The sequence below is a fragment of the Apus apus genome, chromosome 27, assembly GCF_020740795.1.
Source record: "Apus apus isolate bApuApu2 chromosome 27, bApuApu2.pri.cur, whole genome shotgun sequence".
NCBI lineage: Eukaryota > Metazoa > Chordata > Aves > Apodiformes > Apodidae > Apus > Apus apus.
This window is the reverse complement of record NC_067308.1, coordinates 1,167,743-1,233,784: the sequence shown is the minus strand read 5'-3', so window position 1 is coordinate 1,233,784 and position 66,042 is coordinate 1,167,743. Positions and strand designations below refer to the sequence as shown.

The 66,042-nt window shown below is 52.3% G+C and overlaps 1 long non-coding RNA gene across 7 annotated transcripts; it reads left to right on the top strand.

Moving 5' to 3' along the window:
• Positions 1–27,397: 27,397 nt before the first annotated feature.
• Positions 27,398–57,618, top strand: LOC127394901 (uncharacterized). 7 transcript variants are annotated; one of them, XR_007891697.1, is made up of 5 exons: positions 27,400–27,435; positions 39,135–39,181; positions 45,527–45,609; positions 46,021–46,325; positions 57,386–57,618. It is a non-coding gene; the product is annotated as an uncharacterized LOC127394901 (long non-coding RNA). The 7 variants fall into 7 exon arrangements; XR_007891696.1 differs by having other exon boundaries at positions 39,132–39,181; XR_007891695.1 differs by lacking the exon at positions 27,400–27,435 and adding an exon at positions 28,991–29,101.
• The last annotated feature ends 8,424 nt before the right edge of the window (positions 57,619–66,042 follow it).

Genomic DNA, 66,042 nt, shown 5'->3' with positions numbered 1-66,042 from the left:
GGGGTCCCCTCTGCTCCCCGGGTGACATGTGGGGTCCCCTCTGCTCCCTGGGTGACGTAACAGGGTCCCCTCTGCTCCCCGGGTGACATAACAGGGTCCCCTCTGGTCCTGGGTGACATATGGGGTCCCCTCTGGTCCCCCAGGTGACATAACGGGGTCCCCTCTGCTCCCCGGGTGACATATGGGGTCCCCTCTGCTCCCCCAGGTGACATATGGGGTCCCCTCTGCTCCCTGGGTGACATATGGGGTCCCCTGTGCTCCCTGGGGTGATATCACAGGGTCCCCTCTGCTCCCCAGGTGACATATGGGGTCCCCTGTGCTCCCCGGGTGACACGATGGGGTCCCTTTCTGTTCCCCCCGGGAGCACCGACCACCAGGAAGGGTTGGGGGTGGGATGGGGTGGGAAGGGCTCTGTGTGTGTGTGTGTGTTGGGGGTGGTGGGGGGGCTGTGAAACGGGTTCTGGGGATGGGATGGGGTTGGGGGGGGGGTGTGTGTGTGTGCGTGGGAGGGGGGAAGTTATCATAAACTGCCTGAGAAATAGCTTTAGGGTTTTGTAGGCATCGTTCTAGCCCAGCGGGTGACCCCTCGGCCTTGGGATCGGGAAGAGGTGGGGGAAGAGGGGATGGGGATCAAAGAGCTGGATAAAACCCACCCCTGGTGATGCTCTTGGGCATGGGTGGGCAGGCCGGGCAGCAGGTGGTGGCTGCTGTGAGCAGTGAGACCCCCAGAGACGTTGGTCCCCCCCCCCCCCCCAGGAGGTTGGAACGTATCCCTCGGGAAGAGCGCCTGAGGCAGGACGGGCTCCCAGGGGAGACGGGACACGGAGCATCCCTGGAAGGCACTTTCCAGCCATGGAGCTCTCCCGGCTCCAGGTGCAGCCAGAGGGGGTTCAGACACGACCCAGCTCCCAGAAGGGACTTTGGCAGGTGCCAGTTTTCCAAAAAATGGGATTTTTCCTCAACCGGTTTTCCCGATCCAGCAAGGAAGGCAGCTTGGTGGAGACATTCAGGATGAAAGGTGATGCAGCCACAGCCTGTTCCTGCTCCCAGGTCCCAGAAGGGAATGAGGGGCAGATTTTTAATCATGTTTGCAGGAAAAATAATGGCAGGCAGGATCCTTCCTGGTGGAGAAACCCCATCCCTGGAAGTGTTGAAGGCCAGGTGGGAATCTCCATCCCCATCTGAGCAGCCTGGGCTGGTAGGAGGTGTCCCTGTCCATGCAGGGGGGTTGGAACTAGATGATCTTGAAGGTCCCTTCCAACCCAACCCATTCCATGATTCTGTGATGATTCTATCAGAAGGGAACTCTGCTCTTGCTGGTTGTTTTACACCTGCCCTTGACCTTTCCCAAAGGGAAAGTCTTGGAGCGTGTGGCAGGGCAGGATGGGTTCGTGCTGCTTGGAAAGGAAATCCCAGGGTTTTTTTTCTTCCCCAAATTTTCCACCTGGGACAAAGCTTTAAATTGGAAAAGAAGTGGGTTTATGGTTTTGGTTTGTTTTGGTTTTTTTGAAGTCAAGGATGCCACAGAAATCCTTCTCCTGTGGGATTTTGCCTGGAGGTTTCTAGGCATCGACGAGGGGATGGGGAAGCTGTGTGGAAAATCTGCTGGAGTCTTGGTGGAGTGGAGATAAAACCCAGGAGTTTCCTGGTGTTACTGGTTGAGGGTGATTTCCCAAGGATTCCCAAAAGGCAGCAGTTGGCTCAGGGTGGGAAACGTTTGGAGAAGAAGGGACCATTCCCAGTTAGTGCCAGCTTTTGGGATGGGCTCTTTCCCCACAGGCGCTCTTCTCCAGGATGCTGGTCCCCATCCTGGCCTGCCACCCTGTCCCCCTTGTCCCACCTGCAGGGGACAGCCCTGTCCCCACTCACCCCTGGGGTCACCCTCACAAACTGGCACAAAACCTGCCCGGATCCTTCTTGTCCCACACGGCTCCTTTGGGAGCTGCTGAGGAGCCAGGAGCTGCTTTGGGGCTGGAATTCCGGGTGGAACAGGAGAGGAGCCAAAAGTCACGGTGGGATTTCAACACCGACCATCCCACCTCCAGCTCAGCCTGCTGGAATGAGGGAAACTGGATGAAAATGTCCTGGGATGGTGGCGAAACAGATGCAAATTGGTGTGAATTTCAAAAATTTTCCCAACCCAACATTTTTTGGCCCAACTTTCCAATTGGAAAAGCGATTTGAAGAAAATGAAATAAATTTAGGGTTATTATGAAGTGAACTTCATAAATGAAAGTGGTCGGAGGAGGAAATCCTCCAAAAATTGGATGGAAATAGGAAATAGGAATGATGGGCAAAGAGGGAAAACGTGGCCACATCCTGCACGAGCCACTGGTTAAACAGGGAATTGTGGGGAAGCTCCAACGTGTCTGTTCTCAACCAACATCTGCCCTGACTTTTCCTCCTCTGGAAATGGCTGTGGATGCAGGGACTGGGATTGGGGTGGTGGGTGCTGAGCCCAGGGCTGCCCTACCAGACCCCCAAGGAGCTGATGGATGTGGGGCCAGCTCATGGTGAGCACCATGCCCTGAATTCCCTGCTGAAATTTCTGGCTAAAATTCATTTCCAGCTAAAATTCTCTGCTAAAATTTCCGACTCAAAAAATAATTTCCCGCTAAAAAATTTCCAGCTAAAAATTCCCTGCTAAAATTTCCGACTAAAAAATTTCCAGCTCAAATCTCCCCCATGGAAAAAATCTTCCAAAGGACAAATTTGCTGCCACAAAAGTTTGTTGGGTTTGGGCTTTTTTCCTCCATAAAACGAGGATGATCGAGTCCGATCGCGATGACACGTTTTTCATTCCCTCTCCCCGTGCTCCAAAGGGGTTCCCGTGGGAATGGGAATGGTTCCTGGCAGGTTTTGTGTGGTCAGTTCCCCCCTCCCCCAACTCCTCACCCCTTGTCCATCTACCCATCCCCAAGTGGGAACCTCCATCTTCTTGGATCCCACCTCAAATCCCGGCGTGGCTTCGGCGGATCTTCCCTCCGTCCCTCCTTCCATCCCTCCACCTGGTCCATCTGGGAAGCGGGAGAGACGCTGTGGACCCTGGTCCTCCTCACCCACCTTGGACCCTTCCCTTGACCCTGGACATACCAGACACTCACCTGAGCTCTTTGCACGGCCTTGCTTTGGAAATTAGGCGGGATTAACGACGTCTCATTGGTCTCCTTTTTTTTTTTTATGACGATGATGATGGTTTTCGTTTTGGATTTTTCCTTCACGACAAGAACATCAACCCAACCAAAGGGTTTTCTCCTCGAGTTGGTGGTGAAGACCCTCCCCCAGGACTCGGCACCATCTGGAGCATCGGGGGCAAAAAAAAAAAACAAACCCACCCAAAACCAACCAAAAAAACCCAACCAACCCCCCATTTTTGCTCATGAACTTCATGCCCCGACTCCCGAGTTCGCTCTTCAACCTCGAAGCTGAGAACCTGGGGAAACAAAAAAGCAACAACAAGAACCAAACCAACCCACCAGGCATAAAAACGGTGCCGTGGAGATGCAGGTTGAGATCTCCGGGGAAGGAAACGGGAGCGAATCCGGAGTGAATCCAGAACGAATCCGGAACGAATCCGGAGCAACGGGACTCGACAATCCCCTGGGCTGGTGCCACGGGCAAGTCGTGGGAATAGCAGGAATGTTGGGATCTGGCATCAGCTTCACCCTGAAATGGTTTGGGGGGTGAGGGGGGTGTCTTTGCCTTGGGTCTTTATTCCCGGGGGGCTCGGGGTTATTTTATTATCATATTATTATTTTTTTTGTCCGGGTCATTATCCTTCCCCCCCCCAAGACTTTAATATCCATTAAACTCCTCCTAATTTTCAAAAGACAATGAGAAGAATGACAATCTAAGAAACCAACACCCTCCTTCGTGCTTCTATAAATATGTTTCAGATCTAATTTTATTTCTTGTGCTCATCTGTACTGTTGACAGTTCCAATTGTGTATAATTTTGTTTGATTTTTCTTTCTTCTTGGGTTATTTTTTATTTTAAATTTGGATTATTTGCGTTGTATAGGGTTTAGTTTTAAAGAAGAAACCAACCAAACAAATATATATATATATATATATTTTCCATTTTTTAAAAAGGGGTGTTGCAAAACAAAACAAAAACAACAAACATTGCACGATTTAAAAATGACCATAGTTTTAAAAATGCTGCAGTTTTTAGAGATGTGGAAGCAAAATGGAGCTTATTTATTCTCAAAGGCTTATACAAGGTGTTTAAAAAAAATGCATGAAGAGGAAAAAAAAAAAAAAAAGCAACAAAAAAAACGACAAAACCCAAAAAAAAAACCAACAAAAAAAAAAAAGGCAGAAAAAAAAAAGTAGAGTTAAAAAAATGTCAAAGGAAAAAAAAAAAAAGGAAAAAACAGCAAAAAAAAACAACCAAAAAAAAAGACACAAACAAACCCAGCTAATCTGTTGTGTTTGGGCTAATTTGCTTTTTTGGTTTGAATGGTTCCTTTTTTTTTTCTTTGTTGGTTGGAGAATGGAAGATAATTGTGTGTATTTTCCTCTCAGAAATATGCACTGAGATGTTTCCAAGAAAACAAAACAAAACCACCACAAAAAAACAAACAACCCGACCACCACAACCAAACCACGAGACGCTCTACGATGACTTTTTCCAAGTGTGGTTCCTTAACCAAAGTCTGTTTCTCTCGTCATCATTTTTTTTTAACCTTCTTTTGAAATCTCTTTCTGGATCCTCTTCCCTCCCAACAGGATCATTCCGGGGCTCGACGCCACGGGCTGGATCCAGAGGTAAGCTGGGGTGGTTGGCCCTCCAGGGTTTGGGGGGGGGGGGAAGATCTCTCCCCCCCCTGCCCCCCAAAACACACCTTCCCCCCCATCCCCACCCATCCCCACCCCCCCAGCACCCACCCCCCCCTCCTCTCCCTGTTGCTGCTCTGGGAATTCTGGTCCCCGCGGAGCGATCGGGATGATCGGGTGGTTGGTTTCTTTTGAGGGGGGTACAGGGTTGGTGGTGGTGGTTTGATGGCCATCCTGGGAAGGCTGGTCTTTCCCAGGGTTTGGCAGAGCCAAGGGTGGTTGGGTTTTTTTTTTTGGGGGGGGGATCTGGTGGGAATGGGACTGGCTGGATCCGGGGTGTCCCTGGGGATGGTGTGGAAGTGTCCGGTGACCAGTTGGCGGTGGCGAGTTGTCCTGTTTTTCTAATGCTGCGTTGCTGAGGGGTTGGAAGGCAGACTCAAGGGTGCTGGGGGATACTGGGAACCAGCTGAGGCTTGGCAGGCACTGGGATAAGCAGGAATTTGCCACTGGTTGGTGTAGAGATGAGGTGGATGGAAGGAGGTGGCGGGGTCTGGCTGGATGGGAAGAGAAATGTCCTGCCCACCCTGGGAGGAGATGTGGGGATGGAGGGAGGACCCTCAATTATGCTTAAAATCCTCTGGGGGGCTGCCAGGGTGCAGCAGGTGGGTCTTGAGGATGGCAACGGGTGGATGGAGATGGTCCCCCCAGCTCTGGGGGTGGCTGCCGAGGTGATCAGTGGGTGCCAGGGGACAGGGTGACCCCACTTGAATTGGGGTGGTCTTAGGGTGAGGAGCCCAGTTGTGTTTGGTGAGGGCTGCTGGTGCTGGGCGGGGGGGGAGAGGCTGACAGCAGGTTGTGGTTGTAGTTGGGAGACCCTCAGGGAAGAGGTTTGTCACCATTGTGTGTTTGGGGACACTTTTTTTTGGGGGGGGACTGGGGGGTGTCACCACCAGAGCTGGGAAAATGGGATGAGGAGAAAGAAAAATGGTTCCTTCCCCTCCCCCTTTTCACTTTCCTCTTCCCCTTAAAAAAAAATAAACCTCAGCAACCCAGGGAAAAAGCAATTTTACCCCCCCAAAAAAGAACATTTTCCTCAAAAATCCCAACTCCTGCATCTCCCCCCCCCCCCCCGGGGAAATCCCCCCCACCCTTTCCCCAACACTTTTCTTGGTGGGAATTGGAAAGTTTGTCACCAGCTCTGGGGAAAAATGCTGCAAAGTGGCACTGCCCGAGGGATGGGGGGTGCTGGGGTGAGGGGCTCTGGGTGCTGCCAGGCCCCCCCTGGCACTGCTGAGCCCCCCCAGATGCTGCCAGCCCCCCCAGTCTCCCCAGCAATGCCACTTTTCCAGTGGGGGGTGAGCAGGACCAGCACCTCTTCAAGTGGGAGAGGGGTTTGTGGGATCTTCCCAGCTGGGCCCCATCTGTGCTGTGCCCGGTGCCACATCCCACCTTCTCCCCCCAACATCCCCCCCCCCGGGCTGAGGGGACGATTTGGGGATGTTTGGGGGATTGTAAACACCCAAAGTGACAACAAAATCACCCCCGCCCCCTTCTCCCAGGGCCTCCATGACTGTGGGCTTCAGCTGAAGGTTTTTCTTGCTTCCCTTTCTGATTTTCACATCATTTTGCTCCACTCTTCCTTCTTCCTCTCCTCCCTTCCCTTCCCTTCCCTTCCCTTCCCTTCCCTTCCCTTCCCTTCCCTTCCCTTCCCTTCCCTTCCCTTCCCTTCCCTTCCCTTCCCTTTCCCTTCCCTTCCCTTCCCTTCCCTTCCTCACTTTTCTTTTCTCTTCTTCTCTTCTCTTCTCTTCTCTTCTCTTCTCTTCTCTTCTCTTCTCTTCTCTTCTCTTCTCTTCTCTTCTCTTCTCTTCTCTTCTCTTCTCTTCTCTTCTCTTCTCTTCTCTCTCTTCTCTTCTCTTCTCTTCTCTTCTCTTCTCTTCTCTTCTCTCTCTTCTCTTCTCTTCTCTTCTCTTCTCTTCTCTTCTCTTCTCTTCTTTCTCTCCTCTCCTCTCCTCTCCTCTCCTCTCCTCTCCTCTCCTCTCCTCTCCTCTCCTCTCCTCTCCTCTCCTCTCCTCTCCTCTCCTCTCCTCCCTTCCCTCTTCCCTCTCCTCTCCTCTCCAAACCCAGGAACCACCCCTGGGATATCAGGGCCCTTTCCCTGTTTCCTCCAGCGATTTTCTCCCCCCTTTCTTTCTCTCTCTCTCCCCCTTTCCCCCGCAGTATTTTACCCAGCTGCTCCATCTGTAAATAGTGACTTTGGATACATCAGCGATGGTCACAAGTACTAAAAACCCCCACAAACCTGGTTTTTTGGGGGATTTTTGTTTTGCTTGTATCGATAGGAAATGAGATTCTATTTTTGTCAGAGTATATTGTAATAACCCTGACTTCGGCCAGGGCCGGATTGTACAGCTTGTTTCTTGTGGAACCCTCCTGGCTCTTCCCGTGCACCCCCTTCCCCATCCCCCCCTGCTTCCCACTTTGCCACCTCCCAACCTTGCCCATCGCTTGAGCCCCAGGGGTGCTTGGCTTTGGGTCCCCAAGGGGCTGCTGTGTCACCTGGGGATCCAGAGGGGTCACCCCCACCCAGAAGGATCCTGGATATTTGCTTGGGAACAGGGAGGTACCTGGTGCTCCTCTCCACTCCCACTGGGAAGACCAGATCTTGGGGGATCAAACCCAGTTCAAACCCAGTTCCCTGTCACCCCCACCCAGAAGGATCCTGGATATTTGCTTGGGAACAGGGAGGTACCTGGTGCTCCTCTCCACTCCCACTGGGAAGACCAGATCTTGGGGGATCAAACCCAGTTCCCCGTCCCTCCCCAGCAGGTGGGAAATCCCATCGTTTCCCCATTTCTCAGCTTGATGCCTTTTTGGTTTTGCTGCTCCCTCTGTGCCAGGAGCGGGTGGGGTGGCTCAGGGAGCTGCACCTCCCCTGCCAACCAGCCTGGGATGGCTGGGGTTGGGTTTTTTCCCCCAGGAATTTGGGGTTTTCCAACATCCCCCCCAGCCCGGTGCTGCGGGGAGGGGGCGAGGAGAAGCACAAGGGTGGGTGGTGGTTTTTTTTTTTGGGGGGGGTCGGGCTGAAGCCCCCGGCGTTTTGCTGCAGGGAACGGGGCAACCTCCAACTTGGAGGGGGGGGTGGGGTGGGGGTGGGCGTGGTGGTGGGAGAAGGAATTTTGTCCCTTTTGAGTGGTTGGAGGGGGGGGGGGGAAGGAATTTTCCTACCAAGTTCTGGTTGCGGAGCAGCCTGTCCCAGCTGGAATCTGGTCTGGGATGGATGTTGGGACATCTCCTTTGGGGGGGGGGGGGTGTCAAAACACCCCTTCCCGACACCGACACCCCCCCCCCAGCTCTTCCCAAGCATTTCCAAGATGCTGGAACAGTTGGGATCCCAGCGGCTGTGCCGCTGCCCACCCCCCCCACCCCCCCAACTTTAGCAAACAGGTCCCAACCCCCAGAATCGGGTCCATGGTTTTTTTTTTTAACCCCCCCCCCTCCCCCTCTCCCTTTTCCCACCTCCCCCCCCCTCCCTTCCCAAAGCTCCTCGGAGCTCGAGCAAAGCAGGTCAAGTATTTAGAAACTCTTGGGCAACCCCCTCCCCCAACCCCAAAACCAGCCCCTTGAAATGATGCACTAAAAAGGGAGAGAAAATAGAAGAAGTAGAAATTTAAAATCCCTCCGCGGCGTCTCCGTGTGATGCTTCTAGTTGAGTCTCTGCTCCTCTTTTCCTCCCCCCCCCCCCCCTAAGGATTCTGCACAGGTAGAAACAAAAAAAAAAACCAGCACCTGCACTTCCCCAGCCCCCCCCCCCAACCCCCCATCCCCAGTGGTTTTATTTATTGTTTGGAGAAGCAATTTAAAAGGAAAAAACAATAATAAAAAGAAGAGTAATTAAAACAATCAACGGTGTTACCTATAAATATCTATAAATGTATATTTTTAACCTTTTTGTTGTTGGTTTCCCCCCCCCCCCCCGATGCTCCTCCCCGGGTGTGTGTGTGTGGGAGTTGAGGGTTTGTGTGTGTGTGTCCCCCAACCCGGGTTGTCCCCCCAGCAGGGCCAAGGTGGGGGGGGGGGGGGGGTCCCCTTCACCTCCAGCTCCTGGGCTGGGAGAGTTTTCCTGCCGAGGGTTGAGGAGCTTGGAAACGGGATCTTGAATTTCCACCTTCCCTCGGGAGGGTGGATTTTGCACCCCGGCTGAGAACCTCCCCAAGCCCCTGGGGAGGGATGGGGGACACACAATGTTGTCCCCATCCTTGGCCCTTTTTTTGTCCCTGCTCCCCAACCTGTACCCTTGACAATCAGTGGCTCCTTCCCAGGGACTGCAGCACGTGGTTGAGATGTTCTTTTTGGTTTTTTAATATTCCTTTTTTGTTGTTGTTTTCTTCTTTTTTTTTCTTTTTTTTTTTAAATTTTGTTTTTTTCTGTGCTGTTTGGTGATGCATTATTGTATATTCCACAAGAAAAAAATATGAAATAATAATAATAATGATGATGATGATAATAATAATAATTACCATGAAAAATTCTTATGAGTTTTGTTTGGAAACTCTTTCACTATATTTGTTGTAAAGAGGTTTACTATTAAAATGGAAAAAAAACCCAAACAAACGTATTTCTGACCATTTTTTGTGCCTCTAGTTCTTTGTTTCCCACCCTCCTCAGGCCCCCCTGGTGCAGGGTCCAGGGTTCAAGCTCCTGCCAGATGAGGTGGGGATGGTCTTGGTGGTTTGGGGGGGCTTGTCCCAGCTCTGGGCATCCGAGACCCTCAGAGCAGCTTCCAGTGGCTGAAGGGGCTCCAGGAAAGCTGGGGAGGGGCTTGGGACAAGGGCAGGGAGGGATGGGATGAGGGGGAGGGATGAAAACTGGGAGAGGGAGCTGGAGGTTGGAGATGAGGAGGGAATTGTGGAGTGTGAGGGTGAGGAGACCCTGGCCCAGGTTGCCCAGGGAAGCTGTGGCTGCCCCATCCCTGCAGTGTTGAAGGGCAGGTTGGATGAGGCTTGGAGCAGCCTGGGCTGGTGGGAGGTGTCCCTGCCCATGCAGGGGGGTTGGAATTAGTTGATCTGGAAGGTCCCTCCCAACCCAAACCACTCCACGACTCCATGATCCTACATCTCGAGCTCGCCCAGCTGCACGGCTGCGGTGGGACAGGTCTTTGGGGGGCCACAGGGAGGCTGGACAAGGGTGTCCCCCCACTTTCCTGCTCAGGTGTCCCCCATCTTCCATCCTTAACGCATATCCATGAGGGATCCAGCCCATCTGAGGACCAGGGGACATCCCCTGCTTGGTGGGGAGCCCCTTCCCCACCCACAACCTGGGGATCCCCTTTCCACTCCAGAGCTAATGGAGAGGGAATCCCTTTGCCACCCCAAAACTACTTGGGGGGGGGGGGGGAGTAGATCCCCTTTCCATCCCAAAAACGAATGGTGGGGGGAATACCCCCCAACCCAAACCTAAAGAGGGGTGAGGAGAGGTGGGGGGGAATTCCCTTTCCACCGCAAAACTAATTGAAGGGGATCCCCTTTCAACCTCAACCCCCCCAACACCTGCAGCCCCCCCCGCAGCGCCCTCCCCCCCCGGCCCGAGCCCTCCTTGATTTCCTTTAATGGTCAAAATGCAACTTGATGAAGTTATTCCCAATTAAAAGCGGGGGGGGCGGGGGGTCCCTGCACTATCGCGTTTGGCCACCAGGTGGCAGCAGAGCGCGGGCAGCGGCGGCGCTGCTGGGCAGGTGCCCCTCACCGGGACCGCGCATGAGCGGGGGAGCGCGGGGTTGGAGCGGGGAAGTGCGGGGTTGAGAGGGGTAAGGAGGGGTTTGAGAGGGGTAAGGAAGGATTTGAGAGGGGTAAGGAGGGGTTTGAGCAGAGAGACGCGGGGTTTGAGCGGGGAAATGCGGGTTTGAGAAGGGAAATGCGGGGTTGGAGCGGGGAAATGCGGGGTTGAGAGGGGTGAGGAGGGGTTTGAGAGGGTTAAGGAGGGGTTTAAGAGGGGTAAGGAGGGGTTTGAGAGGGGTAAGGAGGGGTTTAAGAGGGGTAAGGAGGGGTTTGAGAGGGGTAAGGAGGGGTTTGAGAGGGGTAAGGAGGGGTTTGAGCAGAGAAACGCGGGGTTTGAGCGGGGAAATGCGGGTTTGAGAAGGGAAATGCGGGGTTGGAGCGGGGAAATGCGGGGTTGAGAGGGGAAATGCGGGGTTTGAGAGGGGTGAGGAGGGGTTTGAGAGGGGTAAGGAAGGGTTTGAGAGGGGTAAGGAGGGGTTTGAGAGGAGTAAGGAGGGGTTTGAGCAGAGAAACGCGGGGTTTGAGCGGGGAAATGCGGGTTTGAGAAGGGAAATGCGGGGTTGGAGGGGGGAAATGCGGGGTTGAGCGGGGAAATGCGGGTTTGAGAGGGGTAAGGAGGGGTTTGAGCAGAGAGACGCGGGGTTTGAGCAGAGAAACGCGGGGTTGGAGCGGGGAAATGCGGGTTTGAGAGGCTTAAGGAGGGGTAAGGAGGGGTTTGAGAGGGGTAAGGAGGGGTTGGAGCAGAGAGACGCGGGGTTTCCGCGGGGAAATGCGGGGTTGGAGGGGGGAAATGCGGGGTTGGAGCGGGAAAATGCGGGGTTGAGAGGGGAAAAGCGGGGTTTGAGAGGGGTGAGGAGGGGTTTGAGAGGGGTAACGAAGGTTTTAAGAGGGGTAAGGAGGGGTTTGAGAGGAGTAAGGAGGGGTTTGAGCAGAGAAACGCGGGGTTGGAGCGGGGAAATGCGGGTTTGAGAAGGGAAATGCGGGGTTGGAGGGGGGAAATGCGGGGTTGAGAGGGAAAATGCGGATTTGAGAGGGGTGAGGAGGGGTTTGAGAGGGGTGAGGAGGGGTTTGAGAGGGGTAAGGAGGGGTTTGAGCAGAGAAACGCGGGATTTGAGAGGGGAAATGCGGGGCTGGAGCAGGGAAACGCGGGGTTTGTGCCAATAAATGCGGGTTTGAGAGCAGAAACGCGGGGTTTGCGCCAGGAAATGCGGGTTTGAGAGGGGTAAGGAGGGGTTTGAGCAGAGAAACGCGGGGTTTGAGCAGAGAAAAGCGGGGTTGGAGCAGGGAAACGCGGGGTTTGTGCCAGGAAATGCGGGGTTTGAGAGAGGAAAAGAGGGGTTTGAGAGGGGAAATGCGGGGGTTGTGCGGGGAAACGGAGGGTTTGTGCTGGGAAATGCAGGCTTGAGCGGGGGAATGCGGGTTTGCAAAGGGAAGGGAGGAGTTTGTGCCGGGAAATGCGGGGTTTGAGAGGGGAAATGCGGGGTTTGTGCCGGGAAATGCGGGTTTGAGAGGGGTAAGGAGGGGTTTGAGCAGAGAAACGCGGGGTTTGAGCAGAGAAAAGCGGGGTTGGAGCAGGGAAACGCGGGGTTTGTGCCAGGAAATGCGGGGTTTGAGAGAGGAAAAGAGGGGTTTGAGAGGGGAAATGCGGGGGTTGTGCGGGGAAACGGAGGGTTTGTGCTGGGAAATGCAGGCTTGAGCGGGGGAATGCGGGGTTTGCAAAGGGAAGGGAGGAGTTTGTGCCGGGAAATGCGGGGTTTGAGAGGGGAAATGCGGGGTTTGTGCCGGGAAATGCGGGTTTGAGAGGGGAAATGCGGGGTTTGAGAGGGGAAATGCAGGTTTGAGAGGGGAAATGAGGGGTTTGAGAGGGGAAATGCGGGGTTTGAGAGGGGAAATGCGGGGTTTGTGCCAGGTTAGAGCCCCAGAAAGGCCTCCGTTTCCCCCCATGAGAAAATCACTCCCTGCAGCCTGAAATGATTCTTTATATGGTCAAAGAATATTGAACAGAAACAATCAAGCACCTTCTGGCTCCGGGGTTGTTTCCCCGCACATCATCACTCCCTGCAGCCAGGAATTACTCTTTGGAAGGTCGAAGAATAGTAAAAGAGCAGTAAAATGATAGTAAAAGAGCAGTAAAAGAATCGTAGAAGGGTCAAGGCCCAGTTGATCTGTTCTTTCTGGGTTTTTGAGGTGTGGTTTTAGCTCAGGAGAGGGGTCTGGGGGATAATGGGGGGCAACGAACCCCCAGGTTGGGCTGTATTTGGTGGCAGAGGGATGCCCAAGACAGCACCTTTCCAGCCAGCCCTTGCAAACTTTGGCTCCAGGAACTTCCAAGCCATGAACTTGGGCACAAACAACCCCCCCCGGACTGTCCAAAAATCTCCCAGCAGCTCCAGACTTGTTGATTTTTTCCCGACCAACCTGGAAGTCGATTGGAACAACAGCAACAAATCGGGGTGCCCAGGATAAATCTTGGATCACTCCAGGGGGGTTTCTCTCCCCACCCCCAGAGCCTGCTCTGATGTGGACAATCAGCACAGGAATCCAAAGGAAGTGGAGTAAATGATTCCTTGGGAATTCTGTTCCTGTTTTCCCTACATGGGAGGTTGGGAGGCAGAGTCGGGGGGGGGGCTGAGCTGTGAATATTCACTCCAAGAACTTGAGCTGTGGCCACATCACTGAGGGGTGAGTAAAGGGGCTGGTGACAAAGGTCCTGAGGGAACTGGAGCATCTTTCCATGAGGAAGGGCTGAGGGAGCTGGGGATGTTCAGCTGGAGAGGAGGAGACTGAGGGGGGGTCTCATCGATGCTGATCAGCATCTCCAGGGGGTGTCAGGAGGGGGGGACCAGGCTCTTCTCAGCAGTGCCCAGTGACAGGACAAGGGGCAATTGGGCACAAACTGGAACATGGGAAGTTCCACCTGAAGATGAGGAGGAACTTCTGGACTGGGAGGGGGACAGAGCCCTGGGCCAGGCTGCCCAGGGAGGCTGTGGAGGCTCCTTCTCTGGAGACATTCCCAACCCAGCTGGGGGTGTTCCTGAGGGATCTGCTGTAGGTGCCCCTGCTCTGGCAGGGGGTTGGACTGGATGATCTCCAGAGGTCCCTTCCCAACCCCACCACTCTGTGACTCCATCACTTTGGCTTCTACTTTGTGCAGCTCCTGGTTCTGCTCTTCCCTCCACGGATCCGTGGGGAACGAGGAGCTGGGATGACCCACAGGTTCCACCACCACCTGCTCCAGCCTCTTGATGTGGGACAACAGTGCTGGACCCTGGGATACCTCCCACCCATGGGAAGATGCTGATGTGGCTCCAGCTCCATCCACACCATAAACCACCTGGTGGGAACGGGTCCCTTGGACCAACCCCGTGTGTCTCACCAGCTTTTTCCATCCCCTCCCAAGCCCCTTGCACCCACCTACACATGCTATTTACAAAACTTCACCTCTAACATCCAAGCCCCAGGAAATCCCCCCTTGACCCCCTTCTTGGGGGGGTCGTGCTGGTGATGAGACACAAAGGAGGCAGCAGGATCCAAACATTGAAGCAGAGTTGCCAAAACTCTTCAGAGAATAGTGCAGAGTGGGCTTTTTGGGGGCAAATAAATAATATTAATATTAATATTAATAATAACAATAATAATGATATAATTATTATATATAATATATTATAATATATAATATATATTATGATTATAATCATATTATAATTATAATTATATAATTATAATATAATATAGAATACAAGTATATATATTATATATAATATATAATTATTTATTATATAATTATTATTATTATTATTATTATTATTATTATTATTATTATTATTATTATTTTACTATTACCATTAATATTATTAATAATTTATTTTATTGTCACCATCACTGCTATTATCATCTGAGGAACATCTGGGCCCAGATATTGATCCATTCCTGACAACCACTCATTCTTCTCAGTCACTGGTGGAAGCAAAACCCTTTTTCTTGCCTGTTTTGTGCTTGGTTTTTTTTGTGTTTGCTTGTTTAAAAATATTATTTCAGACCCACGTTCCACAGCACAAACTGTAAAAACACATTTAGAAAAAACAACAACTAAAAAAAAAAGCCCCCCCCCCCAAAAAAAAAATAAACCCAGATGGGGTGAGACTTTCCTGCTCCCAATTCTCCAGCCCCATCCTTGAAATCTAAAGTAGTGAAGGATTTTGCAGCAAATAATGGATCATTTTCCCATTTACCCATGATTCAAGGATTAATAACTAATCCCATCAAAGGACATCTGCTCAGATTGTTCCTTGTCACTGAAAGTAAATAGAGCCTTTTAGTCTTTAGACCTAAAGTCCTCGGAGGTGATTATGCTGAAGGAACCTCCTACCAGCTCTTGCTTTCTCTTTGGCTCCTGCTGTGACCAACCCTGGAGGGAAAAAGCAAACTCGGTGAGTCCCTGGACAGAAAGGTCGTTTGGCAGAATGGAGGAGGAGGTTTTTTTGCAAGGGTTTGGGAGGTGAGACCTTCACCCTGACCTGAGTTGGGCTCTAGGAAGGGGCAGCAGCTCAGGGAGGACTTGGAGGCTCTGGGAAGATCTGGCTTCACTACCCCCAAAGGTTCTTCCCTCCTCACAAAGGTTCTTCACCCCCTCACAAAGGTTCTTCACCCCTCACAAAGGTTCTTCACCCCCTCACAAAGGTTCTTCACCCCCTCACAAAGGTTTTTCACCCCTCACAAAGGTTCTTGCCCCCTCACAAAGGTTCTTCACCCCTCACAGTGGTTCTTCCCTCTACGTGGGGCTTCAAATCAGCTCTTTTTTGGGTTAAATGGGAAAATGAGAAATTCAAATGAGAAATTGAAATAAAAAAAGATAGAAGGGGAATATGAGGGGAGACCTCATAGAGACCTTCCAGGGCCTGAAGGGGCTCCAGGAAAGCTGGGGAGGGGCTTGGGACAAGGGCAGGGAGGGATGGGATGAAGGGGAGGGATGAAAACTGGGAGAGGGAGATGGAGGTTGGAGATGAGAGGGAATTCTGGAGTGTGAGGGTGGGGAGAGCCTGGGCCAGGTTGCCCAGGGCAGCTGTGGCTGCCCCATCCCTGGCAGTGTTGAAGGGCAGGTTGGATGGGGCTTGGAGCAGCCTGGGCTGGTGGGAGGTGTCCCTGCCCATGCAGGGGTGGGACTGGATGAGCTTTAAGGTCCCTTCCAGCCCAACCCATCCCATGATTCTATGATGAATCAATCCATTATTTTACTCCAAAAAGACCCTTCAGATCACCCAGTCCAACTGTTCCCCCAGCCCTGCCAAGGCCACCCCTGCCCCATGTCCCTCAGCCCCACATCTACCTGGCTTTGAAACCCCTTCAGGGATGGGGACTCGAAATGATTTGAGTCTGGGTCCAAGATCTCTGGGGCTGGAGGAAAAAGTCTCACTGGGAAGAGGGACGGATGGACTGGGGGGTCCAGCACCACCTGGGGCTGGTCAGGGTCTGTCACACCACGGCAGCCTCGGGGGAAGCAGGTGGGGTGATGCTCCAGGTCCTGAGGGCAAAAAACCTGGGAAATCCTGAATTTCATGTTCAACAACCAGCTGTCATCCTGGGACTGGAGTTTTTCTCAGTAGGGCTTCCCAAAAAAACCTGCTTTTTGAGGGATGGGGGCTTTCTGGAAGCAGCTTTGGCCGAGTGGCTGAACTAAAACGGGAGCAAATCACCCCAAATTTGCCTCTTCCTCTGCCCACCTGTAAAAACCCTTCCCAGGGCAGAAAGACCCCCCCCTCCCCTAAAAGAGGTATCCCATGGGGTCACCTGGGGAGAGCCCAGTGAAGGTCCCAGCAGATCCAAGCTCCTCTTCCCTGGTGGAAATAACCACCAGGCACCAGTTCCAGGCAGTTGGAAAGATGCTGCACATTGGAACCATTTCAGAACATCTAAAATTAGATTGAATTTCTTCCCCCCACCCCCCCCACACCAGAACGTGTCTCATCCACAAACACCAGCTGCAGATTTTAGGGTTGTTTGTTGTTTCCCCCCCCCCTCCCTCCCCTCTCCCTTTGGCAAAAAGAAAAAAGCTTCCTGGGAAATAGAGACAAAAAGGCAACACCCTCTGCAGGCAAATTACCAGAGTAATTACCAATGGGTTCTGTGGGCTCCCAAACCCAGAGCTCCCTCTTGGGTTATTGAGGGAAATATTTCCCAATCCAAGTGGAAAACAGCCTTGCCAGCCTTTTGGGAAGCTGTTTTGTTTTTTTTTTGCCTTCCCAAACCCCCTGGACCAGCAGATCCAAGGTTTCTATCATCTAACCTGGGCTTCAAGCTCCCAGGAGAGGAACCATTGCAGCCCAAACCAGTGGGAGTTCAAAAGGAGCAACAGTGAATTAAACGAGAGCAATTTCCCTTCTTTGCTGCAGCTTAAAGGTGCACGCTGGGAGTGTTTAAATATCCTTGTTATCCCCTTCAATACCTAGAGACCATTTTTTTTTTCACGAGCAGGGCTGTAATCAGGCCACGTTGGTGCCAGGCAGCTCGGAGGAACAAATGTCATTCTCCAAAAGAGCCTCCAGATCCCATCCAAGGGCCTTTGAAGGAGAAGAAAAGGCACCTGCTGGACTAGAGTGTTTGGGGTAGGTGCTGGGGGGACACTTTCCCCGATTTTTTCTGACACAAAACAGAGCTCCCTTCCAGCAGGGGAAGAGGGAAGGTTTGTGTTGGGTTCAGTTCTCGTGGTTCGGTTCTTTTGGTTTGATGTTTTGTCTTGGTTTGGTTTCTTGCTGCTGGTTTGGGAACGAGGTGAACACGAAGAGAACATCACATCTCAGGCCCAGATGATCTGATAGAAATGATTTTGCTCCTTTTCAGGCTCCAACCCCCTTTCCCCTCAGGTTACGTGGGCTCCTTTGAAGGCATCGAGCTGCTTTTTTTTTGGCCCTTTGGGTGATTCCGAATCTCTCCCTGAGGTAGGAAATACTTGCTGGGAAGAAGCAGGAGGAAGGGACGAGGCTTCCCAGCCTGGAGCTGCCTCAAGTTTGTCTCTCTGTGGCTGGTGGGTGCCTTGGGTGAGGATGGAGCAAAGGGTGTGGGTGCCCAGGACAAGACAGGCAGGGCTGCCTGGACATTCCTGACACAGCCCCACGGGCCTGGGACCAACCACAGAGCTTCTCTGCTGGTGTCCTCAACCTCCTGCTTCAAAATGCAGCATTTCTTGTCATTTTCTTTGTCTGGGGGGATGCCCAAGAGGTGGCAGAAGGTGCCCAGCTCTTGCAGAGAAGTGCAGTACACAGGGCTGGTGCTTTTTAACACCGAGAAAAAGACATTTCTTTCAAAATTACCCACCTCCAGACCTCTCTCCCTACCCAAAATCTACGAGTCAATAACCTGCTCCTTCACCCAGACCCCGAGTTTTGATGGGAGAGGAGCTGTGAGGAGATTTCCAAGGGAAAAACCTGCCCAAATGTGGATGTGACGGGGGCCACGAGAAGGATTTTGAGCAACAACCTGGCTCTGAACATCACACAGCATCAGCAAAACACACTTGAAAGGGGTCAGGGTTGTTGCTTGCCCGTGGTTTGTAGAAAAGCAGCACATGTGGTTTGTCTGGAGTCACTCGTGTCTGTGCAAAGCCTTAAAACAACAAAAAGCCCCCAAATCTTTCAGCCATAGGTGGTGTTTCTGACAAGTGCCTCCAGAATGGAGAAGAAAGGCCAAAATAGGAAGGAATTGCCCCTAAAAATCCCACCGGGTTCCCTGCAAAGGCCTTGGAGGTGCCCAGTGGTGCCCAGCACTCAAAAGTGGGCGAGGGCAGCACCCACTTCTGTTCCCTGAGCAGGGAAAAGGATTTGGAGGTGGGAATTTTTGCTCCTCCACACACGCGGGGACCCGGAGAACACCCTGTGGGTGCCGTGGATGGAGGGACCTGGAGCTCCTTGGGGTCCGGGTGGGAGCCCAGCCCTGCACACACGTTGCACACGTGTGGTGCAAGCACCACTACGTGCCTGCTACATGCTTGCTGCAGGCTTGCATTGAACGGGGCACAGATTGGGTATAATAGGGTATATACAACCCCCCCCCCAATGGTTTCTGAGCAGTTTGGGGGGTGAATTACCCCCCCTTCTCATAGCCCCCCAATGTGCTTGGCCTCTCTGGGGTCTCTCCCAGGCCAGGGAAGGGGCTGGGGGGCTGGGACACACACCCACACAAAGCCTGGACCCTTCAGGGCTGCAAAGACTCAGCGAGATAAGATTAGGGGGGGAGGGAGTCTGTACCAGGGTGGGGTGCCAGGGGTGGGGGGGGCACACCTCCCCCCCAAAAAAAAAAACAGAAAAAAGAAAAAAAAAGTGCATTTCTAGGGTTTGCTTGGGTGGTTTTGTGATGGGTTTAGGGCGTTTTGTTATCTCAATTAGTCTTTTTTTGTGGGGGTGGGGGTTGGGGGTGTAGTGGGGTGTGGGGGGGTGTCCCGCGGAATTCCCAGCTCTCCCGGGACACCCCCGTTGATTTTTTCTTCCGAGGTGAAAAATCCTCCGGGATCCACCTCAGACGAACCAGCCTCCCCTTTCTGTGGCAGCCGGGAATTTGCTTTGCTATCGTGCTTCGAAAAATCAGTTTAAACCGCTTTTTTGTCTGCCCCCCCCCCCCCCTAAATAATCCCTCTTTGCCCCTAAAACAAGCGATTGATGCTGTAAAAAAATAAAGGTGAGATGAGACGGGGAGAAAAATTCCTGGGCTGGAGGAAAAGGCTTCGTGTTTTTCAACTGGAGGAGCCAACATTTCCCATCCCCCCCCCCCGCCCCGATTTCCGAGGTAATTCCGAGCAACAAAAAAAAATGGGATGAATTCATCTTTTTCTTCCCTCCAACCGCTTCTCTTTCAAGTTCACATGAGACGAAAATAAAAGTTTTCCAGCCCCCCCAAAAATATAAAAGAAGGTGTGAAAGGTCCGGGCATCACGACCTTGTCTGGTGATACTTTCTTTAATTGCTACTTGAGGGTAAAGTGGGGGGGAAATTTAAAATAATCCACTTTTTAAGCAAAAATCGTCGCCTTCATCCCCGGGTAAAGTGAAGCTGGAGAGAGGATTTTTCCAGGGAAAATTCTTCATCTCGTTGGTCGCCGCTTAATGCGAATTTTGCCAAGAGAGGAGGAACCGAAATGGGGTTTAATTTGGGTTTTGTGCAGCGTTGTTGTGGTTTGGTTTGATTTATTATTATTTTTTTTCCCCCTTTTTAGTGTTTCGAAAGTCGCAGGAGAAGTGGAGGAAGCAGCGGGTTGATTCCCCGAATGGAAAGAAGAATTAAATCCAAAATATAAAATAGGAAGATGGAAAACGCGGCTGAACTGGGAGGATGCGGGTAAAGGAAAAGTCCCTCAATCCGGAGCCGAGATTTATTCCCGTTTCTGGCCCTTCCCAGGGAAGAAAATAAACGAAAAAGCAAAATAATCATCGTGGTCAAAATCATAAATCCTGGTAGTTTGGGAATGAACGAGGGATGGGGCAGAGGAACGTCGAGAGCAGCGACCCGAGCTGCGGATCCAGCCGCTGAAAAAGGGCTTTTCCCAATTAAAAACGAGGGGGAAAAAGGGAGAAAAAGATGAAAGAAGGAAAGAAACCCCTGAAAAATGCCTCTTTCCCCCCTCGCCTGTGGAAAAAACCAGCGCCGGGGGATAAATCCCGGGATTAACCCCCCCCCGGGGGCTGATGCCACCTTCCCGGAGTTTTTTTTTGGGGTAGTTTTTGCTCACTTTGGGTGTTTTTAAATCTATTCTTGTCTTCTTCAAAACGGGCTTAAGGGAAGGAATCGATTCCTGATTTCACTGAATTCTCGTTATTTTTTGGGGGTGGGAAGAACGTTAGTGATGTGGGGGGGGGGAATAAAATCCAAAGTAGGGAAGGAAATGGGAATCCGAGGGGAAATGGGAATGATTCTTCTTAAATAAAGCACGATCAGGGGTTGTGGAAGGAGCAAAACAAAGTCATTTCCCAATTAAAAAGCGGGAATGGGGAGGGAAAAGCAGAGAACTGGGGAAAAAAACTTCATGAAATGGCAAAGGTGGGAGTTCCCCCCCCCTTCCTCCGCCGGACACCGCGGGGAAATCCGCTCCCCGCGTTGATATCCGCAGCTTTAACCGGCGTTCAATAAACGCCGGGAGGATTTTTACTCCTCATCTGGTTTTGGCGAAGCAAAAATTCAAAATAAAAATACCATGGTTGGGAAATTAGGGGGGGACTCTTTCTTGCAACGAGGGCAACCGAGGGGGTGCGCCGGGAAAAATCCTCCCCCCCCCCCCCCGGATGGTGGGGTTTGGGGGTTATTTTTTTGGGGGATCAAATGTAAAATAAAAGTCAGTATTTACCTTGAAATTATTCTCTGCAGCCTGGGTGAGCGGCCGGCCCGGCCCCAGGAGAGGGGCTGGGAGGGATGGTGACCCCCCCAAAAAAAAAACCCACCTGAAGATTCCGGGTCTCGTGCCCTGGTACCCCGGGTCTCCCCTAATTTAACGGGTGAATTCCCGGCAATGGATGAGGGCAGCGCTGGGGTTTATTTGGGGGAGGGGGGAGGGGGGGGGGGCTCTTCGGAGAGCGGAGGAACCCCCCAGTTTATTTCCAAGGGAAGGAATTTGATTTTTATTAAGAAGCGAATTGGCGGGAGCCACGCGGGGACCGGCCACGCGTGTCTGACCCCCCCACCCCCCCAAGCTCTTTGTGCACCCGCGACCCCGGCGCTTTCCTTCAAAACCACCCAAATACCCACGAATCACCTTTTTTTGCCATCCCCCCCCCTTTTCCATTTCCCCCCCCCACTTTTCCAAACCCCAAACCCCGCTGCGGGTTTTCTCCCCCGGCCGAGACCCCCTGGCCCCGCATCCCCGGCCCTCCCGGCCCCCGCGGCTGCCGAGGAGATGCCATATTTGCATATATGGTAATGAGCGCCTAGTTGCCAGCCTTGCTGTGCTTTGCCGATCGATTTCGAGCGACACAGAGGTTAAGGAAGCTCGGAAATAGCTCTGCTCCCCTCCTACCCCCTTTTCCCCTCACAATCCTCCCCCCCGGACCCCCCTGCCGTGGACCCGGCCCCGCATTTGCGTCGCAACTTTTTGGGTGTGTTGCTTTTATTCTCTTTTTATTTCCCCCCCCCCCAACACACGCGTACACCGCGCACAGGCTGCGCGGAGGCTCCTCGGCCGCTCCTCTACATCCTCGCACCGGCACGGCCCCCGCTCCTCCCGCCGCCGCTCCGGCCTCGGGGCGACCACCGAGATCGGCACCGGGCAGGGTGGGCAGCGCAAGGTAGGGTGGGCAGCTCAGGGTAGGGTGGGCAGCTCAGGGCAGGGTGGGGAGCTCAGGGCAGGGTGGGCAGCTCAGGGCAGGGTGGGCAGCACAAGGTAGGGTGGGCAGCTCAGAGCAGGGTGGGCAGCTCAGGGTGGGCAGCACAAGGTAGGGTGGGCAGCTCAGGGTAGGGTGGGCAGCTCAGGGTGGGCAGCTCAGGGTGGGCAGCACAAGGTAGGGTGGGCAGCTCAGGGCAGGGTGGGCAGCTCAGGGTGGGCAGCTCAGGGTGGGCAGCACAAGGTAGGGTGGGCAGCTCAGGGCAGGGTGGGCAGCTCAGGGTGGGCAGCACAAGGTAGGGTGGGCAGCTCAGGGCAGGGTGGGCAGGCGGGCATGCAAGGCGAGGAGGGGAGCGCAGGCAGGGAGGGAAGTGCAGGCAGGGAGGTCAAGGCAGGACAAGTGCAGGCAGGGAGGGAAGGGGAAGTGCAGGCAGGTGAGGCAGGGCAGGTAGGGGTGCGAGAGCAGTAGGAGAAATGACGGGCAAGGCAAGAAGTGCAGGCAGGTGAGCAGGACAGGGTAGGTGAGCAGGGCAGGGCAGGAAGGTGAGCAGGACAGGGTAGGTGAGCAGGGCAGGTAGGTGAGCAGGGCAGGGCAGGTGAGCAGGGCAGGCAGGTGAGCAGGGCAGGGCAGGCAGGTGAGCAGGGCAGGGCAGGTGAGCAGGGCAGGCAGGTGAGCAGGGCAGGGCAGGAAGGTGAGCAGGGCAGGCAGGTGAGCAGGGCAGCACAGGCAGGTGAGCAGCGCAGGCAGTTCCCGCTGCCTTTCGGGGCGCATCCCCCGCCGTCCCGCAATGGGGTGCACAAGTGGGGACTAACCCTGCGGGCAGAGGGGCAGCCTGGCCGGAACCCCCCAACTCCCCCCCCCCCCCCCCCCCCCCACGCCAACCACCGCTCCCCGGTGCGGGGCGGGCAGGGGCGCGGAGCCCCCGCGGAGCCCCCGCGTGCCGCGCTGGGCCGGCCCCGCAGCCGGACAAACAATGTGAGACTTGGCGGAACAAAAGCCGCGGGGCTTGGGTTGCTGAACACGTCTGAGGCCAGACGAGCCGCGCAATTTATTGGACTTGGTGAGAAAATCATAATAAAAAAAAGAAAAAAAAGAAAAAAAAAGAAAAAAAAAAGGGGGTGGGGGGGGAAGAAGAAGCCGGCGCCGGGGAGGGGGGGGTTGGGGGTGGGGAGGGGGGCTGGTGGGATCCGTTTCTGAAAGCGTCTTTATTAAGGGGCTGGGGGCGGCAGCGCTGCGGGGCCGGGATGGGGATGCTGCGGGAGCGGCACCAGGAGCGGGACCGGGAGCAGGGGGGTCCGGCGGGGTCTGCGCGGGGCTGGGGGAGCGGATCCCCCCCCCCTCTACCCCTCTCCCCCCCCCCCCCCAGGGTCGGCTGCGGGTTCGGCGTTTTCCCCCGAAGTCCTGGGGGCAGGTGGGATCATCCCCCCCCCCCTCCCTTCTCCCTCCCCTGCACCTGAGCTCAGAAAGTTTGGGGGGACGGCAGCGCACGGACACCCCTGCCCGTACCCCACGACTCCCCCCCCCCGGACTTTCCTCCCTCTTCTCCCCCCTCCAAGGAGACGCGGGGTCGGGATTCTCATGGAAATGTCCCGCTCCCCCCAGCCCCGACCAGCGCTGCCTTCCCACGGCCCCGCCAGTGACCCCCCCCAGACCCACCCAGGGTGGGTGCCCCGCTTCCCTCCCCCCCCCACACACCCCTCCGACACAGGAACGGACTTTGGGGTGCAGAGGCCTACCCCGAAATCCACCCGCCTCTCTGGGTAGGGGGGAGTGGGAGGGCGGGCCTGTCCCCTTTCCCGGGACACGGGTGACCCTGGAATCCCCCCCCCCCCAAATCATGGCGAGGCAACCCCCCCATCCCTCCCGGGTCACCCCCCGATCCCGGTGGGTTCACCCCCTCATCCCGGTGGGATTCCCCCCTCACCTCATCCCGGCCGGGTTTTGCATCCGCGGCCGCTCCGCGCTGGGGGGAAATGTCTTTTTATTTTAATTTTTGGGGGGAGGGGACACGATGCACAGAACTTGGGGGGTCCCCGGCTCCGCACCCCCTGATCGAAACCCTGATGGACGGGGCTAAAAAACCCCGCAAATTTAACCCGCGTTACAAACAGCCCCACGGGCGGTTTATGCGCCTCTTTCTCCGCGGGTGCGGAGCGGGGGTGCAAAGAGGGGGTATTTTTCCCTTCCCTCTTTCAGCAAAACTTCTCGTCTCTTTTCTTTCCCCCCCTCCCACCCCAACCGGCTCCGAACTGCTCAAGGAAAGGTCCATTTGCTCCCTTCAAACCCTCCCCAGGGAATTTCTGCCCCCCCCCCCCGCAGGAGGCCGGGAAGGTCATTGAAAATAAGTGATTTTCGGGGTTTTTTTAGCATCTATTCGGGCTCAAATGTGACCCTCGGATCTAGGGGGGGGGTCTGGCCGAAATTCTTCTCCCGATTTCCAGCGGGCCCGGGCACCCGGTGCTGCCGAGGGTGGAAAATCCCGCCCGATATTTTATTTTCTGTCCAAAAAAAAAAAACCAACCCCACAACAACATATTTTCATTTGTAATTTTCCTCTTAAAACTAAACACATCCTCCCTCTCTCCTTCATTTCCCCCCTCCCCCCGTGGACACGAGGAAAGGGGGGGAGGATGTTCTGGCCAAAAGGTGCGCGGGGGGGGATAAATAAAAACCCGTGTCGAGGTTTTTCCGCGTGGATTCGCGGCCCCGCAAAAAAAAAACCCCACTCGGTGCCCATCGGGTCTGATCCTGCCCCGCTCAGCTCCGATTTCAACCCCGACCAACCACCCCAAAAATTCAGTTTGTTGGGTTTTTTTTTCTTCTTGATCCAACGTCGAAAGGCGAATTTTAGGGCTGGAAATCTTCAAATCTGCTGTTTCACGGCGCGATCCCGCGCTCGCGGCAGCGGCTCCTCGGCTTTCTTGGCGTGTTTTGGGGTCGGTTTGGGGGTTTGTTGTTTATTTCTTTGGGGCGGCTTCAATCGGCTTCAAGCGACTTTCTAGAAAAACAAAACGCGTGGGGGGTTTTTATTTGGTAATGAAACTCAAAACACACCCGCGTCCTTCCCTAAAATCCTCCCGGATCGCGACGTGTTTAAAGCGATGTTAAAATCTATATATAAATATAGATTAAATTTAAATATAAATATAAATAAATATAAATATAAACATAAATAAATATATATATAAAATATAAATATAAATATATCTATATAATGCACCGTCATCGGGATAATCCCAGGGAGAATATAAGTTTGAAACCCGAATTCTTGTCTTCACGGGGCTTGTCTCGGGATAAATATTCGTCGTGTTTCTTCTTTTGACCGGTGAAAAAAATGTTCTCGTTTCTGGAGGGCCCTGAAATAGAAATTTAGGTTTGATTTTCTTTTTCTTGATTTAATTCCAACGAGAATAAAGGGAAGGAGATAAAAAGAGGGGAAGGCGATAAAAAGAGGAAGGCGTGGCGTGGGGCTGTGTCCCCGAAATTCCCTTTCCCTCTGTCCCCCCCTAATCCTATGGGAATGGCAGAAGCCGGACACGCGTGGGGGATCCGAGGGGGTTTCGTGGGGGTCCCCCCCTGAGCTGCCGGCTCCTTAACCGGCCCCATCGTCCCTTCTCTTCCAGACCAGCCCCGCGGCTCCGGCTCCGGTCCCTGCCCACGGGGGGAACGGCCCAAGGTGGGTCACGGGGGGGGGGAACCGTGGGGAGGAAAAATCACGGGGGAGGGAGTTGTGGAGTGGGGGTGGCAACAGCCCCGGGCTGGGAATTGCCCCGGGAAGGGGCCCAAGAGAGGAGAGGAGTTGGGAGGTTCGGGGTGGTGGGTTGGAGGCGAGGGGTTCCCCCTCCCGGGGAAGCCCCCGGTGGGTGCTGTGAGACCCCCCCCCGCCCCGAGCAGCCGGCACGATCTTCCTGAAATGTTTGGGGTTGTTTTTTTTAGCCCCAGCCAGGGCTGGAAGTGAAGGCGGGGGGGTAAGGAAAGCAGGGGGAAGGAGCACACACCCCCCCCCCGGGGACCCCCAAACCCCTTCGTGCAGACAAGTCGGGTCGGAGGCCACGGGGAGGGGCTGGGGGGGCAGAACCCGAGCCCCGGGGGTGGCAGGGCCGGGCTGGGAGGGGTCTCCAGAACCCCGAGCTGCTGGGACCCCCACCTCGGGCAGTTTTGGGGACCCCTCAGGCAGGTTTGGGGACCCTCAGTGGTCTCTGCTGGCTGGATACCCCCCCCACCCGGACCCTCCTGCTCCCCCCGTTGCTTTTTCCCTGGCATCACTGCCCTCCCAGCCAGAGTATTCCCAAAAACTGGGCCTGAAGGGAGCCAGACCAGTGAGCTCCCGTTTTCCCAGTAGCTACAACTGGGAAAGAAGGTCCGGACGTGCTGGTTGTGGCAGTGAGGGAATCTGGGTCCAGGAAGGAGATAAAAATTAATAACATCCCAGCCACCCCAAACCCCCAGGCTGGGTATTTTTACACTAGGGAAAAAAATTCCAAGGCAAAGAGGAATTTTAAGATCGAAGGGGCAAAAAAATCCAACCCGAAGAAATGTTGTTGTTTGAGGGAAAAGAATGTGTTTGGTTTTGATGCTGTGGGAATGAAAAGGGTGTAAAATAGAGAAGCCGTGGGGCTGGAACTGCAGAAATGAAAGGGATTGGGGTCTGGGGTCTGCAGAGCACGGTCCTGGCAGGGGGTGGGGGGCTCCCCTTTCTCAGGAGGGGCTGAGACCCCCCTGGCAAGGGATGGAGAGGGCAGAGAGGTGGGGGGAGGGTTGGTGTTGGGGTGGGTGGTGGTGGAGATGAGGGTGGTGGTGGTGAGGATGATGGTGATGGTGCTGAGGGTGATGAGAGTGATGGTGGAGGTTGTGTTGGAGCTGAGAGTGGTGATGGAGATGGTGGTGGTGATGAGGGTGGTGATGAGGGTGGTGATGAGGATGGTGGTGGTGATGGTGGTGGTGATGGTGGTGATGATGAGGGTGGTGGTGGTGATGAGGATGGTGATGGGGGTCGTGATGATGAGGGTGGTGGTGGTGATGGTGGTCGTGATGATGAGGGTGGTGGTGGTGTTGAGGGTGGTGTTGAGGGTGGTGATGAGGGTGATGGTGGTGGCGTCGGGGATGATGTTGAGGGTGGTGGTGGTGATGGAGGTGGTGGTGGTGTTGAGGGTGGTGGTGGTGATGGAGGTGGTGATGAGGACGGTGATGAAGGCGGTGGTGGCGCTGCCGGTGACTGGCGGTGCTGGTGCAGATGGGTGGGGGTGATGGTGCAGATGGGGTGGCAGCGATGGGTGGCGGTGGGTGATGATGATGGTGGTGAGGGGTGGTGGTGGGGGGGGGTTGGCAGGGCCGGGGTTGACGGGTGGTGGCGGCGGCGGCGACGCGCGTGTGCGCGCGGCTGGGGGCCCCTCCCCCGCCCATTGATGAACTGATAGGCGCTGCAGAGGGGGGGTGGGAGTCAGGGCAGGTGACGTCAGAGGGGTCCCAGCCAATGGGAAGGGCCGGCGAGGGCCGGGAATGGGAAAGCATGAATGAAAAGTGCCGCGCGCCGCTCCCCCCGGCGCAGAGGCTGCGGGCAGCGGCTGCGGGCAGCGCTGGGCAGCAGGTAGGAGCCGAGCCGAGCCGAGCCGAGCCGAGCCGAGCTGAGCCGAGCCGAGCTACGAGCCCTGGCACCGGCCCCGCGGGGATATCTGGGCGGGAGGGATTTGCGTTTCCGAGGAGCGGGGCTCCGAGCATCCCCGCAACATCGGACGTGCCGGCCCGGAGGCAGGAGGGATGCAGGTGAGGGAAGGCTGGAGCCGTCCCTAGGAGAAGGGAGGGAGGAGAGAGAGAGAGAGAGAGGGATGCGGGGCTCCCGGAGGAAGGAGAGGGATGCGGGATCCTCTCCTGTAAGGATGGAGGTGATGCGGGTTGTTCTGGAGGGGAGGAAGGGCGGAGGGAGGTAGGTTCCTTCCAGGAGGAAGGAAGGGTGGGGGGACGCAGGTCACCCCGAGGAAGGAGAGGGCTGCAGGTTCCCCCCTTTCAGCCCGGAGAAAGGAAGGATGGAGGGATGCTGAGGCCCCCCCCCCAAGAAGGATGGAGGGATGCGGGTCCCCCGCGCAAGAAGAAAGGACGGAGGGATGCGGGGAAAGGCAGGCGAGGGGTGCGGGAGAGGCAGGAGAAGGATGCGTGTCCCCCCCAGGAGGAAAGCTGCGGGTCCCCCCCCCCCCCGAAGCCAAAGGGCGCTGCGGGTCCGTGCCCGCGGTGCGCGGTCCCTGCGCGGGGGTCCTGAGCTGCGAGCAGGAGTCGCTCCCTCCCTCCTGTCCTTCCCTTCCCTCCCTTTCATAATTTCCTCTGGGTTTTTCTGTGTTTATTCATCGCTCTTGTTCCCCCAGATCTTGCCTGAATCCAAAGCATCACAAGTTATTATTTATTTTAACCCGGCAGGTTCATTGATGATGATGATGATGATGATTTATTTATTTATTTTTGTCCTCGCAGTCATTTTGTTTCGAGAGCGTTAAATGCATTTTCTGGGTGGGGGGCTGGAGGGGGGGGGGGGAGAAAAATGCCCTTTCGGTCTTTTTCTGCATATTTTAAGTTGCGGGAGCAAATGATATTGGCTTTGATTCTTGCCGCTTGGAATGCATCCATCTCGGAGTTATTAAAAATCACGCGGGTTTTAATTCTCAGCACCTGCAGAACATGGTTTGCTCTGCAAACCCAATTTCAACAAACCTCCAATTCCCCCCCCACCCAAAATTGTGCTTTCCAAGGGGGCCTGATCCTGCTTGTCCCACTGATGCTCGGGAGAGCTTTGCAGGACCAGGGTGGAACTGGGTGCTGATGATTTTGGATCTCGCTGCTAATCTTTGCATTTCTTTTTTAATTCGTTTTCCTCCCTCGTTCCTTCCTTAAAAGCCCCCTCCCGAGCCCCCCCTTGGAGAAGAAGAGGTTGGCTTTTTCCTGTAGACTTCAGGGGTTGGTTGTTATCTTTGGTTATCTAGCTGTATGAGTGGTGTCAATTCTTCATAAAGCTAGATAACCGAAAGTAAAAATAACCCCATTACACGCCTGAGGAGGATGTGGAGAAGAAAGGAAATTCATCAAAAGGAAGAGGAGGAAAAAAAAGAGAGAGAGAGGAAAAAAAAAAACCAAAATGAAAAAAGAAATGGAAAAAAAAAAAGGAGAGAGAGAAAGGAAATGAGAGGTGGAAAAAAAAAAAAATCCCCAAACTGGGGGGAAAAGAAAAAAAAAAAGACAACTTTTTGAGACTGGAATTTAAACCCGAGGTAGGATTTTATGTTTATATTTTTTTTTAAAAGCACCTCTTTGTGGTTTGAAGCGAGAGTTGAGTGATTTGGGGGCATGGGAAGAGGAAGATGAGGATGGTGCTTCTCTCTGCTCGGCTGGGGCTGTAATTGAATTAACCGAGTCAAAGTTGCAATCAGAGGGGGAATTAGTTGAGCCCAGGACACAACCTGCAAGCCGAGGAGGAACTTTGATGCCATAAACCAGCCGTAGAGCACCAGAGAATCCTTAAATCAATACAGATGATTGTGCTGGATGATATGTTTAATAAAGCAGCAACAGAGCAATGGTTATTCATGCTTGTTTTGCAAATACGAGCACTGGATTCTTTTAAATTTTCATCCCCCTACCCTCCTTTTTTTTTTTATTTTATTCCTTCTCCTCCTTCCCATTCACTCTCTGCTTTATGTTGAATTTTCTTCCCTGTCAGATCTGCCTGGATATCTGGATTAGACAGGAGATGGTGATTTGGAAAATGGTTTCTTGCAGTTTTCTTTGTTGTTGTTGTTTTCTTCCCCCTTTCCCTCGTACCTCTAACCAAACGTTTTGCTTTCCTCTTTTAACCCTTTGTCTGGGAACGTTTCTTGGAATGGACTCAAGATTCCAAGAGCAGGGATTTTTCAAAACCAAAACCAAACCTGGATCTATCCAACTCACGTATGAAACTGTCTGAGACCAATTGGGGAACTTGATTATTCTCTAATTTATCCTCTCTGCAAATTCCTGCTGGTCCTTAACCCCTTTTTGCTGGATTATACATTAACCTCTTCCTGATGGAAATTGGGATTTATTTTCTTTTTTTACCTACTTTACTGTAGAAGGGAATTTTGGGGCCAAAAAAAAAAAAAAAAAGGCTAACTGGGCGCTTCCCACTTGCTTTTAATGGTCAGACTGGTCACCTTAGGTGCCAATAATGCAAAATACAGGCACGTATTTTGAGAGGTGTCTTGGTGCTGCTTAGAAGAACACCAAGACCTTCTGGTGGGTTCAGAGAATGGAGAATCCCAGAAGGGTGATTCCAAGGGGAAAATGAAAAATATATATAAATATATATATATATATATATAAAAATCAATTAGATTTCATCATAATAAAGAACACATGGGGGTGACAGCACCTGGGCTAATTTTGGAAAGGAGGAATGAGAGCCCTGCAGGTTTATGAAAACCCTTTTTATTTCTGTTTTTTTTTGGGGGGTGAGGGAATGTAGGGAAGAACAAAAAAAAAGAAAAAGAAAAGAAAAGCTGGTTTGACCTTTGCTGGACCCGCTCGTTTGGGATCTTGAGCAAAAAACTGGGAAGAGAAATCATCCCTGGTAGTTTGTCCAGGGAAAGGTTGTGGTTGGGGTGGGACATGGAAGGTTTCTCCTGCTCTTGTGGTTCCTTGAAATGAATAAACAATCTCTTTTCTATCCCCCACCCCCCTCCCAACCCATGGCCTGTAATTCAGAGTAATTTAGTGAGTGTGTTAATTCCCTCTAATGGGGAAAACACCAGGAAAAACCTTCCTGGTCTCCTTGGAGTTCACCTGGGGCTGCCAATGTTCCTGCAGCCTCTGCTGCCGTGGTCGGGGTGTTGGGAAGTTCTTCCAAGGTTTTCTGTTCTTCCCGGTTCTCCGTTGTCTTCCTGCTGCTCCTCCCTGGGCAGAGTGGGAAGCACAGATCTCCTGGCCTGGTGGTTTGTCACCAGTCCCAGGGGGATATTGCAGAGGGCAGGACAAACAGAGAAACCAGCTCCAGAAAGTCTTGGTCCGTGGAAGGGAGGAGAGCATCCTCCGTGGAAGGGGGGAAAGTGTCCTCCATGGAAGGGAGAGAACATCCTCCATGGAAGGGGGGAGAGTGTCCTCTATGGAAGGGGGAGAACATCCTCCATGGAAGGGGGGAGAGGGTCCTCTATGGAAGGGGGAGAACATCCTCCATGGAAAGGAGGAGAGTGTCCTCCATGGAAGGCAGGAGCCTGTCCCCCGTGGAAGGTGGGGAGCATCCTTCACGGATGCTCGTACCCCGAGTGCTTTCTAGGATGGAGTTGGGCACTTTTTGGCTTTGGTGGCAGCAGGATGTCCCCACATGGAGCTCTCCTCCTTCACCCTCCAAGGCAGACTGAGCCAGGAGGAGAAGGGTTGTGCCAGCGCCCGCCGGGCTGACGGGCTGGGACGTGTCTCTGGGCATTCACCAGCACTGAGTGGTGGCCCCAAAGTCCTCACCCAGGGATGAGGGACTTTTATTCCTGGGTGGGCACTGATGAGCTGCCATGTGCCACCCACCATTGGCTGGTGTCTTCGTTTGGGGGGGGGGGAAAGTGCCTTTCATCCAATGGGGGCTGGAAACGATGCTGTGTGATCATCTCTTGGTGTTCCTCAGTGACCAATCGTGGTCTGTGCAGGGCCATGGCAGCACCACCATAGGCTGATGGGTGATGGTGTCACTTGCTTGGGTATAACAAAGGCACCTCAGGAATTGGGGGGGGATGCAAACTGGGATGAGGGTGAGGCTTGGTGGGGAATTGAGCCACCTGGAATGCATGGAGCCTGCGTGATGGGCAGGAGGTACCCGTGCTGGTTGGTGATGGAGGGGACGCCTTCAAAGCCCCACCTGGCTCTCCAGAGCTTGTGCACCTCAAAAAAATGCTTGTGACCCCCCCCTTTCTGCTCAGGGACACGACGACCCCGCAGGGCTAAAGCATCTCCAGGTCTTCACCCATCCCTTCGTACTCCCAGCAGCGGGAATGGGAACCAGTTCCACCCCACTTGAGTGGAGGCTGACCCTGGGGCTGGGTCCCCTGGGGCTCTGGGTGCTGTTGGACCTGGTCACTCCCCTCCAGGTGCCAATTTCTGTTTCTTTCTTTCTCTTTAATCCAGATTTTCGTGGGGTGGGGAACAGCTCCGAGCGGCAGGGCCACGAGCTCTCCCGGAGCTCTTTGGGAACGTGGGTTGGAATAGTCTCCCAAAGAGCTGATTCAGGATTATTATTTCCCCCCCCCACCTCCTTTTTCTCCCTGCTGGAAAACACCAGCACCAGGAAAACCTGGTGTGACATTGATCCAAATTGCAGTTTACGTGTGGCCATTTCAGCTTCCTTGGACACTCTGATGTGACTGGTTAACACTCAGCACTGTCTGCTCCCCTCTCCCTCCCGGAGACATAACTGCTGGAGACGTGGAGAGGAGATTCACCTCCCAAAGTTCTTTTCCACGCTCAGAATCAGTGAGTTTGGAGCAAAAAAAAAACCCCCCAAAATAAGGAGCAAACCCCAAAAATAAGGAGCAAACCCCAAAAATAACGTGCAAAAAAGCAACGCGAATTTATCTACCGAGAAGAACCAATCAACCCAATGATTGGAAATGATGAATTTCATTCCATATATCGTTTCCATCTGGGAAAAAATCTTGTGACTGGGTCACCTTTGGGTCCTACCTTTAATATTTAAGCTTGGGGTGCAGAAATGCAGCAGGTCAGGTTGGTTCTGAGCCCAAAAACCCTTTGTACCCTCCTCATCCTACGAGCGACGGGCTGGTTGGGGACACTGGAAACACCCAGAAATTCTCCTGCTGGTGGAGATGAACTTTTTTCCTTGCACAGGATAAAACATTTGATTTTTCTTTTTCTTTTTTTGAGTCAATAATATTCACCATTTCTCAGCCCTCAGACTGTGGGGGGGGGGGGGGGGAAAAAGGTTAAAAAAAAATAACATCGGGATTTTTTTTCTTTTGCGTCTGAGGAAAATTGACATTTCCCAGACTGAGGGAATGATTTTCTGGTCTTTGACGGTATGAAATGGAAAACAAAAGGAGGCCCTGATGGCTCAAGCCCCCTCGAGGTCTCCTCAGGGTGGGAATTACCCCTTTTCCTCCCTAAACTCTCCCTCCTGCCACGGCCCTGTGAGCGGTGGGTCGGGCAGGTGTGGAATGACCCCCAGGAAATCATCTAGATAAGATATGAGATATGTGTGTGGACACCTAGAGATTTTTGGAGCGTGTATCTTTATATTTTTGGAACGTACCTCTATATTTTTAGAAGGTGTGTCTCTATTTTGGGAACACGTACCTGTTTTTCCATCTCCCGACGATCCGCGCGGGAGACACGCGGGCCGGTGGGGGGTTCCTCACTCCCAACAAACCCCCCCAGAAATTGTTGGGGTGTCAGGTCAGGGTGAGCCGAGGTCCAGGCCACCCTGCCTGGCTGTAGGGGTGCTCCCTGTGCCCGGAGCAAGGGGATATCTTCCTGCCATCCCTACTTCCAGGGGTCAAATATCCTTCTTGCAGCCACCAGAGCGGGGCTTTGTGAGGAGACCAGAGTCTTTCCTCTCCAAACCATCAGGGTTCCCAAAGCCTGGAATGTTTTCCAGGGAAGGGATTTTTGGTGTGGGGTTTATTTTTCTTGATGTCGGGATTAGGAGAGAAGCTGAACGGGCTCTTGAAGCCGTGGAGGAATCAGTTCAGGCCCTGCTTGAATTCCAGGCGCTGGGAGGGGATGTGGGAACCGGCCGTAATTCACCCCCTGGGCCCCCTCAATTTCAGCCCCCCGAGGGGTGCAGGCAGCTGCCCCTTCACTCTGCCCCCCACCTTTGTCCCTCTGCAGATGTGGGTCTGGCTTTGAGGTGGTTTGGGACACCCTGTGGTGGTTTTAGGGTGCCCAGTGCCAACATCCCTATGGCAGCAGGAGAAGGGAAAGGGGATTTTTTGAATCCCCCCCCTCTTTATCCTTCAATTCCAGGGTGTAAACGAGGTGCAAAAAGTGGGATCCGGGGAAAAAACGGGTGGCAGTGCCCTGAGGGGTGGGGAGGAAGGAAAATGATGAGCTCTGTGTGTTGAGAGGGCTGGGATGCATCCAGGGGGGTGGGATGTGGAAGCGGAGCCGCCGCGTCCTCGGCTCCCTGTCACCCGCCGCTGTCACCGCAGGTTTTGCTGGTCTGGGCTGGTGTGACAGCCCTGCCAGCCTGGCGAGGGTCGGGGGGTGGGGTGGGAGCCCTAAAAATAGCCCTGAGGCCGCATTTCAGGTTTGTCCTGCAGGATTTGCAGGGACGGAGATCGGGAAGGGATGTGACGGGGGGTTGTCCTGACACCCCCTGCTCGACGCTTGTCCCTCCGGAGCTGGGGGAAGGTGACGAGGGAAGGAGCTGGTGACAAGGGAAGGGAGCTGGGATCTGGCCCTGGGCAGAGCTGTGGTGGATTATTTTCAAGGAAAAAAAATGGGAAGTTCTGGTTGAGGAGCCCCCCAGTGAGAGACCCACCGAATCCCAGGGCTGGGATGGAGCCAAGGGGTGTCCTTCTATCCCAAAGTGAACCAGGCTAAGAGAGAGGGCTGGGATCAGTGCTCCTGGTTGGATCCATCTCTGGTGATCAGTGGATCACGGATCCTGGTAGAACTTCAGGATTTATCCCTCTCCAACCAAGCCCAAGCTTGGACCTGGCATCTGTAAGTGTCAAGCTGAGCTGTGTAATCCCCACCCAGCACGGAGGCCGTGCCCTGAGCTGCAGCTTTGACAGCCCAGGCTAGGTGTAAAAATCGTTGTAATTCTACTTTCAGGGCTTTTAGGATTGTGGGAGCAGGGACAAAGTGCCAGGACACAGAGGGAAGTGGAGAGAGCACCCACATTGGATGCACCCACCAGGTTTCACTCCTCGGGTTTCAGGCGTTGGGTTTGGAGGGCACGAGGTGGAGCTGGATCTGGGACTGGGAGAAAATGCAGGCCTTGGAGGAAAAGAATCCCAAAACCTGATCAATAAGTGGTGGGAATGGAAAATCCTGGGTATTTCCTGGTTTGGTTGGGCCCCAAGTCTGGCTGATCCTGTGGCTTTGGGTTGCTTGGTGTGAGTGAACCAGGTTTAATTGGACCTTCAGAAGTTCCTGCCTCCTGGAAGCTCAAAATTTCCCCCTTTAGAGGGAAAAAAAAAGAAGCAAAAAAAGAAGTCTCCTTGACCTGTGTGTGAGCTACAGGAAGGGAAAGGGTGTGGATTTTTTTCAGTAAATACCTACTATTTTAGGTAAGAGTGAAATATTCAGCTTGGATGGTTTTTCATTGGAGTGGATTCTTTATTTTTTAAGGATTCCTGGGCTGAGCATCTGGGCCAAAGAACCTTTCTCTGGCACCAGCAGGCACCAGCTGCTTGGGAGGAAAGTGCTTGAAACCCTACAATTATGGGATAATATATTCCAAGAGAGTTTCTTGGCTTTCTGTCCCTGAGCTGGAGAGTTTCTATCCCTTCCCTTATCCTTGGAAAAACGTCGTTGAACTTGGATGTTCTTGTCAGCTGCTCCTTTGATGGTGCTGGGATTGGGACCTTCCCTCAGTGGTGATGCTCCACAGGGGCTTGGGGCTTGGGAAATTATAATTAAAACCCCCTAAATTCTCTAATATTTGCTTTGAATTTGCCTCTGTGCTCCCTGTTTTGGGAGAGGAATCGTGGCTTGGAGAAGAGCTGGAAGCGCTCAGGCCCCTGCAGCCTTCAGTGGGAAAGCTTTGGGAAATTAGGAACAGGGTTTGGATTGTTGAAGGGAATCAGGCATGGAAATAATTTGGAATTTTGGTTTGTCCTGCAAGGCACTGTTGGTACCCAGAGGACTTTTCCACCCACAGGGTTTGACCCTCCTCTGGATGGGGACCACAGAGGATGGGTGGTCACTGATCCACCTTGTGATTTTGCCAACAAACCCCATTCCCTGGAGAATTTTCTCTCTTCCTTTTGATTTTGGCTTTGAACAAGCCCCCCCATCCCTCCCCCCCCCCATTTATTTTCTTTATTTTAATTTGTAGGGGTTTTTTTATCTTACCCTCCCATCTCCAGGAGCACCAGCAGGGCTGGGTGGCTTTCTGGAGCTCAGCACCTTCTTGACACCCTTTCCCTCAAGATAACCAGTGATTCTGGGAGAAACTGGGAGCAGGGGAAGACCTGCCCGTGCTGACCAGCTCAGCCAAAGCTTTTACCATCACCAAACCAGGGTGAAGACAAAAAAACCACCTCCCTCCTCCACTGTGAGGGATGCAGGTTGCCATGGACAACCAGGATTATTCAGCTCCTGTGTATATTGGGCCTGGAATATCCTAATTTTTTGCTTTTCTGATGATTTTGATGGAATTTTTTGAAACCCAGAGCCCTTCACCAACCGCTTTCACCCACCCCTGGACAGCTCCAAACCTCCTCCCCATCCCCTCCTCCCCTCCCACAGCCCCCCAGCTCCTCCACCAGACTCTTATCTCCAATAATCCCCCCGTAAGAGGGTTTTCTGCTTGTTATGACACCCGGTGAAAGCGTGGGAGAAAGATCCTTTCTTCACCCTTGTCCTCCACAGCCAGCCCCTGGCCTGAATGGGAGGGTTTTTGTGTCTCTGTGTGCCTGACTAATTGAGCTGAAGGACTTGAGTCTGGAAGGGTTTGAAAGGGACTTTTGTTGCTGCCCTGTAGTTTGGGGAAGGAGACTGAGCTCTGTTTTCTTAGGGAACGCGGGTCCTGGGCAAATTTTGACTCTCAAGTGCTCAAGTCTCCTGGTTCTTTGGGAAAATCAGGAGGGAAAAAAATAAAAGGGGGTGTGGGGGGGTGGGAATTTGGTTGGTTGTGAGGTTGTTTTGTTGGTTTTGTTGGGTTTGGGTTTTGTTTGTTTTCTGGTTTGTGGATTTTATTTTTTCCTTGGGTTGGTTTTTTTTTTTGTTTGGTTGTGGTTGGGGTTTTTTTGGTGTTCATTTGTTGGGGTTTTTTTGGTTGGTTTTGGAGGGTTCTCGGCAGCCCCAGGCTGGAAAATTGAGTCTGGCTTTGAAAAAAAATATCATAGATCATTTAGGTTGGAAGGGACCTTAAAAATCATCAGGTTCCAACCCCCTGCCATGAGCAGGGACACCTCCCACTAGACCAGGTTGCACAAAACCTCATCCAACCTGGCCTTAAAAACCTCCAGGGATGATGGGGCATCAACAACCTCCCTGGGCAACCCATCCCAGTTCCTCACCACCCTTAGAGTGAAGAATTTCTTCCTAATATCTCACCTAAATCTCCCCTCTCTCAGTTTAAAACCATCACCCCTTGTCCTGTCACTATCTGGTCCCAGCAAGGTTGATGAGCTGGCTTCAGGAAAAGGCACAAGGGGAGGAGTTCAAAGCAGTTGCAGGAGGTTTTGCCTCTGAAAAGAAAAATTTCAGGAGCCTTTGCCTCCAAAAATAACAGTATCCAGAGCTTTTGCTTCCAAAATTTACAATACCCAGAGCCTTTGCTTCCAAAATTAAGAGTATCCAGAGCTTTGGCTTCCGAAATTAATGGTATCCCGAGCCTTTGCTTCCAAAACTAATCATATCCAAAGCTTTTGCTTCCAAAAAGTAAGAGTATCCAGAGCTTTTATGAAGGGATAATCAACCCCCAAGTCCCCTCTGTGGCCCCAGGGGAAGTTGTTTCCTGGTCTAAGGGGGCTTCCCCATCCCGTTGCATCCCGAAAGGTGTCGAGCACCGACTGTCATGAGGTTCCTTGAGTTGCCCCTGCAAAATTCCTCTTTTCCTCTTGCAAAATTCCTCTTTTCCTCTTGCAAAATTCCTCTTTTCCTCTTGCAAAATTCCTCTTTTCCTCTTGCCCTCACTAGGAATGGTGGAAAATCAGGATTATCCCTGGAAGTGCTTGAGTTTGTGCTTCCTACTGGGTCATCCCCGGCACCAGCGACCAGTGCAGGAGGGACACCCTCTGCTACCTACAATAACCCCAAATTCCATATTTTTCTTTCCAAAAAAACCCCAAAATATCTTGCTTGACAGGAAAACCAAGAGATTTGCCACAGAAATTTGGAATTTTAAAGGCTTTTCTCCCTTGGGAGGGTTGTTTTGGGGCACCCAACTGAAACCTCTGGGGACTTTCACCCTCCTGCTGCTCCATATCCCAACCCAAGGACTCAGTATTCCCCCTTTTCTCCATCCAGGATATTTCCCTCCTGCCTCTGCTAATTTTTCAGGATCATTTTGGAACTTATAAATAATTTCAGGATCATTTCCTGGATTCCAGGACCAGCAGCACCTTCTCTCAGCCTGTATTTTCCCCATGGCAAAACCCCATGCAAACCATCCTGCCTGGAAATCATCCCCCTTGACAAGGAGGGGAAAATAGGGAATATGTTTTTCTGGGTAAAAGGGGATTTGGGGCAGAAAAAAGCTTGGCACGGGGTGGGAAAAACTGGGCAGGGTCACTTGAGGGTTTGTAAGTAGCTGGTGGTAGAAATGGGAAAGGAAGAGGTTGGGAGATGCTCAGCTGGTCACTTTTGCTCCCGTTCCACATTCCTCTTGGGATGTGCATCCCTTGGGCCCGGTCAAGAATCCACTTGAAATAATTGTCAGCAATATTTTGCCTTTATCATTTTGTTCTTCTTTTTCCTCTTCTTTTTTCCTCTTCTTTTGCCCCTCTCTCCAGTGCTCTCTCAAAGCTTCCAGGCCCCATCCCACCCCCCACGTGGATAAACATTCCCAACGTGTGTTATTTGGCAGTGGGGGTTTTAATGCCAAGTGATTAAAACCTTTTGAAAGTCAAATTTTGGATGGGGAGGCTGGAAAATGTTCTCAGCCTCCCTATTTTTTCCCCCCCAATTCTCCCCAGTGCCCAAAAGCTCCAGCAAAAAAATGCTGGAGGTTTCCAGGGCCAAAGAAATGCAACAAGGATGGGGAAAAAACCAGAGCAAATAGGGTTGAAATAGGAATAGAAATTTAATGGGGAAAAAGCAGAGCAAATAGGGTTGAAATAGGAATAGAAATTTGATGGAAAAGGGAGGGGAAGGATGAAAGAAGGGAAGGAGAAGAGAGGAGAATTCCAGAATTGTTCTGGTTGGAAAAGACCTTTAAGATCATTGAGTCCAACTATTAGGAATGAGCAGGAGCTCTTGAAGATGAAAATGCATTTAAAAAGTAAACCCAAATTAAAAATCACTTTGGAAAACAGTGCCTAAATCCTTCCCACGTGATTCCATAGGGGAGATTTTAGGAAATCAAACCATTTCTGCCGAATTTCTTGCTGCTAAAAACCCATAAACTTGCTTCATGTTTTTTTTCCCCAGCAGCTCGAAGCTGGTCCTGCCTGTGGCTCCTGGGGCACCTCTGACAGCAGGTATTTTGACCAAGTGAATCCTATATTTTTATCCTGGAAATAACATTTTCCAGGTTCTTTTTGTGCTGGGAAGAAAGAATCAGAGGAGTTTGCTACACTGGGATATGATAATGATGTTGCATATTAGTCATTAGCAATAAGGAGCTGTCGGTGCTGCTGCTCCCACCCTCCCCCCCCCCCCTTCAGTCCTTTATTCCTTGGCTTCCTCTCCCTTAATTTATTATTAATTAAAAAAAAAAATTCATTTTCAATGATTACTCCATCGAATCACCCAATTCCAATATTGGAATCATGTGTAAACTTGGAAATCAGGGCTTGGTGCCCAAATCAGATGAAGGAAGCAGAGCAAGGCTCACACCTGCCTCTGTGCTGGAGGCCAGAAGACAAAGAAACTCAAATTACTAGGAGTTTGGGGATATTTAAATTATTATTTTATTTCTTGAATTAATCCCCTTCACATATTTTTTAAGTAGGGAAGGGGCTGAATCAATTTATTTATTATTTTGGTTTGCCAAAGTGTTGAATATTTTACTCTCTGCAGAGGCCTGACCAGGCTGGGACCTTCTGAGAGCAGATTAATTAAATAAAAGGGTTTAATTTATTAATAAGTGGCCAGTACTTCTGGTTTGATGCATTTCAGGCTGCCTGTAAAATATTTTGATGGTGTCTTTAACCAAACCTTTTAAAATTTGGGAAATTCTTGCCTAGGTGATTTGTTTCCAACAGCCTCCAGCTTCAATAATAAAGAGGTTTTGGGGTTTTTTTTTTTGAGCAGATGGAAAAAAATAAAATCGACCTAAAAGGGGAAGAAAAGCAATCAAAAGTGGAAAAAAATAAATTAAAAGGGGGGGGGGGAAATTAAATCGAACGTGGAAAACAAAATAAATGTGGAAAAAAATCCAAATCTAAGATGGGTTTTGGAAGGAGCTCGAGAAAATAACGAGGGAAATCAGGAGGTTTTCGTGCAGATGAGGCACAATTCTTAGGCAAACCAAAGCAATAATATTAAAATGCATTATAATTGCTAATCAATAATAACAGGGTAATGATAAAATATTCAGAATGATGCAGTGCATTTATTTCCCAGCCTTTCAGCTGGTTGTAACATGGATCATTCCTGCAACCCCTGTGTTTGGGAGGGAGGCGACGCTCCCGGGATTCCCCCGTTTCGGATCCTGGCCCTGGGGCCTTTTTATTTTTGAGGCTGGGAGGGGGAATTAGGATTTTTCCAGAGGTTTTCGGAGCAGTTTGGGAGCAAACTCTCTGCCTGCTGCTCCTCTGCCTGGTTTCCAGAGCACTCGGAGCAGCCCGAGCTGCAAATCGGGGCCTTGGTGCCATCGCTCCCTTCCCGCGGGAGAACGGCCTCGTCCACCGCTGGGGAAAAATTAGGAGTTGATTTTTTAGGCTCAATTCCAAAGCCAAAAAAAAAATCCCGGGCTGGGGGTTTGGGGGGGGGGGTTTGTGACTCTTTTTCCCCAGCAGAAGGAGGGATGGTGGCTCCTTGCGGGGCCTGAGCTCTCCTGGCTGCCGGAGCCCTCGGCCGAGGCAGCGGGCAGGGCTGCCCCTTCCCGGCCTTCCCAGTAGCATTTATTCTTTAATAAGATTTTCCTCTTTCTTCTTTTTTTTTTTTTTTTAATTCTCCTATTTATTTTCTGAATTTCCCTTTTTAAAAAATTTTCCTTTTCTTTTTTTTTTTCTCCTTTTCTTTTCCCTTTTTCTATCCACTTTTTCTTTTCCCCTTTTTCCTTCTCCTTTTTTTCTCCTTTTTCTTTTCCCTTTTTTCTTTTCCCCTTTTTCTTTTTCCCTTTTTCTTTCCCGTTTTTTTCCCCTTTTTGTTTTCCCTTTTTTGTTATCCCATTTTTCTTTTCCCCTTTTTCTTTTCCCTTTTTTCTTTCCCCTTTTTCTTTCCCCTTTTTTCCCCTTTTTGTTTTCCCCTGTTTTCTTTTCTCCTTTTCTTTCTCCCTCTTTCTTCTCCCTTTTTCTCTTCTCCTTTTTTCTCTTTTTCTCTTTTCCCTTTTCCTCTTTTTCCTTTTCCTCTTTTCCCTTTTCCTCTTTTTCCTTTTTCATTTTTTCTCTTTTCCCTATTTCATCTTTTCTCTTTTCCCTTTTTCATGTTATCTCTTTTCCCCTTTTCTCCTCTCTTCCCTTTTTCTCTTTTCCCTTTTTCTCTTTTCCCTATTTCATCTTTTCTCTTTTCCCTTTTTTCCCTCCTCTCTTCCCTTTTTCTCTTTTTCTCTTTTCCCTTTTCCTTTTTCCTTTTTCATTTTTCTCTTCTCCCTATTTCATCTTTTTTCCCTTTTTCATGTTTTTTCTTTTCCCTTTTTTCCCCTCTTCCCTTTTTTCTTTTTCTCTTCCCCCTTTTTCTCTTTTCCCTTTTTTTCTTTCCCCTTTTTTCTTTCCCTTTTCCCCTTGCCTTTTCCCTTTTTTTCCTTTCTCTATTACTTTAATTACTATTATTTTTTTTTGTTTTCCTTTTTTTCCCCCAACTCCACACCCCAACCCACTTTGTCTCCTCTCCTCCCAGCACCTTCAACCAAGGGGCAGCTGGTCCCACTCCAATGCCTTGGGTTGTTTTTTGGTGCTCTCCTCCTTGGGTTGTTTTTTTGGTGTTCTCTTTGGGTTGTTTTGCTGGTGTTTTCTTCCATCCCACAACCTCCCCAGGGACCATGGGTGCAGGTCAGGGTGCTCAGGGATGGACAGGGACACACAAAGCCCTGATGAAGACACAAGGGGGAAAGGGGGGGGGGGGGTTTGCTCTTGTTATCCTCCTTGATGCTCGAAAGAGTTAACCCATTAGAAATTCCGAACCCTTCTTCCGATAGTTAAACCTGATTTGCATGCATTTGCATAATGAATGTCATTTGCATTCTTGGAGGTTGGCTACTTCTGTGGGAAAAGTCAAAGCGGGATTGCGGGGAGGGCGAAGGGGGGTCGGGGAAGAAAGAAGGGAAGATTTCTTTCCCCACTCCCATCCCTGCCCCTCACCATCCTCACCCAAATATCTTGTTTTTCACCCCTTTTCCCCCCAATTTTGCCCACCCCCCCCTCGATGTTTTCCCACCTCTCCCTTCCCCAGGATGCACAAAAGCCAACGAGGCCGAGACCAAGCGCATCCCTTCCCTCTTTCAACACCCCCCCCCTGGAATTTTTCCCTCTTCATTCCATCTTGGCTCCACTTCCCAGCACTGGGGGTGGGGGGTGTCACAGCCCCCGTCCCCTGACGACTGCAACGGGAGCAGAAAAAACAGGGGGGGGGAAAGAAACAACAAAAAAAGGGAGGAAAAAAGGTGGGAGCCACCATTTTAGGCAGCCGAGGTGTAAAATGGCCGATCCTCCTTCCCCCCGTGGCCTCGGCCTTGGGCTGCCTGGGCTGCTCATCCCAGCCTTGGATTTTCCTTCTTTTTCCTTGGTTTTCCGTGATTTTTCCTGATTTTCCTCATTTTGCCCTCTTTTTTCCAGGATTTTCCTTCATTTCCCCACTTGCCACACGCTCGGCGCCGGGCGTCGTGGCCGCGAAAACCCCCCCACCCCAGGCCACCCTCCTTTGTGCCACCCTCAGCTGGGGCATCAGGCCTGGAATTCGGGGCTTTTTGGTTAAAAAAAACCCCTTTTCCCCCCCATTTAATCATCTTTTCTAACAACCTCCACACCACATGGAGATATTTTGAGGCACGGCTGCCCCGTGGCTTCCTTGTCACGACAGGCAACATTGACTTCCACATATATTTTCAGAGAAACAGTCGTTTCATTTTTGTTTTCCACCCCCCCACACACCTTTTTTTTTTTTTTAATCTAGAAAAATTGAACTTTTTTGGTTGTTTTTTGTTTTCTGAGAGTTTTGTGGCTGTTTAGGTAGGGGATAAGAGAAAGAATCAACGTGAAACGCGAGCAAATCGACCCGATTTTGGTGGGTGAGGAGCAGAAAGGGGTGAGAAGCTTCACCTGGTCCAGATTTTTGGGTGAAAACGTGACTTTATGCAACATAAACTAGTTTGGGTTTAGTTTTCTTTGAGCATTTTGGGGTGTTTTCATCTGAGGATCCTCTGGTTTAGGTGAAAATCGCGGCGTTTCATGAGGTTGGGTGAAAAGATTCTTAATTTCTCCCCCTCGTTGCCATGAAACCCAGAAACTTCAAACCTACCTGAGTGAGTTTAACCCTCGTGTGACGGGAAATGTCGGGAAGGGGGTTAAAAAGGAGCAGAAATTTCTCCTTAGAGGAAAAAGAAGTGGATTTTTTGGGGTGGAATGCTTTCCTGGCGGGCCGATGTTGGAGCCCCAAGTGGGGCTGGTTGGGGTGATCCCAGTTGAACCCCCATCCGTGGTGGGGTCTGTGAGGTGGTGAATGTCACCAGTGTGTCCCTTTTGGTGGCCTCAACTGTTGTCACTGAGGATGGGGACGTTTCCAACCCGGAGTTCCCCTCCACCTCCCAAACTTGCTCGTTCAGGAATGGGAAACACTTCCCTAAAGCTTTGCAAAAATGCACTAAAGCTCTTAATTATTTGGTTAAGCTTCATCTCCTGAGTTGTTTTCTCACTGCTTTTATTTATAACCTTTGGTCCCTGCTGGGGATTGTTTAGTTCCCTTTTTTTTCCTTCCATTTTCCCCATTTTTAACCCGGGATCGAGTCAGAAACGGAGCTGGAAGGAGAAGGTGGGTCTGGGGTCTTTGCTCCCACCAGTGTCTCTCACTCCCTTTCCACTCGATTTCCACTGAACTGGGACATGGGTCTGATTTCTGGATCCTTTTCCATGTTTGGTGGGAATAAAGGGCAGGAGAAAAGGTCTTTGCTCTGGGTCAAACACCTTCTTGGATTAAATCAGCCAAGAAAATTCTCCACTGGGCGTTCAGGTCGATGTGGACGTTGTGAAGTGGAAGCAGAGTTGATAGAGATGAGATCGAGAGGAAAGTTCATCTGAATTTCATATTAGAATTGAAAAAGAGAAGAATGAGATCATAAAAAAAAAAATCTGGAGTTCAAAGAAATCAAATGGAATCAAAAGGGACGTGAAATAAAATGCAAATTTGAAAAGAAAAGCAGGTAATGAAAGGAAAAAGGGTATGAAATAAAATCAAGTGATGAAGTGAAAAAGGGAAGAAAATGAAGGTGGAAATGAGGTAGTAAAAAAGAAAAATTAAAAAATTGAAAATGAAAAATTTTTAAAGTAAGAAATGGAAAAAGTGAAAAAATAAAAATTAGAAAATAAATAAAAATAAAAATCAAAATGTTAAAAAAATAAAGAAATGAAACATTAAAACATTCAAACATTCAAAAAGAAAAAGAAATGAAATTAAACAAAATTAAATGCAATGAAAAAAAATAAAATGAAATTAAATGTAGTAAAATAAAGTGAAGTAAAATAAAGTGAAGTGAACAAAGTAAAATGAAGTGAAGTAAAATGAAGTAAATGAAGTAAAATAAAGTGAAGTAAAATGAAGTGAAATAAAGTGAAGTAAATGAAGTAAAATAAAGTGAATAAAATAAAGTGAAGTAAAATGAAGTGAAGTAAATGAAGTAAAATAAAGTGAAGTGAATAAAGTAAAGTGAAGTAAAATGAAGTGAAATACAGTGAAGTAAATGAAGTAAAATAAAGTGAATAAAATAAAGTGAAGTAAAATGAAGTGAAATAAAGTGAATGAAGTAAAATAAAGTGAATAAAATAAAGTGAAGTAAAATGAAGTGAATTAAAATGAAGTAAAATTAAGTAAAATAAAGGATGCTCCAAAGCAAGCAGGAGTCCCCAGGGATGGGCCCTCCCAGCTGGGCAGCCTGGTTGTCCTCCTGGGTCAACCCCCCTGGTCCCAGGGTCCTGCTGGGTTTGGTTTGGGCTTTTTTGGCCTTGGTGGAGCAGCCTCTGCCCTGGGCAGGAAGAGGAACCCAGGGAACCCAGAGGGCACGAGAAGAAACAGATGGAGATTTTGAACTTAGATTTATTGTCTTTTGGTCCTGCCTCATTGTTCCTGAGTCCTCGGGGGTGGTGGAAATGTCACCGTGGGCACAGCAGGACACGGGCTGGCACCACTCTCAGTGGGGACAAGGAACAGGGATGGTGCCAGGAGAGCATTTCCCAGGAGAGCATTTCCCAGGAGAACTTTTCTCCACTCCACATCCCCCCTTCCAGCTCCTCTCACTCCCCATGGAGACCCTCAGGAACATCTCCCAGGGTCTTGGGTTTGGCCACCAGCAGAACTGCAAAGATGCCCAGAGTTTTCCAAAGGACTTTCCTCTTTCTCCTTCCCATTTTCCTGCCAGGAACGTGGCTGTGACTTTCCTCTTTCTGTGTGACCCAGCCTGGATCTTGACTTTTAACACCTTCCCACCCTCTTTTCTTTCTCTGCCTACCCAGGAGGAGCCTTGGGTCACCCAACCTGATGTTCTGCTCAATTTCTGGCTGGTGAATCTTGGTGAAAGTTCACAGGGAATTTCCCAGTAAGTGGATTTATTTTTAATTGGCTCCTTTGGGTTGTTTTTTTTTTTAAAGCCTTTCCATGAGCTCTTGCACCAAGGTGGGCTGAGTCTCCCAGCCCAGGGTGACCCACATTATGGGGGGAAAAAAGGGGCCAAAAGCTCCTCCAGCACCTTCCTCACCCCCCACTTGGCCCAAAGTCTCCAACAACCTGGATTTGGTTTGTGGTTAACTTGGATTATTGCAGGTTTGGTAACTCCTAATCCTTAAATCCCATGGGAAGTGTCTTTCCCACCCTCAGGAACAAAGGGCTCCTTTGGCCTTTGTTTGGTTTCTTTTATCTTCTTCGGGTTGTGTTGTTTGGGGTTTTTTTTTGGCTTTTAAATGGGAAAAAGGAACTAAAGGAGTTTCTGTTGGTTTTGCTTTTAACTCAGGTCATTAGGACACAAACCCAGGAGTGGGGGCTACATGGGAGCAAAGACCAGACCCCCAAGAGCCATGAGATCTTGGCCATGATCTTGGCCAGAAGGACCCTCAGCAGAAGCTCCTCACCATGGTTGATCCCACCTGCACCCTCCTCCTCCTGCCAGCAGAGCCTGGAGCACAACGTAGATCCTCACTGGCACCAGCTGGGGACACCACAGGGACACCAGCATGGGGACACCAGCACTGGTTTTGGGGATGGATGGAGTTGGAGAGGACACCAGGATGTCCCTGCATCACCCCTGGTGGGACTCAGGTGGGATATGGGAACCGCTCTGGTGGGATGGTGGGATGTTGGATCCATCCAGGGATGGGGAGGCTGGATCCATCCAGGGATGGGGATGTTGGTTCCATCCAGGGATGGGGATGTTGAATCTATCCAGGGATGGGGATGTTGGTTCCATCCAGGGATGGGGATGTTGGTTCCATCCAGGGATGAGGATGTTGGATTAGTCCAGAGATGGGGATGATGGATCCGTCCAGGGATGGGAATGATGGTTCCATCCAGGGATGGGAATGATGGTTCCATCCAGGGATGGGGATGATGGATCCGTCCAGGGATGGGGATGATGGATCCGTCCAGAGATGGGGATGATGGTTCCATCCAGGGATGGGGATGTTGGTTCCATCCAGGGATGGGGATGATGGATCCATCCAGGGATGGGGATGATGGTTCCATCCAGGGATGGGGATGATGGATCCGTCCAGGGATGGGGATGTTGGATCTATCCAGGGATGGGGATGTTGGATCCATCCAGGGATGGGGATGATGGATCTATCCAGGGATGGGGATGTTGGATCCGTCCAGGGATGGGGATGATGGATCCATCCAGGGATGGGGATGATGGTTCCATCCAGGGATGGGGATGATGGATCCATCCAGGGATGGGGATGATGGATCCGTCCAGGGATGGGGACGCCACATCACCCTAGGATGCCACATCCATCAGGGGATGGGGCCAGCAGGTAGAGCCATCAGGCCTGAGGCAGAGGTGATGGGCAGGGGGAGAGGGGCTGGGAAGGACAGTGCCTTCATTCCCAGGGCGCAGCTGAACCGGGTCCTTTGCCAGTGGTCAAGTCTGACTCACAAACTCCGCATTGTTTCCGAGTGGGATCAGCACATTTCCCTCCTTCCCCCCTGCCCCCCTCCCTTTCCCCTTTCCTCTCCTCTCACCCTCTCACAAAGCTGTCATTGTGCTGGGGGACTTGGTGATGGCAGCTTGGTTATTTGGGCCAAGGGGAAAAAAAAAAACCCACAACAAAAACCACCCCAACAAAACCCAACACACACACACACACAAAAAACAACAACCCAAGAAAAGAAAGAAGTGGGAAGGGGGGGAACCCAACAAGGTGAAGAGGTTTAAATCAGCTTAGCCCAAATGCCAATTAAAACCCAAAGAGGATTAGGCTTGTGATCAGCAGAATAGACCATCATTGTACCCCGAGGGGGGGTTCCCCACCCCCCAGGCCTGGTGCAATCGTGTCCCAGGTCTTGTTGCCATCGTGGGATGGAGCAGGGTGGGGGTTGCACTTGACCCCCCAAGCTGGGGCAGCCAAAGCTGGGTGGCTTTCCGGTGCAAAGACCTTTTTCTTGCACTTTTTTTGAAGTGGTTTGGAGGACTCGTGCCTGGGCTGGAGTTCATTTGAGCACGGAGAGGTCTTGATCCTTCTGCCAAGGGGAAGAGATTCCCCAACGTAAGGTCTTGGTTAGAGATGGTCCCGTATGAGCTGGAAAAGGGTTACTGGAGGGAGGTTCTGGATGGGCAGACACTGTCCCAACCTCCAGATCTTCCCTTGTAGCCCTGACCCATCACACCCAGAGGTCCCACACCATGGGATGAGGCTGTGGGGGTCACTGCTCAGAGCTCTGCTCCCCAAACACCAGCATCTTCAGTCCCAGGAGCATCACATGGGCTGTCCTAAGGCTGGTGGAGATCCAGAGAAGACTTTGTAGGTCTCTGCACCCTGGCCTGGAGGTGACATCTTGATGCTTTCTGTCCAGTTTAGTCCTCCAGTGCCACCCACTAGCTCATGGCTTGCAAAGTTTGAGGTCTAATGCAGCCAGAAACCATGGTCCCTGGAGCTTCCTCACTTGTGGGAGAGGAAATGGAGTGGGTGAGGTGGGTCTGGGTTCTTGCTTGGATGTTGGACCCCCATAGCTCACCCAGCTCTAACCACCTCTCCCAGTATACCAGTAAAACCCAGGGAACCCACACTCAGCACCAACGTGGCTGCTGGTAACGGGGTTGGAGTGACCTGCTGTGGTGGGTTCACTCCTGGAGAGTGGAGAAGACAAATCCCCTGTGGCCAAAATGGCCACATGGGTGTCAAAAGTGTGTAGCTGGACCTGGGGTGTCTTTTATACCACCCTGGAGACTCAAAAAGGGCCTCAATTTGGGTAGAAGGTGCAATTATATGTTAACTTTAAAGCTAGTTTGGAAAGGAAAGGTGCCAAGCACCGGTGGGAGCCCGTCCAAGCAGGGAGATGTTTAAGGGATATCAGCAACAAATTCTGGTGGAGCTTCAGCATCTCCATGTCCGGGTCCAGAGGGGTCACCCTGAGCCCCCTTTTCCTTTAGCCTGGTCCTGCCTGGTGGTTGTGGGTGCCAAGGGACCCCCTGCACGTCAGTCCTGCCTCTTCTCAGTGTCCCTGAGGGGTGAATCCTCCTTCAGAGTCCAAGGGGACTATTACCTGGATGAGGTGGTCCTGGGGGTTGGTGGATCCCATTGTCCCATCCCATGGGAACTGGCTGCCATGGAGGCTGGCCTGGCCCCAGCTGGAAAAAACCATGGGAGAAGCTGAGTTGAGGTGCTTCCACCATTGGTTCTGGATGTGAAATGGACCCGGTCTTGAGCCAGGGAGAGGGAACAGGACAAAAGAACCTTTTCTCTGAAGAGCAGTAGAAGAAGGAGAGAGCATCCCAGCTCTGGAGCAGGAGCTGTTGGTGTGATGGTGGGTGAGATGGTCAGGGTGTGATGGTCAGGGTGATGGTCAGGGTGATGGTTGGGGTGATGGTCAGGGTGATGGCTGGGGTGATAGTTTATATGATGGTTGGGGTGCTGGTTGGGGCAATGGTTGGGGCGATGGTCAGGGTGAAAGTTGGTGTGATGTTTGGGGTGCTGGTTGGGGTGCTGGTTGGGGCGATGATCAGGGTGAAGGTTGGTGTGATGGTTGGGGTGCTGGTTGGGTGCTGGTTGGGGCGATGATCAGGGTGAAGGTTGGTGTGATGGTTGGGGTGCTGGTTGGGGTGCTGGTTGGGGCGATGATCAGGGTGAAGGTTGGGGTGATGGTCAAGGTGATGACTAACCCTGATGCCCAGGCAGAAGATGCTCAGGCAGCATTTTGGGGCCCAAGAGCTGCTCTTTGGGGCCCAGGCCGAGTGTGATGGAGCTGCCAGAGGCCGGGAGACGTGACCACCACCACCTCCCTCCTTCCCAAACCCTTCGTGCCACCACCATCCCCGTGCCCGGAGCTGCCTGGCACCCGGCCTGTGGGAGCAGGGAAGAGGATCCATCCCCCCCCTTATTTATTTTTTTTTTTGGTGGCCGCCGTGTAATTTATGATATGAGAGAGGGGCCATTGTCTGACCCATCCTGTATTTTTCCCCAGGGCTTTGCCTCTCTTCCCAGCCCCCCGCTGGGCTCCGGCTACTGTACGGTTGCCATGGGCTGTGCTCCCAGCTCGGGGCTATGCAGGGCAGGCCTGGGGGAAGGGGTTGGGGGGGGGGTAGGGGGGGGGATTGCCCACCCCCACAACCCCCACCCACCCCATCTGGAGCCCCCCCCGAGCCCCTCTGCCAGCAGCCCGACGTGCCGAGGGCCTGGGAATGGGGCTTGTGGCCCCTCCAAGTTCACGGCCACCGGAGACATTCAGCTGCTGGGAAGGGGAGGGGGGGGGGTTGTGATGTTGGAGGGGGGGGGGGGCAGTGGGATCTGGGGCTTTTGGCTCCATTCTCCTTTCCCTTTCAGTGTCCCCAGCCCATACAGATCCCCCCCCCCCCCCCTCCCCATCCCTTTCTCCTCCTGACAAGTGGGCACATCAATAAATTACCCCACCGGGCGAGTGTGGAACAATCTGTCCCCTAAATTCTATTCATGGCCAGACAGGCTCCATTATTCCCCCCCGATTAAAGCTGCTGGAGTAGCTTGCAAGGGGTTACAGTTACTCTGTCAAACTGTAAATAAGACACTAAAAATACAAAAAAAAAGGAAAGGGGGGGGGGGGGGGAAAGGGAAGCCAGACTAATGCCTGCTGCTAGGGAAACGGAATGAATCCCTAATGATGCCTGTGTACAAACTGCAAATAAAGAGGGAAAAGTGACAAACAGAGCCTGGCCGAGCCGTGGCTCCAGCACTGGGGTGGGGACCCGGTGGCCCCTTCTCCCCCCTGGGTGTGGGACACCCTTCCCCAGCTTTTCTCTTCAGCTCTCAGGGGGGTTTAGGCTCATGGGGGTGTTGGTTTTGCTGGAGGTGAAATCATCGCGTGGGTTGGGTTGGAAGGGACCTCAAAGCTCATCCAGTTCCCTCCATCTCCCTCTCCCAGTTTTCATCCCTCCCCCTCATCCCATCCCTCCCTGCCTTTGTCCCAAGTCCCTCCCCAGCTTTCCTGGAGCCCCTTCAGGCACTGGAAGCTGCTCTAAGTTCTCCCTGGAGCCTTCTTCTCTCCAGACTCAACACCCCAACTCTCCCAGCCTGTCTTATGGAATCATGGAATCACAGACTGGGTTGGGTTGGAAGAGACCATAAAGCTCATCCAGTCCCACCCCCCCATGTGCAGGGACACCTCCCACCAGCCCAGGCTGCTCCAAGCCCCATCCAACCTGCCCTTCAGCACTGCCAGGGATGGGGCAGCCACAGCTTCCCTGGGTTTCAGAAGCAGCAAAGATGTTAATCTCCTCTGCTGGAGCCCCCAGCCCCTTTTTGGGGTCACGCAAAGAAAATGTCCCTCCCTGGTGGCCTGAGGGCAGAGTGGAAAGAAGCAGCAGCCAAAATGGTCCTTCTTTCTCCTTTGTCAGGACAGGGCTAGAACCAGGGGGGGGTTTAAATCTGTCTGGTTGTCCCCGGGCTCCTTCCCACCCACAGCAGGTCATGGCTCTCCTGGCTGAGCCAACCTGGAGCCCAGATCTGCTCCTCACTGCTGCCTCTGGGAGGTGACAGGGAAGAGTCTCCAGCCCTAGAAGCCTCTTTGGATCAAATCCAGTTCCTTCCTGGCTGCTCCTTTACCAGCCAGCAGGGACAGGGATGGTCACCTCCTTTCCCCTCTTTGATACCTTAAAGCTGAGGCAAGAAGTCACCAGTGATTGACTCCTCTTGGGTCTTTCCCGCTTCCCAAAGGATGGAGATGCAAGAGTTTTACTTCAGGTCCAGCTCAAACTCTTCCCATCGCTTAAATTCTGGAATGGTCCCTGTCCTGCTCAGGGAAATGGGATTTTGGGTCATGTTCTGGAAGATGCAGTGAGGTGAGCTCCAAGTGAGGTGAACTCCAACTGAATTGAGTTCCAAATGAAGTGAATTCCAAGTGAAGTAAATTCCAAGTGAAGTGAGCTTCAGGAGAAGTGAGTTTGAAGTGAAGTGAGTTTGAAGTGAAGTGAGCTCCAAGTGATGTGAGCTCCAAGCGAAGTGAGTTTGAAGTGAGTTTGAAGTGAAATGAGCTCCAAGTAAGGTGAACTCCAAGTGAATTGAGTTCCAAATGAAGTGAATTCCAAGTGAAGTGAATTCCAAGTGAAGTGAGCTTCAAGAGAAGTGAGCTCCAAGTGAAGTGAATTCCAAGTGAAGTGAGCTTCAAGAGAAGTGAGCTCCAAGTGAAGTGAGTTTGAAGTAAGTTTGAAGTGAAGTGAGTTTGAAGTGAAGTGACCTCCAAGTGAGGTGAACTCCAAGTGAATTGAGCTCCAAATGAAGTGAATTCCAAGTGAAGTAAATTCCAAGTGAAGTGAGCTTCAGGAGAAGTGAGTTTGAAGTGAAGTGAGTTTGAAGTGAAGTGAGCTCGAGGTGAAGTGAGCTCCAAGTGAAATGAGCTCCAAGTGAAGTAAGTTCCAAGTGAAGTGAGTTTGAAGTAATTTTGAAGTGAAGTGAGCTCCAAGTGAGATGAACTCCAAGTGAATTGAGCTCCAAATGGAGTGAATTCCAAGTGAAGTAAATTCCAAGTGAAGTGAGCTTCAGGAGAAGTGAGTTTGAAGTGAAGTGAGTCTGAAGTGAAGTGAGCTCGAGGTGAAGTGAGCTCCAAGTGATGTGAATTTGAAGTGAAGTGAGTTTGAAGTAAGTTTGAAGTGAAGTGAGTTTGAAGTGAAGTGAGCTCCAAGTAAGGTGAACTCCAAGTGAATTGAGTTCCAAATGAAGTGAATTCCAAGTGAAGTGAATTCCAAGTGAAGTAAATTCCAAGGGAAGTGAGCTTCAAGCGAAGTGAGCTACAAGTGATGTGAGTTTGAAGTGAGTTTGAAGTGAAGTGAGTTTGAAGTGAAGTGAGTTTGAAGTGAAGTGAGTTCCAAGTGACGTGAGCTCCAGGTGAAGTGAGTTCCAAACATCCTCCTCAAAAGGAGGAACCCAAGCAGAGAAAGTCTTGGTGGGGACTCACAACTGGTGTGTCTCTGGGCTGGGGACTGGGTTCTCCTTCTCCAGGGCTGTGTGGATCCATCCTCTGGGATCTTCTCTGTAAAAAAAGCACAAAGGGCTGGAGCTCAGTTGCATTTCCCAGTCAGGTCACACCTGGGTTTAGGTGATTTCTTCTCTTTAGGAAAAAAAAAACAAACCCAAAACCCTTTTCACCCCCAGTTCCTGGCTCTGAAGCCTCATGACTCCACAGCAACATTCCTGGGATGTTCCTGACCTGGGGTGGAACGTGCAGAATTTCAAACAGGGCCACGTGGCTCCACATCTCCCATGTGCTCCCCCAGCTGGACTCAGTTATTCAGGAGAAACTCCTGGATGGAGCAGCAAGATTTACTCTTGCTCCAAGTGCTGGTGAAGCCTGTGGAGCAGCCACAGAGCCACCAGGTGGGTGTGTGGAGGTGGTGATGGAGACGTGTGCTCCTGGCTTTCCCCTCCCAAACTGACCAGCTTAGTTGGGAAATGAGACAACAATTTGGACAAGGTCTCATCACCAGCCAGGGCTGAGCAAGTCAATCCCAGACTTCATAGAACCATGGGATGGTTTGGGCTGGAAAGGACCTTCAAGATCATCCAGTCCCAACCCCCTGCATGGGCAGGGACACCTCCCAGCAGCCCAGGCTGCTCCAAGCCCCATCCAACCTGCCCTTCAACACTGCCAGGGATGGGGCAGCCACAGCTTCCCTGGGCAACCTGGCCCAGGCTCTCCCCACCCTCACAGCCAAGAATTTCTTCCTCATCTCCAACCTCCATCTCCTTCTTCCCATTTTAATCCATTTCCTCTTGTCCATTCACTACAAACCCTTGTCAAAAGTCTGTCTTAGGGGAGGGAGGAATTGTCCCACCAGGACAACTTGAGTTGAGGGGACATTTAGGTTGGACATGAGGAAGAAATGCTTTAGTGTGAGGGTGGGGAGACACTGGAACAGGTTGCCCAGAGAACTTGTGGAAGCCCCAACCCTGGAAGTGTCCAAGGTTTAGCTGTCCTGCTGTGTTCAACATGGGTTGTCCTGGTGCTCCCCAGGCATGGAAATGGGGCAGATCTTCATGGGACCTGCTCCTTGGGGGATACCTCTAGAAGAGTGATGGGCTTAGACACCCTAATGTCACTCTGGGAAAGGGTTTTGCTCCCATGGACTTTGCTCCCTGGGCAGGGGTGGCTTTTCCTGAGGACTCAGGAGCAGCTTCAGGGCCAGGGATGCACTTGGGAATGTTCTTCTCCCCTCAAGACCACGTCAAGGATGGCAAGACTCCATCAAAATGAACTCACTTCCATTTCTCTGGGCCAAATTATTCAAAGATTTCTCCCAACCTGTTAAAATCAGATTATTGCTGTTTTTTTTTCAGATGAAAGCTCTGGTGTCTCTCCATCTTAATCACCCTGCTCCAGCAACTGGAGCTTTAATGTGGTATTTGGTGAGACTGGGAGTTGTTGGCCCTTGAGCAAATCACATCAGCCCAGGTTTGCCCTCCAGCCACCCAGAGAGATGAGGAGAACCAGACAGTTCTTGATATTTAACCATGGAATCGTGGGATGGTTTGGGTTGGAAGGCACCCAAAGATCATCTAGATCCAAACCCCCACGGGCAGGGACACCTCCCACCAGCCCAGGTTGCTCCAAGCCCCATCCAACCTGCCCTTGGACCCTTCCAGGGATGGGGCAGCCACCTTAAAGATCATCCAGTGGATGATCCAGGTGATCTTTAAGGTCTCTTTCAACCCAAACCACTCCAGTTCATCTAGATCCAACCTTCTGCATGGGCAGGGACACTTCCCACCAGCCCAGGTTGCTCAGAGCCCCATCCAACCTGCCCTTACTATCTTTACACCAGTTCTGAGAAGATCCTGTGCCTTCCTGTCACTCTTTCCCTCAAAATACCTGAACAGATACATAGATTTTCCCCCTCTGGCATCAAGGTGTGTCCATCAACCAAAACCTGGTGGGTCGTTCTCTCCGTTTGGTCTTCCAGGACTCCTGCTGAAGGACTCGTGGGGGTTGTGTTCCACCACACCACTTCCACCTCTCCTCTTTCTCCAAGGTTTAGGACCAGGCCAAGACCTCCACCTGGGTTTCATTCTAACCACCTGCTGGTGAAGGTGTTTCCTGCCAATAAGAACCAGGTCGTTTTTTTATGATTCATCGATTTCTTCCTTCCAACCTCCTTTGGAAGCACGTTCAAACGACCTGTGAGGGTCATTAAGGGCTTCATTTGAATAAAAAAAATGCACAGGCAGGGGTGGAAAGTCACCAAAACCCCCGGAAACCCCACTGATGCCACCAGAGGAAGAGGGAATGGAAGAAGGTCCCGACGTTCTACATTCCAGAGAGCAGGATTCTGAAGGATCACCAGTTTTGATGCCTTCAAACAGGGTGACTCCAGGAAATAAGCCCCTTCTTCATAATTAGTGGGATTTCCTCTGCATCAAACGGGGAGATTGATTCTTTAAGCTGCTCACATGCTTTTGATTTGGTCTTTCAGCTCCTTGTACCAACTGCTTCCACTCCCTGCTCTGGTCGATAAGACCTTGCAAAGGAGATTTTGGGAAAGGCACGACCTGAGGTCTGGGATTTTCTTGGTGTGGGGCTGGTTTGGGGACTCTTCATTTGCCAGAGGTGTTGGTCATGATGGGAACAGTAAGAAAAATGAACATAGACACTGGTTTTTTTAAACGTTCACATGGGGTCAGGTCAAATAATTGGGCTTTGGGGTGGGGTTTATTTTTGGGGGGGAATTGTTTTCTCTTCCCAACGTGTTTCTTGGTTTTGAGCTGCAAAGATCATTTTGGGTACTTGTTGCTCCTGTATAGAGATGATGGTGGGGTCTGGGCAGGCTTTGGGTGTTTGGAAGGCTCAGTTAAAAGAAGGACTTGATGTGTTTAAGGACTTGAGATGCCCAGAGAAGTGGTGGAGTCCTCATCCCTGGAGGGATTTCAAAGCCGTGTAGATGTGGTCTTGAGGGACACGGGTCAGTGGTGGCTTTGGTAGAGTTGGGTTCATGGTTGGACTTGATGATCTTCGAGGTCTTTTCCAGCCTAAACCATTCCATGGCTCTATGCCCAGAGGAAAGAAGCCCCTTTTCCAGAGGATTTCAAGTGTTTGGTCCCAATTTAGGACTAAACTCAGGATCTTCAGAAGATCTGAAGAAGTATCTCTGGCTGGAATAAAATCCACCTCAAATGAAGAGCTCAGGAGGGAGCAGGATCTTGTCCACCCCACAAGTGCAAGAAGCTGATGATGAGCACCCAGCTCCTTCCTGGGCATCTCCGAGGGGTTGGTGGCACCAGGTCAGATCTTGAAGCATCCCAGCAAAGTGTCCCCAGGCTGGATTTCATTCTGGCATGTGAAGTTCTCCTGGGATTGTTGAGGAGGGAAAGAAAAAAGGAGGGGGGGAAATTTGGGGCCGTGTTGTTTTCCATCCAGTTTTTGGTCCTGTTGGGAATGTGCAGCTTGGGGCAGAAGTGGTGGGACTGCACCTCGACCTCATCCTTTTGGGTGACAAATGGGAGGATGAGGGCTCTGCAGGGGGTGGCTTTGGTGGTGGTGGAGCAGGAGCTGCCATCCCAGCCCCTCTGTGCTGGGGGTGGCTTCACTCTTGGTCTGTGTCTCACACACAGCAAGGGGGAGTGGAGGGTGAATCCTGGCTGGTCCTGCTGTGGTTTCATAGAACCATGGAATGGTTTGGGTGGGAGAAGATCACCCAGTCCCACTGTTCAGCCAGCCCTGCCAAGGCCACCACTGCCCCATGTCCCTCAGCACCATCTCCAGGGCTTGGAAACCCCTCCAGGGATGGGGACTCCACCCTGGGCAGCCTGGGCCAGGGCCTGACAACCCTTCCCAGGAAGGAATTGTTCCCCAGATCCAACCTCAACCTCCCCTGGGCACCTTGAGGCCCTTTCCTCTTGTGCCATCACTTGTTCCTGGGGAGCAGAGCCCGACCCCCCTGGCTCCAACCTCCTCTCAGGCAGCTGCAGAGCCAGCAGGTCTCCCCTCACCTCCTGGGCTCCAGGCTGGACACCCCCAGCTCCCTCAGCTGCTCCTGCTCACACTTGTGCTCCAGCCCCTTCCCCAGCCCCGTTGCCCTTCCCTGGACACGCTCCAGCCCCTCCATGTCCTTCTTGTCCTGAGGGGCCCAGACCTGCCCCCAGGATTCCAGGTGTCCCCTCCCCAGTGCCCAGCACAGGGGGACAATCCCTGCCCTGCTCCTGCTGCCCACCCCAGTGCTGACACAAGCCAGGATGCTGGTGGCCACCTGGACCACCTGGGCACACAGTTGGGTGGTCACAAAGCTGTGGGAGAGGGCTGGGACTCACCTGGAGCCAGGATCAGGCCCAGGGTGAGGGGGGGAAACCATGGGACCTGCCTTGACCCCATGTCAAACCCAGATCACGTCGTTAGGATCCTGGTGAAGAAGTAACTGCCCAATGATGCAAATAGTGACCAAAATCCCTGTTTTTAGCAGAAATGGCTCAAGATCAAGTGAGAAGTGTCTTGCAAACCTTCATTTCATCTGGTCCTGCAGGACTGGGGAGGTCTGATGGGTGAGCCCACCTGGGTGGTCATTGAGGCCGGGCAGGAGAGTCTTGGAGAACCCCAAGTGGAAACAAGCACCAGGATCACATCAGAACATTGGCAAATCGGGGCAAAAAACCCCAGAATTGGGAACGTGGGGATTTCAATCGATTTCAACCCGTTTTTCCTTTCGATTTCAGGTGAAGAAGAAGAGGCTGGAGGGGAAAAAACCAAAGAACGAGAAGAAAAGAGGAAAAAAATCTCTCCAGCTGCAGGAAATGGGTGTGAATTGCTTCTGAAGGTCTACAAAAATGATCCAATTGATGTGGGTTTTTTGGGTTTTTTTGGGTTTTTTTTGACAGGCTGTTAGGTTGGGGTTGTTTGGTTTTTAATTTCAAGTATTCATGGCCCAAAAATCTAATTGCCAGGGAAATTTAATGATGATGAAATGAAGGCTGAAAGCACCAGGTGATGTTTCCTCAGCCTCTCTCTTGTTTGTGGTGGTTTGGGTTGAACAAGACAATAAAGAACCAGCCCCATGGTCACTTAGTCAACCCACCCACCCACAGGTGGGGAGGACAAACCCAACGAGAAGCTCTTGGGTCAAGACATTTCTCTCCCTCCTTCCCCCCAGTGGCACAGGGGGATGGGGTTTAGAGTCAGTTCAGGCTGGTGGTTCCTGCTCCTTCATCCTCCTCAAGGATTCCTCACAGTCCTGCCCTGCTTCCCCATCGGGTCCCTCCCATGGAAGAGAATCCTCCACCAACTTCTCTTCCATGAGTCCTTCCCACCAGGTCAGGAGCTGGGTTGCCCAGAGAGTGATGGGCTGTTTGGGGAACCATCACCTCCCCTGGTGAGGGATCTGCCACAGCTGCATGATCCAAATCCATCGGCAGGAACTCCTGGACAGGAGCAGTGAATCCAAGTCCACCCCTTCAGGGAATGTCCCACCACGTTCCTCCATGGATGCAGGGGGACAGCTGCCATCTCCCCATGGGTTGCAGGGAAACATCTGCTTGGGCACCTTCCTCCCCTTCTTCTTCACCACCCGTGGGCACCTTCTGCTTCTCCAGCCCAGCTCCTTCTCCTCCTCTCTCATCTCAGCTCTTAGCTCAGCTCTTTCACACATCAATCCCAGAGGTGCATCCGTTGTCTCTCAATGGCTCCTTGGCTGGAGCTGCAGGAGCTTCTCAACTTCATCATCCCTCCACCTCCTGGCTCTGGTTGAACCCGAGAAGGTCTGAAGGTTGAGAAGCTCCACTTTGGAGAACCTCAAGTGCCTGCAAATCATGGATTTGTGCCCTTTTTTTGGCCACAAATCTGCTCCTGAGGTTCCAGCCTCCACCTCCTGGCTCTGGTTGAACCCGAGAAGGTCTGAAGGTTGAGAAGCTCCACTTGGACCCTTCTACTACCAAAAAACCCACCAAACCAGCTCAAATTTTTCTTAAATTGTATTTTAATTTCTTTTTTTTACAACTGCCTCCCTGGCAGGTGTGTCTAAATATGTTAAATATGTTAAAAAGAAAAGGGGTTGTTGAAAATAAAACCTGGATTGTTGAAGGTGTTTGTGGTGGCTCCGTCTGTAACGAGGGGGGATTCTCAGGGTGGTTCAAGGTGTTTTGCAGGAGTCGACTGAGGTTCAGCTGATCAGATGAGGCAGATGAAACCTTCTTATTAGAGAGGGCTCTCGTGGAGATGGAGGCCCCAGGGTGGTGGCTGAGGTGTGTGCAGAAGAACATCATCAGCCTTGTTATCTTCTGGACATCTCCAGTCCTTCTTCCAGGGTTTTGTCTGTGCCCTCACTAAGCTCATGAGATCATCAAGTCCATCCTGTGACCTCACACCACATCCAGCCCTTCCTTAAAGACCTCCAGGGGTGGTGACTTCCACCACATTCCAATGTCTGATCACCCTTTCCCTGAGGAAGTGCTTCCTGGTACCCAACCTCAACCTCAGGCCATGCCCTCTTGTCCTGCCACTGGTTGGATGGAGCTTGGAAGTGGTGGCTGGAGTGTGGGTGGGATTCGTGGGAGTGCATGGGATGGCTGGAGCATGGAGGTGGTGGTTGGAGCACACCTGTGGTGGTTGGAGCACACCTGTGGTGGTTGGAGCACACATGATGGGTGGAACATGCAGGTGATGGTTGAAGCACACATGATGGTTGGAGCACACATGATGGGTGGAGCATGGTTGGAGCACTTCTATGATGATTGGAGGAGACACATGGTGGTTGGAGCACACGTGTGGTGGGTGGAGCATTCAGGTGGTGGTTGGGACACATGGTGGGTGGAACACATGATGGGTGGAACACATGATGGTTGGAGCACCCAAGTGATGGTTGGAACATGCAGGTGGTGGTTGGAGCACACGTGGTGGCTGGAGAAGGCATGTGATGGGTGGAGCACCCAAGTGATGGTTGGAACATGCAGGTGGTGGTTGGAGCACATGTGATGGCTGGAGCACACGTGATGGTTGGAGCATGCACAGGATGGCTGGAGCATTCAGGTGATGGTTGGAGCATTCAGGTGATGGAGCATTCAGGTGATGGTTGGAGCATTCAGGTGATGGAGCATTCAGGTGATGGTTGGAGCAGGCAGGGGATGCTCAGATCACACCCCAAGCTCCCCCCACCCCAGCTCCACCTCCTCTTAGGTGTCTCCTGCAGCCCAGCTGGCTGGTGGCATCAAGCAGAGTTCCAGCAGCTGGGTGGTGGACACAGCCCATGCTCCCATTGGTGGGCAGGAGGAGATGACACCTGAAACCTGTGAGCAATCAGGGCAGGGATCAGCCTGGGCTCCTGGGGCTGCCGTTTTATTTACAGGACATGGAGAAACTTTGGTCTCCATCCATCTTCATCTCAGCTTCTGACCTTGCTGCAGGCCTTGGTGTGCCTCCATCCCCACCAGTGCTGGTCCTCCTGCACCTCAGGTTGGCCTTTGTTGGTTTTTTATGGCCTTCAGGTGTCCAGGTCACCAACACCTGACTTCTTTGTAGGGTCTGCTCTTCTGGAAGACCTTCCTGAAGTTGCTTTTGTGTGGGTTGGGGTGCCCTGGGGAAGGGGTGCCCAGCAGGACTGGCTGGACACGAGTGGCTGGAGGATGGGACACCCCACGTGGGGTGACCAAAGGATAAGCAGCACAATGGGTCTCATGCCCTTCTGATATCTTCAGTAGGAACCCAAGTGTGAAGTCCCTGTGGTCCTTGTTCCCATGTGCCTGGTCGGAAGGACGTGAGGTGGGAACTGAGGGCTCTGCAGACCAGGCTGGGAAGGTGGGTGGGCAGACCTGGCTGCTTCTCCCCACGACTCCTGCCCTTGGCACCTGGGAGGGCACCAGTGACCACTCAGGGGTTTGCTCACCTCTGGTGGGTCCTGAGGGAGAACCATGAAGAGCCAGGACACGTTTTGGACCTCTCTGGATTTGCAAACTCTCTGATCTCTGGGTGAAGGTAAAGGTCTTGGGCCTCCATGTGGAGCAGCAATCTTGGCTGTGACAACCCTCTTAGAAGCAGCTCCTGGAGCACGTTCAGCCCATTAGTCCTTCCCTCTGGGGGGGGATCAGCAGCTGAGAAGCTCCAGCCACCCTCTGGACTTCTGCCTTCAACTGGGGAGGGGTCAACCTTCCCCGGAGGTGAAGGGAAGATGGTTGATCCCCTTCATGCCTCTGGTTTCTCCATCTCCTGCAGCAGAGGTTGGTGCAGACGTGGGGCTGAGCAGAGGACAGGGGGGAGCTCCCTCCTGGCTCCTGACCCATGGCTTTGGGGTCTGGATTCCCAGGCTTGCAGTGAGGTGGGATCCCTCAGCACCCGAGGTCTTTGCAAAAGATCATGGAATCATGGAGTGGTTTGGGTTGGAAGAACCTTCAAGATCATCTAGATCCAACCCCCCTGCATGGGCAGGGACACCTCCCACCAGCCCAGGCTGCTCCAAGCCCCATCCAACCTGCCCTTCAACACCCCCAGGGATGGGGCAGCCACAACTTCCCTGGGCAACCTTGTTCCAGGGTCTCCCCACCCTCACAGTGAAGAATTTCTCCCCAGGGTCTCATCTCCATCTCCCTTCTTCCAGCTCAGAACTGAAGATCTGACCCCCTTCTCCCCACCCCACCTGAGGAGCCCATCCCCACCATCTACCCCCTGCCCTCATGAGCTGTGGTGGCAAGAGGGGTTCAGTGAAAGGTGAAGGTGCTTCAGGTTCTGTTGGGGGTCTCCAGAACACCCCAAACATGTTCAGTAGAGACTTTGGGGTCTCTCTGCTTCACCCATCTCCTAAAGTTCTTCATGTGGCTGTTCCCTGTCCCTCAGCTCCTCTCTTGAGGTCTCCACCAGGCAGCAGAGCAGTCCCTGAGTTCCCAGAGAGCAATTTTTGGAAGTCTGCTAAAAACAAACCCAACCTGAATGGATTGGGGTGAAGACCCAACCTTCCACATTTCCCCACGTCCACGTTTGTTTTATGAAACTCCTGGAGCTGAAGGAGCTTGTGAAGGGCTGGAGGGGTGAGAAATGCTCCTGGATGCCTCCCCTGGGGTCACGAGAGGAGAATTTGGCCTCCTCATTGATGTATTTTTGGAGCTCCAGCCCCTGGAGAGGTTCACAGGGGGGATCAGTTGGCACAAGTCCCACGAGACCTTCAAAAATTATTCCACTTCAACCCGAAATAACTCAACCAAATGAAGGGGTGGCTTGTTCAAACCCCCCCCAGAAATGACCAACCCATCAACTAAGACATCTCCAACCCTACAATAACATTTGGATGGCAAAATAAAGCCCCAATTTCTTCTGGGGCAGCTGGGGAGAGGTGCCCAAATTTGGGTCATGAGCAGGAAGGGGCTAAATTAGGAAGAGGCAGCCTGGGAGCTGGAGACTGGGAATGTTCAAAGACCTTTGGAGCAGGTGGGTCCCAGCCTTGGAGAAGGCTGGATGGGGATGAAAGGTCAGGGTGGAGTTGCTGGTTGGGGATTTTCCCACTAAAACCCGGGGAAATGGGATGGAGGGGGCAGAGAAGCACCAGTGGGAGGAGTGAGAAGAGGCTGGGGGAGCTTGTGAGGGGCTGGGGGGGCTGAGAAGTGCTCCTGGATGCCTCCCCTGGGGTCACGAGAGGAGAATTTGGCCTCCTCGTTGATGTATTTTTGGAGCTTCAGCCCCTGGAGAGGTTCACAGGGGGGATCACTTGGCACAAGTCCCACGAGACCCTCCAAAAATATTCCACTTCAACCCGAAATAACCACAGGAAGGGGTGGCTTGTCCAAACCCCCTTAAAAAAAAAAATGACCAGCCCCCCCAAAAACTGACCAGCCCCCCTCCACTAAAACCTCTCCAACCCTCCACTACCATTTCCATCCCAAAGATGCTTTATGAAGCACATGAAGAGATTCAAAGAATCGACCCGTTTGTTCCCGTTCAACGTCGACTTGATTTGCATTCCCCCCCCCCCACCTCCAACCAGCCCCTCACACGTTTGGTTCAATTTTCTCCCAAAAGATCCCCCTGGAAGCCAAAAAAAAAAAGATGAGAGGGGGGGTCTGTGTGTGTGTGGATCTGCTGAGGGGGCTTGTGGTTTTGTTTTTCCAAGCCCGACGATGGTTTGAAATCCAAGCACTTGACTCGGTTGCGTGTTTGTCTGCCCGAGCGTGCACCAGGGGAGGGGTTGGGGGGGGGGGGGGGGGAGAAGAAAAGGTTTGTCTGCTCCCATTTCAGCTCAAATGGTTAATTAAGACAATAGAGGCTCTGGAACAATCGGGGCTGGGGCTGTGAATGCTTGTCTAGACTCTATAGTTCAACTCCAACTTCTCCGTCGGAATTTTAACTTGGCCGGGCTGGTTTCCCCTCCCCTCTTCCCCCTCCTCTCAGCTCAGGTCCAGAAGTTCCCTTTTCTCTTTTGTTTGTTTTGTTTTGGTGGGTTTTTTTTCTCCCTCTCTTTTTTTTTTGTTGGGGGGGGGAGGGTCCTTAATAAATCTTTTCAGAGCTGGGGGCTGGATTGACAGCCCTGCCTGGTTGTGTTCACCGCGGAGCTGCCTTCCCAGCACCCAAACCAAGGAGTTATTGTTGTTCAGGGAGCTGCTCTGCTCCCCCACGGGCCTGATCCTGGAATCCTGGGATTGGTTGGGTTGGAAAACACCTTTCAGATCACCCAGTCCAACCATTCCCCCAGCCCTGCCCAGTCCCCACTGCCCCGTGTCCCTCAGCACCATCTCCAGGGCTTGGAAACCCCTCCAGGGATGGGGACTCCCCCCTGGGCAGCCTGGGCCAGGCCCTGACAACCCTTCCCAGGAAGGAATTGTTCCCCAGATCCAACCTCAACCTCCCCTGGGCACCTTGAGGCCCTTTCCTCTTGTGCCATCACTTGTTCATGGGGAGCAGAGCCCGACCCCCCTGGCTCCAGCCTCCCTGCAGGGAGCTGGAGGGAGGGAGAAGTTCTCCCCTCAGAAGATCCTGGCACAGGGAGAGGGGCTGAGATCAGGTCCTGGGGCTCAGTGGAGTTTTAAGACCCTGGCCCAGGTTGCCCAGGGAAGCTGTGGCTGCCCCATCCCTGGCAGTGTTGAAGGGCAGGTTGGATGGGGCTTGGAGCAGCCTGGGCTGGTGGGAGGTGTCCCTGCCCATGCAGGGGTGGGATCCAGATGATCTTGAAGGTCCCTCCAACCCAAACCCTTTGGTGATTCTATGCATGAGGGAGAAAGATATTTGAATGCTGGAAGGGTTGGAAAGGGCTGGGGAGGATAAGGGGGGCAGGTACTCTGTGTTTTGGGGTCCTGGCATGGGGGGTGCAGCCAGGGTCCCCCATTGGCTTTGCTCTGGCTCTGGAATCCAGGTGATCTGAGCTGGGGCTGATCCTGCTCCCCGGGGCAGGTGGATGAGGCTGGACAGTGCAAAGCCAAGAGCAGCAGGAGCAGGGAGAGGTGGGTTGAGACCTCAGGTGTCACCCAGGTTGCCCACTGCCAACAGTTTTCACCTGCCCTTTGGGACCAGCTCCAAAACACACCCTTGAAGCACCTCAGAAAGGACATCCCAGGGCTGAAAAACCAGGAAATCCGAGATCAGCCTCAAATCTTGGTCCTCAGAGGAGGTTGGGGAGTGTTCCTGGAGCAGCTCCTCCAGAGGGACGCTCCCCAAAGCTGGGGGGTGGGAATTGCCAGTGGGATGTCCCTCAGGTTGGGCCCTCTGGGTTTTGGGACCTCTGGGTTTTGGGACCTCTGGGTTTTGAGACCTCTGGGTTTTGGGACCTCTGGGTTTTGAGACCTCTGGGTTTTGAGACCTCCAAACCTCCCCTGGGCAGGGTCTCCCGTGGGGCTGGAGAAGCTTGGCTGGTGTCTGGGTGGCTTTCAAGGCAGGTTGAAGTGGCTGCACTGCTCTAGTGGCAGGCACAGCAGGAGGGGACTTCTCTGGAGGAAGAGGAGGAGGAGGAGGTGGGGATGCTTGAAATATGGGCGAGATTATTCCAACTGCATCCATGCAAATGAGGCCCGTCTGGAGGCAGGAGAGACAAAAGGTCATTAGCTTCCCATGTAGAGCCCTTCGTGAGGGGCCTCATTTTCTGTCTTCCCAACCCTTTCCTCCAGATCTTGCCTTTTTTCTTCTTTCTTTTTTTTTTTTTTTTTCCAGGCTGCAAACGCTGCTGTTTGGGCAGGTTTGATCAGTGTTGAACAACCCGGGGGTTTATCGGGTGGGGTGAGTGGGAAGGACGTGCCAGGGTTCAGCTTCTCCTCGGGAGCAGATGGTTGAGGCTCCTGAGATTGGCTGGTAAATGGGAACAGACTCCAGGGTCTCCTGAAGTAGAAGATCCTCCCAGGTTTTGCTCTCCCTCCCCCCCCCAAAAAAAAAACAAACAGATGAGTTTTCTCTGCCTGAAATCTCGTCCTCAGCTCCTGCAAACTCTTTTTTTTGCTCCCCTAGATGGGCTCCCTGGTGGAGCTGGGGGTGGGTTGTGTGGCTGTCCCTGCTGAGCTGGATGTGGTCGCTGGGTCTGAGTGAGCCAGGAGCATCCTGGGGGTGAGGATCAGCCCGTGTTGTCCCCACAGCCCCCATCCCTCCTCAGGGGGGGATCCCACATCCCACAGACCATGGCTGAGCTTCCCATGGATCCAGAGCCAACCATGAGGTTGGAAAATCCCAGGCTGGAGAGAGGAAACCCTGTGTAATTTGGGAAGAGCTGGATAATTTGGAAAGAGTTGGATGATTTGGAAGCTCCTGAGACCCTTTGTGAAGCTCTTCAAGGGGCTGAAGGGGCCTGGGCTGGATCCAAATGGTGCTTTATGGGTGGGGGGTTGGCACTGGGACCTTCCCCTGCTTGGGTTTGGGGCACTAAAGTAATGAGGGAGACTGACAAAAAATTCCCTGGGAATCCTAAAAGCTTCACCTTTGGGTGCCCTGCTCCTTGTTGAGGTCCCATGGGGAGGGGGAAGGTCTTGGGGTCACCTCAGTCTCAGTACCCCTGGCTCCTTGGGCACAGGAAAGGGTGGTGGGTCCATGGTCTGGTTTGGTTGGCAGAGGGATGAGGGTGCTCTGGGTGCTCTGGGAACTGGGAGACACCTCTCCTGTCAGGATGGGGTGGGAGAAGTTGGGGTGTTGAGGCTGGAGAGGAGAAGGCTCCAGGGAGAGCTTAGAGCAGCTTCCAGTGCCTGAAGGGGCTCCAGGAAAGCTGGGGAGGGGCTTGGGACAAGGGCAGGGAGGGATGGGATGAGGGGGAGGGATGGAAACTGGGAGAGGGAGCTGGAGGTTGGAGATGAGGAGGGAATTGTGGAGGGTGAGGGTGGGGAGAGCCTGGCCCAGGTTGCCCAGGGAAGCTGTGGCTGCCCCATCCCTGGCAGTGTTGAAGGGCAGGTTGGATGGGGCTTGGAGCAGCCTGGGCTGGTGGGAGGTGTCC